The 72,089-nt window shown below is 39.1% G+C and overlaps 2 protein-coding genes across 5 annotated transcripts; both read right to left on the bottom strand.

Annotated features, from left to right (window-relative positions):
* Positions 1 to 18,127: 18,127 nt before the first annotated feature.
* LOC121856337 (methyltransferase-like protein 7A) lies at positions 18,128 to 43,999 on the bottom strand. The gene is made up of 5 exons (XM_042351826.1): positions 43,695 to 43,999; positions 27,054 to 27,214; positions 22,476 to 22,610; positions 20,531 to 20,649; positions 18,128 to 19,592 (listed from the first exon to the last, which is right to left on the bottom strand). The coding sequence occupies exons 1-5, from the start codon at positions 43,808 to 43,810 to the stop codon at positions 19,332 to 19,334; spliced, it is 792 nt and encodes a 263-aa protein (XP_042207760.1). The 5' UTR covers positions 43,811 to 43,999; the 3' UTR covers positions 18,128 to 19,331.
* A 9,524-nt stretch (positions 44,000 to 53,523) lies between these two features.
* On the bottom strand, positions 53,524 to 67,328 carry LOC121856311 (peroxiredoxin 1-like). 4 transcript variants are annotated; one of them, XM_042351806.1, is made up of 5 exons: positions 67,220 to 67,328; positions 57,555 to 57,832; positions 57,238 to 57,400; positions 55,305 to 55,395; positions 53,524 to 53,836 (listed from the first exon to the last, which is right to left on the bottom strand). In XM_042351806.1, exons 2-5 carry the CDS (start codon positions 57,812 to 57,814, stop codon positions 53,751 to 53,753), a joined length of 600 nt encoding a protein of 199 aa, XP_042207740.1. In that variant the 5' UTR covers positions 57,815 to 57,832; positions 67,220 to 67,328; the 3' UTR covers positions 53,524 to 53,750. The 4 variants fall into 4 exon arrangements, with proteins under 4 accessions (XP_042207740.1, XP_042207733.1, XP_042207725.1 ...); XM_042351799.1 differs by lacking the exon at positions 67,220 to 67,328 and adding an exon at positions 66,335 to 66,370; XM_042351791.1 differs by lacking the exon at positions 67,220 to 67,328 and adding an exon at positions 63,231 to 63,468.
* Between the last annotated feature and the right edge of the window lie 4,761 nt (positions 67,329 to 72,089).

The raw sequence follows: 72,089 nt of genomic DNA, 5'->3' as shown, positions 1-72,089 counted from the left end.
ACCTAAATTCCAAGACAACATATCAGTAGTGATTACTTATCGTGTGTGTGTGGAGATGGGGAACTCGATTGATAACTAACACGGCCAACCTTCCTTAAGGAGTGTAGGACATAAGGCCCCTATTCTAAATCAATATTTTTATTCTTTATTGTTGACAGTTTATGATCACTTCTCTGATACGTAAAATATTACATTATTATATCATGAGACTGCAATACCTAACCTACTTTGCACCTTAACTAAAGGGTTTTGGTCCGGACCCCTTCCTTAAGCGCCCCCTGTCCCAGTAGCCTGATCCAGCAGGCCATGGCCGCTTGATCCAGCAGGATATGGCCGTTTGATTCAACAGCCAATGGCCGCTTGATCCAACAGGCCATGGCCGCTTATCCAGCAGGCCATGGCCGCTTGATCCAGCAGGATATGGCTGTTTGATTCAACAGCCAATGGCCGCTTGATCCAACAGGCCATGGCCGCTTATCCAGCAGGCCATGGCCGCTTAATCCAGCAGGCCATGGCCGCTTAATCCAGCAGGCCATGGCCGCTCAATCCAGCAAGCCATGGCCGTTTGAACCAACAGGCCATGGCCGCTTGATCGAGTAGGCTATGGCCACTGCAGCAAGTCATGCAGTACAAGATAATCTTCACGATTCTCTGCTGCCAGAACACACCTTCTGTCGCCTCACAACTGCTGCCAGAAAACACACGCACGCACGTACACAACCACTCACGCACGCACGCAACCACACACGCCCGATCCCACCCAACCACAGATGTATGCATGCACATACGCACGACCAAACAGACGGATGGATACTATCTCCACGAATGTGTGTGTGTGTTGCTGACCTGCTGTACATGTGTGTGTGTGTGTGTGTGTGTGTACCAGTCACCACCACAACACAGCAGAATTAACATTTAAATCAATACTTCCAGCCCGTGGTTCATCACTACTGACCTCCACTTGTGGTTCATCACTACTGACCTCCACTTGTGGTTCATCACTACTGACCTCCACTTGTGGTTCATCACTACTGACCTCCACTTGTGGTTCATCACTACTGACCTACACTTGTTGTTCATCACTACTGACCTACACTTGTGGTTCATCACTACTGACCTACACTTGTGGTTCATCACTGCTGACCTACACTTGTGGTTCATCACTACTGACCTACACTTGTGGTTCATCACTACTGACCTACACTTGTGGTTCATCACTACTGACCTACACTTGTGGTTCATCACTACTGACCTACACTTGTGGTTCATCACTACTGACCTACACTTGTGGTTCACTACTACTGACCTACACTTATGGTTCATCACTACTGACCTACACTTGTGGTTCATCACTACTGACCTACACTTGTGGTTCATCACTACTGACCTACACTTATGGTTCATCACTACTGACCTACACTTATGGTTCATCACTACTGACCTACACTTGTGGTTCATCACTACTGACCTACACTTGTGGTTCATCACTACTGACCTACACTTGTGGTTCATCACTACTGACCTACACTTGTGGTTCATCACTACTGACCTACACTTGTGGTTCATCACTACTGACCTACACTTTATGGTCTCATCACTACTGACCTACACTTATGGTTCATCACCACTGACTCCACACTTCAGGTTCATCACTACTGACCCACACTTCAGGTTCAATCACTGACCCACACTCCAGGTTCATCACCACTGACCTACACTCTGTGGCCCATCACTACTGACCTACACTTGTGGTTCATCACTACTGACCTACACTTGTGGTTCATCACTACTGACCTACACTTGTGGTTCATCACTACTGACCTACACTTGTGGTTCATCACTACTGACCTACACTTGTGGTTCATCACTACTGACCTACACTTGTGGTTCATCACTACTGACCTACACTTGTGGTTCATCACTACTGACCTACACTTGTGGTTCATCACTACTGACCTACACTTGTGGTTCATCACTACTGACCTACACTTGTGGTTCATCACTACTGACCTACACTTGTGGTTCATCACTACTGACCTACACTTGTGGTTCATCACTACTGACCTACACTTGTGGTTCATCACTACTGACCTACACTTGTGGTTCATCACTACTGACCTACACTTATGGTTCATCACTACTGACCTACACTTGTGGTTCATCTACACACTCACTCCCCAACATCAAGAGTCACTTCCCAACATCAAGAGTCACTTCCCAACATCAAGAGTCACTTCCCTACATCGAGTCACTTCCCTACATCAACAGTCATTCCCAACATCAACAGTCACTTTTCTACATCAACAGTCACTCCCCCAACATCAACAGCCACTTTCCTACATAAACAGTCACTTCCCTACATCAACAGTCACTTCCCTACATCAACAGTCACTCTCCTATATCAACAGTCACTTTCCTACATTAACAGTCACTCCCTAACATCAAGAGTCACTTCCATACATCAAGAGTCACTTCCCTACACCATCAGTCACTTTCCTACATTAGCAGTCACTCCCCAACATCAACAGTCACTTCCCTCCCCGGTACATCAAGAGTCACTTCCATACCCGGTACATCAAAAGTCACTTCCCTACATCAAGAGTCACTTCCCTACATCAACAGTCACTTTCCTACATCAAGACCACATATTAAAACTCTTGACTAGATATACAGTAGGCGTTGCAATAATGCCTTGTAAAATAATGATTTAGTATACAACAACACACTGTTTCAAAGGTGAGGGAGGGGTGAAAGGGAGGTGTAAGAGGGGAGGGATGTGAAAGAGGGGAGGGATGAAAGAGGGGAGGTGGGAAAGAGGGGAGGGGGTGTAGAGGGGGAGGGTGTGTAAGAGGGGAGGTGTAAGAGGAGGGGTGTAAGAGGAGGTGTAAGAAGGAGGGGGTGTGTGGCGGCAGGAAGGAGGGAAGGTGTGGGGAGGGGGGGGATGAGGTAGTCGGGCGGTGGTAAGGCGTCTCCCAGAATAGATGTGGTGGAAAACTGGGGTGTGTGTGTGTGTGCAGCAGTAATGGTTAAGTCAGTAACAGTAATGGTTGTGTCAGTAACAGTAATGGTTGTGTCAATAACAGTAATGGCTGTGTAAGTAACAGTAATGGTTGTGTCAGTAACAGTAATGGTTGTGTCAATAACAGTAATGGTTCTGTCAGTAACAGTAATGGTTGTGTCAGTAACAGTAATGGTTTTCAATAACAGTAATGGTTGTCAATAACAGTAATGTCTGTGTCAGTAACAGTAATGGCTGTGTCAGTAACAGTAATGGTTGTCAGCAACAATAATGGTTGTGTCAGTAACAGTAATGGTTGTGTCAATAACAGCATTGGCTGTGTCAGTAACAGTAATGGTTGTCAATAACAGTAATGGTTGTCAGTAACAGTAATGTTTGTGTCAGTAACAGTAATGGTTGTGTCAATAACAGCAATGGTTGTCAGTAACAGTAATGGCTGTGTCAGTAACAGTAATGGTTGTGTCAATAACAGTAATGGTTGTGTCAATAGCAGTAATGGTTGTCAGCAACAGTAATGGTTGTGTCAATAACAGTAATGGCTGTGTCAGTAACAGTAATGGTTGTGTCTGTAACAGTAATGGTTGTGTAAGTAACAGTAATGGTTGTGTTAGTAACAGTAATGGTTGTGTCAATAACAGTAAAGGTTGTGTCAATAACTGTAATGGCTGTGTCAGTAACAGTAATGGCTGTGTCAGTAACAGTAATGGTTGTGTTAGTAACAGTAATGGTTGTGTCAATAACAGTAATGGCTGTGTCAGTAACAGTAATGGTTGTGTCTGTAACAGTAATGGTTGAGTCAGTAACAGTAATGGTTGTGTTAGTAACAGTAATGGTTGTGTCAATAACTGTAATGGCTGTGTCAGTAACAATAATGGTTGTGTCTGTAACAGTAATGGTTGTGTAAGTAACAGTAATGGTTGTGTCAGTAACAGTAATGGTTGTGTCTGTAACAGTAATGGCTGTGTCAGTAACAGTAATGGCTGTCAGTAACAGTAATGGTTGTGTAAGTAACAGTAATAGTTGTGTCAGTAACAGTAATGGTTGTGTCAATAACTGTAATGGTTGTGTCAATAACTGTAATGGCTGTGTCAGTAACAGTAATGGTTGAGTCAGTAACAGTAATGGTTGTGCCAGTAACAGTTATGGTTGTGTTAGTAACAGTAATGGTTGTGTTAGTTACAGTAATGGTTTTCAGTAACAGTAATGGTTGTGTAAGTAACAGTAATGGTTGTGTCAGTAACAGTAATGGTTGTGTCAATAACAGTAATGGTTGTGTCAATAACTGTAATGGCTGTGTCAGTAACAGTAATGGTTGAGTCAGTAACAGTTATGGTTGTGTCAGTAACAGTAATGGTTGTGTCAGTAACAGTAATGGTTGTGTTAGTTACAGTAATGGTTTTCAGTAACAGTAATGGCTGTCAGTAACAGTAATTGTTGTGTCAGTAACAGTATTGGTTGTGTTAGTAACAAAAATGGTTGTGTTAGTTACAGTAATGGTTTTCAGTAACAGTAATGGTTGTGTCAGTAACAGTAATGGTTTTCAGTAACAGTAATGGTTGTGTCAGTAACAATAATGGTAGTGTCAGTAACAGTAATGGTTGTGTTAGTTACAGTAATGGTTTTCAGTAACAGTAATGGTTGAGTAAGTAACAGTAATGGTTGTGTTAGTTACAGTAATGGTTTTCAGTCACAGTAATGGCTGTCAGTAACAGTAATTGTTGTGTCAGTAACAGTAATGGTTGTGTCAGTAACAGTAATGGTTGTGTTAGTTACAGTAATGGTTTTCAGTAACAGTAATGGTTGTGTCAGTAACAGTAATGGTTGTGTTAGTTACAGTAATGGTTTTCAGTAACAGTAATGGCTGTCAGTAACAGTAATTGTTGTGTCAGTAACAGTAATGGTTGTGTCAGTAACAGTAATGGTTGTGTTAGTTACAGTAATGGTTTTCAGTAACAGTAATGGTTGTGTCAGTAACAGTAATGGTTGTGTTAGTTACAGTAATGGTTTTCAGAAACAGTAATGGTTGTGTCAGTAACAGTAATGGTTGTGTTAGTTACAGTAATGGTTTTCAGTAACAGTAATGGTTGAGTAAGTAACAGTAATGGTTGTGTCAGTAACAGTAATGGTTGTCAGTAACAGTAATGGTTGTGTTAGCTACAGTAATGGTTTTCAGTAACAGTAATGGTTGAGTCAGTAACAGTAATGGTTGTGTTAGAGTCAGTAACAGTAATGGTTGTGTTAGTTACAGTAATGGTTTTCAGTAACAGTAATGGTTGTGTCAGTAACAGTAATTTATTGTAAGAAGAAGCAGTAATGGTTTCTCAGTAACAGTAATGGCGAGTCAAAGTCAACAGCAATGCTTGTGTTAGTTACAAATAATTGTTTTCAGTAACAGTAATGGTTGCGTTAGTCACAGTAAAATGGTTTCCTTCAGTAACAGCAATGGCTGGAGTCAGTAACAGTAACGGTTGTGTTAGTTACAGTAACGGTTTCTCAGTAACAGTAATGGCTGAAGTCAGTAACAGTAATGGCTGTGTTAGTTGTTGGCAATGGTTTTCAGCAACAGCAATGGCTGTGTCAGCAACAGTAATGGCTGCGTCAGTTACAATAATGGTTTCTCAGTAACAGTAATGGCTGTGTTAGTTGCTGGCACGGTTTTCAGCAACAGCAATGGTTTGAGCCAGTAACAGTAATTTGCTGAGTCAGTAACAGTAATGGCTGTAAATAATAACAGTAATGGTTGTGTGCAAGCAACAGTAACGCATAGCTGCAAGTAACAGTAATGGCTGTGTTAGTTACAGTAATGGTTTTCAGCAACAGTAATGCTGAGTCAGCAACAGTAATGGCTGTGCAGCCAGCAACAGCAATGGTTGCGTCAGTAACAGTAATGGCTGAGTCAGCAACAGTAATGGTTGAGCCGGGGCAACAGCAATGGCTGGGTGTCAATAACAATGGTTGTGCAGCAACAGTAATGGTTGGTGTCAGTAACAGTACGGTTGTGCCAGCAACAGTAATGGTTGCGTCAGCAACAGTAACGGCCGAGCCAGTAAATTGGCAATGGCTGAGTCAGCAACAGTAATGGCTGTGTCAATAACAGTAATGGTTGCGTAAGCAATAAGTAAATGTCTTCAGCAACAGCAATGGTTGTAAAGAAGGCAATGGTTTGCAACAGTAATGGTTGAATGGGGTAACAGTAACTGCTGTGCCAGTAACAGCAATGGTTGCGTCAGTAACAGTAATGGTTGAGTCAGTAACAGTAATGGTTGAGTCAGTAACAGTAATGGTTGTGTCAATAACAGTAATGGTTGTGTAAGTAACAGTAATGGTTTTCAGTAACAGTAATGGTTGAGTCAGTAACAGTGATGGTTGTGCCAGTAACAGTAATGGTTGTGTCAGTAACAGTAATGGTTGTGTTAGTAACAGTAATGGTTGTGTTAGTAACAGTAATGGTTGTGTAAGTAACAGTAATGGTTTTCAGTAACAGTAATGGTTGAGTCAGTAACAGTAATGGTTGTGTTAGTAACAGTAATGGTTGTGTAAGTAACAGTAATGGTTTTCAGTAACAGCAATGGTTGAGTCAGTAACAGTAATGGTTGTGCCAGTAACAGTAATGGTTGTGTCAGTAACAGTAATGGTTGTGTTAGTAACAGTAATGGTTGTGTTAGTAACAGTAATGGTTGTGTCAGTAACAGTAATGGTTGTGTCAGTAACAGTAATGGTTGTGTTAGTTACAATAATGGTTTTCAGTAACAGTAATGGTTGTGTTAGTTACAATAATGGTTTTCAGTAACAGTAATGGTTGAGTCAGTAACAGTAATGGTTGAGTCAGTAACAGTAATGGTTGTGTCAGTAACAGTAATGGTTGAGTCAGTAACAGTAATGGTTGTGTTAGTTACAATAATGGTTTTCAGTAACAGTAATGGTTGCGTTAGTTACAATAATGGTTTTCAGTAACAGTAATGGTTGAGTCAGTAACAGTAATGGTTGAGTCAGTAACAGTAATGGTTGTGTCAGTAACAGTAATGGTTGAGTTAGTAACAGTAATGGTTGAGTCAGTAACAGTAATGGTTGAGTCAGTAACAGTAATGGTTGTGTCAGTAACAGTAATGGTTGAGTCAGTAACAGTAATGGTTGTGTTACAATAATGGTTTCAGTAACAGTAATGGTTGTGTTAGTTACAGTAATGGTTTTCAGTAACAGTAATGGTTGTGTCAGTAACAATGTATGGTTGTGTTAGTTACAGTAATAGTTTTCAGTAACAGTAATGGTTGAGTCAGTAACAGTAATGGTTGAGTCAGTAACAGTAATAGTTTGTGTCAGTAACAATGGTTGAGTCAGTAACAGTAATGGTTGAGTCAATGCTAGTAATGGTTTTCAGTAACAGTAATGGTTGAGTAAGTAACAGTAATGGTTGTGTCAGTAACAGTAATGGTTGTCAGTAACAGTAATGGTTGTGTTAGCTACAGTAATGGTTTTCAGTAACAGTAATGGTTGAGTCAGTAACAGTAATGGTTGTGTTAGCTACAGTAATGGTTTTCAGTAACAGTAATGGTTGAGTCAGTAACAGTAATGGTTGTGTTAGTTACAGTAATGGTTTTCAGTAACAGTAATGGTTGTGTCAGTAACAGTAATGGTTGTGTTAGTTACAGTAATGGTTTTCAGTAACAGTAATGGTTGTGTCAGTAACAGTAATGGTTGTGTTAGTTACAGTAATGGTTTTCAGAAACAGTAATGGTTGTGTCAGTAACAGTAATGGTTGTGTTAGTTACAGTAATGGTTTTCAGTAACAGTAATGGTTGAGTAAGTAACAGTAATGGTTGTGTCAGTAACAGTAATGGTTGTCAGTAACAGTAATGGTTGTGTTAGCTACAGTAATGGTTTTCAGTAACAGTAATGGTTGAGTCAGTAACAGTAATGGTTGTGTTAGCTACAGTAATGGTTTTCAGTAACAGTAATGGTTGAGTCAGTAACAGTAATGGTTGTGTTAGTTACAGTAATGGTTTTCAGTAACAGTAATGGTTGTGTCAGTAACAGTAATGGTTGTGTTAGTTACAGTAATGGTTTTCAGTAACAGTAATGGTTGAGTCAGTAACAGTAATGGTTGTGTTAGTTACAATAATGGTTTTCAGTAACAGTAATGGTTGTGTTAGTTACAGTAATGGTTTTCAGTAACAGTAATGGTTGAGTCAGTAACAGTAATGGTTGTGTTAGTTACAGTAATGGTTTTCAGTAACAGTAATGGTTGAGTCAGTAACAGTAATGGTTGTGTTAGTTACAGTAATGGTTTTCAGTAACAGTAATGGTTGTGTCAGTAACAGTAATGGTTGTGTTAGTTACAATAATGGTTTTCAGTAACAGTAATGGTTAGATCAGTAACAGTAATGGTTATTGAATAATGGTTTTCAGCAGCAGTAATGGTTGTATCAGTAACAGTATTAATGGTTGTGTTAGTTACAGTAATGGTTTTCAGTAACAGTAATGGTTGAGTCAGTAACAGTAATGGTTGTGTTAGTTACAGTAATGGTTTTCAGTAACAGTAATGGTTGTGTCAGTAACAGAAATGGTTGTGTTAGTTACAGTAATGGTTTTCAGTAACAGAAATGGTTGAGTCAGTAACAGTAATGGTTGTGTAAGTAACAGTAATGGTTGTGTTAGTAACAGTAATGGTTGTGTCAGTAACAGTAATGGTTGTGTTAGTAACAGTAATGGTTTTCAGTAACAGTAATGGTTGTGTCAGTAACAGAAATGGTTGTGTTAGTTACAGTAATGGTTTTCAGTAACAGTAATGGTTGAGTCAGTAACAGTAATGGTTGTGTAAGTAACAGTAATGGTTGTGTTAGTAACAGTAATGGTTGTGTCAGTAACAGAAATGGTTGTGTTAGTTACAGTAATGGTTTTCAGTAACAGTAATGGTTGAGTCAGTAACAGTAATGGTTGTGTAAGTAACAGTAATGGTTGTGTTAGTAACAGTAATGGTTGAGTCAGTAACAGTAATGGTTGTGTTAGTTACAGTAATGGTTGTGTTAGTAACAGTAATGGTTGAGTCAGTAACAGTAATGGTTGTGTCAGTAACAGTAATGGTTGTGTCAGTAACAGTAATGGTTGAGTCAGTAACAATGTGGTTGGAGTCAGTAACAATGTCGTTGTGTAGTAACAATGTGGTTGAGTCAGTAACAGTAATAGTTGTATTTAGTTACAGTAATAGTTGTGTCAATAACAATGTGGTTAGTAATCAGTAACAGTAATAGTTGGAGTCAGTAACAGTAATAGTTGTGTCAGTAACAATGTGGTTATTGTCAATAACAGTAATGGTTGAGTCAACTAAACAGTAATGGTTAGTCAGTAACAGTAATGGTTGTATGTGCTGGTATGGTTGGAGTCAGTAACAGTAATAGTTGTGTTAGTTACAGTATGTGGAACATGTCAGTAACAGTAATGGACATGTCAGTAACAGTAATGGTTGAGTCAGTAACAGTAATGGTTATTATCCAGTAACAGTAATGGATTAGGTCAATGCTTTATTATGGTTGTGTTAGTTACAGTAATGGTTAAGATCCAGTAACAGTAATGGTTAGTATTTAGTTACAGTAATGGTTGTGTCAGTAACAGTAATGTAGTTGTATCAGTAACAGTAATGGATTGAGTCAGTAACAGTAATGGTTGTGTCAATGTAGTAATGGTTGTGTCAGTAACAAGTAATGTAGTTCCCAGGTCAATACTCAAGTAATAAGTTTATTAATTGGGTGCAGTAATGGTTGTGTCAGTAACAGTAATGGTTGTGTCAGTAACAGTAATGGTTGAGTCAGTAACAGTAATGGTTGTGTCAGTAACAGTAATGGTTGTGTTAGTTACAGTAATGGTTGAGTCAGTAACAGTAATGGTTGTGTTAGTTACAGTAATGGTTGTGTCAGTAACAGTAATGGTTGTGTCAGTAACAGTAATGGTTGTGTCAGTAACAGTAATGGATGAGTCAGTAACAGTAATGGTTGTGTCAGTAACAGTAATGGTTGAGTCAGTAACAGTAATGGTTGTGTCAGTAACAGTAATGGTTGTGTCAGTAACAGTAATGGTTGTGTTAGTTACAGTAATGGTTGAGTCAGTAACAGTAATGGTTGTGTTAGTTACAGTAATGGTTGTGTCAGTAACAGTAATGGTTGTGTCAGTAACAGTAATGGTTGTGTCAGTAACAGTAATGGTTGTGTCAGTAACAGTAATGGTTGTGTCAGTTACAGTAATGGTTGAGTCAGTAACAGTAATGGTTGAGTCAGTAACAGTAATGGTTGTGTCAGTAACAGTAATGGTTGAGTCAGTAACAGTAATGGTTGTGTTAGTTACAGTAATGGTTGTGTCAGTAACAGTAATGGTTGAGTCAGTAACAGTAATGGTTGAGTCAGTAACAGTAATGGTTGAGTCAGTAACAGTAATGGTTGTGTTAGTTACAGTAATGGTTGTGTCAGTAACAGTAATGGTTGAGTCAGTAACAGTAATGGTTGAGTCAGTAACAGTAATGGTTGAGTCAGTAACAGTAATGGTTGTGTTAGTTACAGTAATGGTTGTGTCAGTGACAGTAATGGTTGAGTCAGTAACAGTAATGGTTGAGTCAGTAACAGTAATGGTTGTGTTAGTTACAGTAATGGTTGTGTCAGTAACAGTAATGGTTGAGTCAGTAACAGTAATGGTTGAGTCAGTAACAGTAATGGTTGAGTCAGTAACAGTAATGGTTGAGTCAGTAACAGTAATGGTTGCGTCAAAACATTAATGGTTAACGTACTGTATATATGTATTTATTAACTACCAACTCACAGGTGCAACATGTTGTGGTCACGTGTATTATAACAGGTGTAACATGTTGTGGTCACGTGTGTGTACCATAACAGGTGTAACAAGGTGTGGTCACGTGTGTATTATAACATGTGTAAAATAGTCGGTCACGTGTGCGTATTATAACAGGTGTAACATGGTGTGGTCACGTGTGTGCATTATAACGGTTTTAACGTGGTGTGGTCACGTGTGTGCATTATAAAAGTTTTAACATGGTGTGGTCACGTGTGCATTATAACGATTTTAACATGGTGTGGTCACGTGCATGCATTATAATAGATGTAACATGGTGTGGTCACGTGTGTGCATTATAACGCTTTTAACATGGTGTGGTCACGTGCATGCATTATAATAGATGTAACATGGTGTGGTCCCGCATGCAATATAATAGATGTAACATGGTGTGGTCATATGTGTGCATTATAACAGGTGTAACATGATGTGGTCACGTGTGTATTATAGCAGGTGTCACATGGTGTGGTCACGTGTGTATCATCCTCGAGTCTCCCACAGTACAGTAATAAACAGCAACAGTGTACGGACACACAACATTGACATCACTTAATGATTATCATCTGCTCATAAATTACCACAATTATGGTTAAGTTCTATAAATATCTTTGTTGTATTTCAACACTAATAATAAATTGCCAAAAAAATTCTTACCTTAAAAACTTCGGAGAAAAATCCAGCACCAATTCGTTCCATGTTGAAGTCATCGATGCGGTAGAGTCTCGCCAGGGCTGAGTGTAGGGCCTGGTAGGAGGTTGACCTGGCCAGGCCTCGACCAGCCAGGTCACTCCTGGAGTCATCAGAGGCCCTGGGGTTATGGTGAGCCAAGGGGCCTCCACTGCTCCCCCCGATACACCAGGACACAGGGCGCGCTGGGCCCCGTCCTGGACTGACTTTCCTCATTGTTCACAGATGAACTGTAGTCCAAATAATACTCATGGTGGTCGTGAGGAATCATGAGAGACGACTTTTGACCCACACCACCATAGCAGCCAAGCAGTAGCACCGCACTATTATTAAGTGTACAAATGTTTCTCTCACATCACCTCAAGCTTCACATCAATATCACCAATCAATTATAATATTAAAAAGTGGCACACAATATAATCTACGAACACAATCATTTTCTATTGTCGAAAATTCATTTAAAATCTTGATTTTTGTGCTGACACACCATCCTTCTACAAGTCCTTCACCTTTCTTTAGTTAAGGTTTAACATAAAACTGCAGCTGCAAGAAGGTTTCCAAGGAGTATATGTGCTATAACAGTACCTGGCACAGCACAGCATAAGCACCCGTAACTGATTTTACATATAAACAGTTACTGCCAAGTTATACTTTTTTTTTCACTAATAACACTTGTTACAACAGTAGTTTCTTATTAAGGCCACACATATTCTCGTTGGTGCCGACAATAAATTATTTGTAAGTTGTCAGGTTAACACTTGCCTCCACTCTCATCTATACCTTAAAATCATCTCACATACACAGTTCCTCGTAGCTGCCCAGGTATTAAAAATTATCTTTGTTCCGTAAGTCTCCTGAGAGGTTAAGGGCCATCACACAGCAGCAACAGATTCACGGTAGAGGCTTGTGCTTCACTTAAAATAACCCACAGCAGCAACACAGCAGGTCACAGTGTTCACACCTCTGTAACTGCTGGCACCAACCTTCCTCCTCTCCTCTCGGCTATTTCTAGCTCACAGCACAGAGATAAATTACTTAAATTATACTGGTGGGTCACTCATGGACTCATGGCCTCCAGAGTTGAAAGAAACTTAAGTAATAATGGTAAGTGATCCGCGCATCTTGGAAAGCTGTGCAGTGGGAGAAATCAGGGCAGTACTAAACACTTCTTCACCTTTACACCATAATGGCGGCTTTATATTTATCTATGTAATGTCATTGTATGATATCCTCACGTATGTCTCAGTTCTCTGATTGGGGAATAAACGAGTTAGCTGCCTCAGTTACAATAATAATTAATGTTTTCTCCGGTGCTAGCGGCCGTACACTGTCACCTCAGCCATGTTTGTTTATAACTAACTGGAGCAGCTGACTGAGCCGCCGCGCTGAATGAGGCAACACAGACCATGTTCATTAAAATACCACGAACGTCACCAGGTAAAACCTTTTTTTATTTTCACTTTTTTTAAGCGGACGGATTAAGGTAAAATTAACTAAAAACACTAATAAGAATTATTTAACTGATCATATTATTTTTGTAAGTTTGTTTCGCACAAAGGATAATATGGTTTCGCGGTTTGTGCCGTGATATTTTGTTAGACATCCGTCATCTTGCGTGAATGGGTGGTCACGTGACTACCATGGGGGGGGGGGGTAGAGAAAAATTACTCAGTGTTAAAGGAACATCCAAAACCAGGGTCCCGAAATTTTTTTTAAAGAAAAGTAATTATTAAAACATATAAATATATATATATATATATATATATATATATATATATATATATAAAATAATTACTATAACGTTATTAGATTATATTAGGCGAGATTCTTCTTTTTAAAAGAAATAATGGAAGCATTCACGTTCTTGTTCGTGATATCTTTGTAACATTAAACATAATGGTGGAGGGTGAGGGGGGAGATTACAGATGCCAGATACTGCCGCATCATCCTTATACTTTCCTTTTGGTGTAAAGTGTACTATATTGACTTCTTACGGATGCCTCTGTAATTCTGTTTTTGTCACGATAATTTTTAACTTCTAACCAACGATAAGTTAAAAATGACTATCCATATATACAGTATATATAAACAAATGTATGTAATACCTGAAGGGTGGAAACATTTTTAATTATATTATTTCACATAGATAACACTGAAGATTAGACAGCCAGCTTATTACACCTGAAGATAAGACACCCTCGCTTATTTCACTTGAAGATTAGAAACACCAGCTTATTTATCCTTAAGATTAAACACCCCAGCTTATTTCACCTGATGATTAAAACACTGCAGCTTATTTCACTTGAAGATTGGACACCCAACTTATTTGACCTGATGGTTAGACACCCTAGCTTATTTCACCTTTAGATTAGACACCCCAGCTTATTTCATATAAAGATTAGACAAGCTTATTTATTATAAGATTAGACACTCGTGCGTATTTAACCTGAAAATTAGACACCCAGCTTATTTCACCTGAAGGTTAGACACCCTAGCTTATTTCACCTGAAGATTAAACACCCCAGCTTATTTCACCTGAAGATTAAACACCCCAGCTTATTTCATTTACAGATTAGACTCCCCAGCTTATTTTACCTAAAGATTAGACACCCAAACTTATTTTACCTGATGATTATTTAAGCAAATATACGAACATTTGGAAACTTCACAATCACCATTACATACAGCCTTACTTTACCAGGTATTGCCAGGTAAAATTGTAAGTACGAGACCCAGGTTGGGGTCGCTGGATCCTTGGCTGATTGTACGTGATAATTTTTAATTTATGTTCCTAGAGTTAAAAATGTAAACTTCATATAGCAAGCACAAATTACGAACAAAATGAAGATGTTTAAGATCAGCCTAGTCAGCCTCATCACGATGGAATGGAATGTGGCTCCATTTAAAACCTTATCAATTATTTCTAAGTGACACTACAGCTGAGAACCAAACTGGAGTACAATATTTAAGGATGGATAAAGAAATGAAGTAAAACAAAATGAAATGTAATGATATTAACATTCTGAAACTTAAATCAATTACCAAATAAAAAGAATCTTGAAATACTGACGAGGCTACAAAATAAATGTGATTAGGTTAGGTTAGGAATTCTTGCCAAAGTAGTCACTTGCTAAAAGGTAAGGCCATATTTCAGGATGGATGAAAATGTACCTTTTTGTATAACTTTGCCCTTCTCTTGAATAAGGCCAACAAGTGCACAGCGCTATTTAAAGGACAGCGGTACGCTCCTTTCATGGCTGCTCATATTTCCTGCGCCTTCTCACTCTGTTTTGTTGTGTCAGCTGACCCGCTGCACACCAACAAAATATAACCTTCAAATCAAACCAGAAAATAAAACTGTAATTTCTATATCCCATAGATATCCGCTTTACATCTTTGTGTTCGTTTGGTCATATGATGTGGGTTTTTTTTTTTAAGTGCTGATTACAATTTTTTTTTTTTTTTGAGTGAAATATTATTAGGGGTATTCAATGCCTGGGTTATGGTAACAGTGGGACCATCCAGCCGATTTGGAAATGTTGGCAGCCCTGCCCGGTTCATCGGAAACCCTACCCATCGTATTGCCCGAAGCACGTTCTTGAATGGCCTCGCCTCACTCAAGCATATGGTGCTCAATGGCCATGCTCATCATTGGGCATGACTACAGTACTGTACTGTGAATACGACCCTAAAGGTGTTATCCTATGTGACACTACCAAACATGGCAGGTTATTTCCACCGGTACTGTACTAACACTGGACAATAAAAGCCATAACAATGTAACAAAGAACTTACCAACCGATAATGGACAATTACAAATAAATAATGAAATGATAAATAAATAAATAAATAAATAAACACTTAATTCACAGAAAACAGAAAAAATATAAAGGGGCGATTTTTAAGCTGGGACTCTACTATATGAGTAAACTTAATAATTTCAATCTATTCCTGTATCAAACTATTATCAGTTGTTTGGACGGTCGGTCTTTTCTGTGTTAGTTTGTCAAGACCTTCAATGCATAGTGTTAGTACAAGAGAAAACCTGCCATGTTTGGTAGTGAAGGCCATCCTCCATGGTCCAGTGTTAGTACAGGAGGAAACTGTAGTACCCAGAGAAAACCTGCCATGTTTGGTAGTGAAGGCCATCCTCCGTGGTCCAGTGTTAGTACAGGAGGAAACTGTAGTACCCAGAGAAAACCTGCCATGTTTGGTAGTGAAGGCCATCCTCCGTGGTCCAGTGTTAGTACAGGAGGAAACTGTAGTACCCAGAGAAAACCTGCCATGTTTGGTAGGGTCACACTGCTTAACATCCTTCTCACACATGATCTGGGCCAGGGATTGAACCCAGGATGAAATTAAGCGGCACATTAAGGCGGTATCACACCTTATGACAGCATATCGACGTCTTTCAATCATACCTTATGCAGTCATCAATCGTCAACCACCAAAACAACATAGATGGCAGACCTACACTTGACTGCAACCTTTTTCTCTCAGACTGGTGTCCCACAGCACTGGAAAATTTATCTATATTGCTATTAGGACAGTCTCTATCTTTCACAGTCAGCAAACCCATCTTAAAATTGGTGGAATGTTCTCAAGCCATTACAGAGCCCAAAATAAGCAGTTAAATGAAGACATCCTATTTATTTGTTATGCTTATACAGTATATTATGTTGCTGGTAGTATAAATTACCAAAGCATATAATTTACTCTGTAAAACATTGGGATATATAATTTTTAACAAACTAGAATACTGTATCAAGTAATCTATCTCACATGACACCGTTACTTCTGTAGGTGTCCAAGGTACAGTATCCCATAATTTAGGCAGATCGTGGACCTTCAATCTTGAAACATTTAGGTACTTAGAGGGTCCATGGAAATAATGGATTTGTAGAAGCTGAACGGTAAATCTGGCCAGTGTGGTAGCAGCTTTAATAAAGAACCATGGTAGGCTTAGTGTTACTAGGAGAACGTGATAACTTGGTAGACAGATACAGACAGACAAATAGAGGTTTGTAACCTATACCTAAACTGATATAACGAGAAAATAAAACAAATGAATACAGTGATCCCTCGGTTAACGAATTACCTTCCATAAAAACCTTCAATTCGGTTAACGAAACTTTTACAAAATCATGTCAACATGTTTTCGCTTGCTCACCAGCTGGAATATTAGTCCGCCAACACAGTAATCGGTTCTAGGGCTTAAATTCGTTCCCATTTGAGTAAATATCAAGAAGGTTGTACTATTCAATAATTTTCCAAGTTTTATATTAAATTTTTTAGTAATTTTAACACTTATTTAACCTAATTGCAGTACAGGAAACTAGTTTTTGGTGCACCAATCAGACACTTGACTCACCCAGCAAGGCATCAGTTTGTATCTCTGGTCAGTGGAGGTAACATCTTGCTTGTGGCTCTCTTGAACATAAACTATTTTTACGTTTTTACAGTACAATTATTGGTCATTCTGAAATTTATTTTACATATTGACAATATATAGTGCAGTGCAGTATTGATTTAAAGAAAATAATCTTGAATTACACCGAGTGATCTTAAAATTTTATGGGTGAAACGACGGCATCAATCATGGGGTGATTTCTCTTCCATCCCCACTTCCTTCTCTTCTCCCTTCTCCTCCACCCCCACTTCTAATTCCCATCATCATCATCATCATCAACCAGGAGCCTTCTACATGCACACCTCAAAGTAAGTGTACTTTACTGCATTTATTTTTACTTTGTATGTAATTTTCGGTGAGCTGGAACCAATTACCCAAAATCCCATTGAAACAATGGTTTCGGTTAACGAAATTTTCGGTTAACGAATGATCTTCTGGAACGAATTGTGTTCGTTAACCGAGGGACCACTGTACAGTATACTGTAGAGAGATAGCAATTATAGTAAATGATAGTAATAATATTGAATGTAGATTAACAATTACAGGATTAAAAACAAAGAGATATACACATAAAAGCAATGGGCTGTATAGATGCAGTGAGGTTATCCTCATCTTTTGGATATGAGTATGCTAGCGGTCAACTGCCAGATAGTCATTACCGCCGATATAGACAGTGGAGTGACGGAAATACAATACCAAACCATGAGTTAGAAGGGAGGGACGATGGTGGAGGCATAGGGGAGGGAGAGAGATAGAATTGAGCTTTTTCCACTCCTGGACATGTGATTGAGCAGTTACCAGACCAATTAGGGCGCACACTGTGCTAACCTTTATGGTGTATACGAATATATGTGGGCGACTGTACATTGAATACCTGGACTGTCTATGTGCATTGAATACCTGCACTGAATGTCTATGTACATTGTATACCTGCATTGTCTATGTAAAGTTCAACATAAAAAATTGTGGTAGACTGGAGGTGGAAGGAGCAAAACCCATTCCACCCTTACTTGCAGCTGACCCTCTTCACCATCACACACTGATGATGGGACAGTTTGACAGGTGTGGAGGTGGAGCTGCTGACATACTTGGTAAGGTATGTCATCAGTGTCCTGTATTTCACATGCTCTACTTATGGTACAGTACTATAAAGGTTAATATCTAATAATGTTAACAAATGCAGCATCTAACTCTTTTATTAAGGCACATGATAAAGTATTTACTACAAGAGAAGAAGCCTACACCCACTTTGTTAAAAAAAAAAATTATATAAACTTCAATTTTTTCCTTAATAATATTAACCCTTTTGTTGAAATGGCTGCACTAATTGTGGTGTGTAGTGGTCCTCACACTGTACTACTGTAGTGGTCCTCACACTTTCTTTATCTGGTTTATGAGTGCCAGGACGTGAACATCTCTAGTGTTTAGTTTATAAGTTAATACTGTATGAGAAAAAGTGCTAGTTAACAGTGAACATGAATAAAACAAGGTTTTATAAGTGGATAAGTGTTACTTATAGTGAACATGAGTATAATGAAGGTTTATAAGTGACAAAGTGTCAGTTAACAGTGTACATTAGTAAAATAAGGTTTTAAGTGTTAGTTAACAGTGTACATTATTAAAATAATGTTTAAGTGTTAGTTAACAGTGTACATTATTAAAATAATGTTTTATAAGTGTTAGTTAACAGTGTACATTAGTAAAATAAGGTTTTAAGTGTTAGTTTACAGTGTACATTATTAAAACAAGGTTTTATAAGTGTTAGTTAACAGTGTACATTATTTAAATAAGATTAAACATTCTCATGAGTTTTTCCCATATACCGTACACACTACTGTAGTACTTCTCCATTACACGAGCAGGTTCAACAATCTTGTCATCGATCACAACAAAAGGGTTAATACTCGTCTATAAGCCCTGTGCTGCATTTAGCTGCATGATCTAATTTATGGAAGCATTGTCAAAAGAGACAGACATGTGTGTGGTCAACCAACTCACACAGTCTCCTGTCATCATTCACAAAATTCATATTCATTATGTTTTGTCTAGCAATTTTAAGTTTTACAAGTTCCCTAAATGTACATTGTTATCATGTTTAGTACATTGTTATCATTGCTTAGTACATTGCTATCATGTTTAGTACATTGCTATCATGTTCAGTACATTATTAGCATTTTCACATTGTTAATATGTTCACTAAGATGTACTGTATATTGCTAATATGTTAAATACATTAACATGTTCAGTTCAGTTAACTAATAACAATCAGGAGAACTGCTGTAGGTGACACATTGCATCCCTCTTGACCATAAAGAAAATAAGTAACTCTTTCAGCCAACAATAAGACCAAAGCTCAGCAACAAAAGCCTCTTATAACAACATTCACTTCTCTGCAACTCCCTTTAACTGAGGTTGTATAATCTTGAAGAAAAAGTTGGAAATGGGAGCATAGAAACGCTCACCGATAACACTGGAGAAACCTGCTTCGTTGATGGCAGATAACATATCACGGTTCAGGCAGCAACCGTCGAATAACAATGGCCATATGCCAGTTTCTGTGAGGAAGTCTTGTAGCTTCTGTCTTATGCCGTACTTCTCAGAGTCAAATTCCCGTATGTGCTCCAAAAAGTAGAACTTTCCACCCTGGAATTAAAACCAAAGAACAATATTAGTGAAACACAGTATATCTGATAACCCATAACATGTTAAAAGGTACTTTGGCTACTCTACAAAAGTCACCACACAACAGTACACTTGGTGGTTGTGAGTTACAGAGCATCAACTGTCAGTCTTCTCAAGTGTTTCCTTCACTTAGGCGCTTAAAATTTTTAAGAGATTGAGACTCGTTTTTTTCATGGGATTTAGAATTGTCAATTAGCAGTCATTGGGAATCATTATTCCTCAGACATCAATATTCACTCTCACATCAATATTCACTCTCACATCATTATTCCTCTCACATCATTATTCCTCACACATCATTATTCCTCACACATCAATATTCCTCACACATCAATATTCCTCACACATCATTATTCCTCACACATCATTATTCCTCACACATCATTATTCCTCACACATCATTATTCCTCACACATCATTATTCCTCACACATCAATATTCCTCACACATCAATATTCCTCACACATCAATATTCCTCACACATCAATATTCCTCACACATCATTATTCCTCACACATCATTATTCCTCACACATCATTATTCCTCACACATCATTATTCCTCACACATCATTATTCCTCTTACAGGAACAAGAACACAACTTACAGGTACAAGAACACAACTTACAGGAACACGAACACAACTTACAGGTACAAGAACACAACTTACAACAACAAGAACACAACTTACAGGAACACGAACACAACTTACAGGTACAAGAACACAACTTACAGGTACAAGAACACATCTTACAGCAACAAGAACACAACTTACAGGTACAAGAACACAACTTACAGGTACAAGAACACAACTTACAGGTACAAGAACACAACTTACAGGTACAAGAACACAACTTACAGGTACAAGAACACAACTTACAGGTACAAGAACACAACTTACAGGTACAAGAACACGTAGTATTTGTTGCAGGATCTTGTCAGTGTGACCAACACTACACAAGACCAGCGTCATCACCACAACATCTACACTGTTACTCTCAACTTGGTCCATCTCCTCACCTGCGAAATAAATAAATATAAATAACAGTATATATATGATGTTTATTACTTATGATAATGATTGGCCTTTATCTTTATACAGGGTGTCTCGAAAAATGGTGTACACAGTCACCATCCTTCATCACTATACATACATACGTACGCAAGTAAATCACTGTAGGTGTGCGTGATCCAGGTATATGCTGATAACCACAAGGAAAATGAAAACACGAAGTTCCCAAGAAGATTTGTAACCAGGTGAGAAGGTTGGGTCAGCTTACCCTCTGACCTGACTACGGACCAATGCGGTGCTTTTGTGAAAATTAGTAGGGTCATTACCTATACCTGACCACTGTGGACTTGATCTCACCCTCCTCTGTATATATATAACTTGTTCTGTACTTCTCCTTAGTTTGTACTCACCCCTGAAGATGTGAATTACACGAAAGCACTTGGGAACTTCGTGTTTTCTTTTTCCTTGTGGTTATCAGCATATACATACATACATACATATATATTTATTTATGTATTTATTTATTTAATTATTTATTTATTTATTTATTTATTTAATTACTGTACTGTACTGGGTGTCTCAGAAAAATATATACTGAAGCACAGTTTTATGAATGAATGCCCTTCCTAATTAATGCCAACCCACTGGGTGAGAACAGCTGGCAAGGCAGGGTCACAACTCACTATGATAATCAAGACTACTGTACTCTCTATGATGCTGTCAATATTTTTCAAGAGGAGTAAGCCTCTAAGATGTCTGATAACCACCGACGGGTCAAGACGCACCTGGCACTGCTCTAGCAGCAGCCACATCAACTATTATGTTGGCCCATACCAACTCCCTCCCCTGAACCCTTCTCTCTACCGGAATATCAACAAGTTCTCGCCAGAAGTTACTATTTCATTTGGGAAAGGAATGGAACCAGTGTTGAATAGTGGTGAACAGTGCTTAAGTCAGTGAAAAATAACTCGTCAGTCACAGTTGAGTCTTACCCAAGCTAACCTTCACACAGTGAGGTCCCAGGTACCCAGTGATAATTCCCCTGAGACTCCACGATAGGGAGGCCTGGGACCACACCTCACTGTTGTCACTCCTGTGACAACAGACCACGTGGTGTCCCCATGATGCTACGACACCACGTAGTGAATGAGTTGCTACAGCATCATGTGAGGTTCCTCATAACACCATCTGTGAGGGAATTGTTACACCACATCAGGCCCCTTATACACCATCTATGAGGGATTTACTACACCACATCAGGCCCCTCATAACACCATCTGTGAGGGAATTACTACATCATCAGGCCCCTTATAACACCATCTGTGAGGGAATCACTACATCATCAGGCCCCTTATAACACCATCTGTGAGGGATTTACTACATCATCAGGCCCCTCATAACACCATTTGTGAGGGAATTACTACACCACGTGATGCCCCTCATAATGCCATCTGTGAGGGAGTTACTACACTACGTGTCTGCTGTTCAACACCTCAGCTCACATGATCTACGTGACCTCCACTGTAAACATTAATCTGTATGTTTACTGTATGTTCCTTCACCTTTCTCTAATGAAGCCTTTTGTTAAACCACCAACGTATGTAATAAGTCATTTATGTCCAATGTATATTTTCAGCCTTTGGGCTGCAAAACTTTTTCAATAAACAGTTTATTATTATTATTATTATTATTATTATTATTATTATTATTATTTATAACAGAGCATGGTGTACCTTACAGCAGGAAGGAAGAGTATGTATGGTTTAGTTCTGGTCACAGCAGAACTGGAGAAGAAAAACCTTCTTTTTCAAATAAAATATAGTTTCCATCTTACCAGTGGTCACTATGATGTCCTGTGAGTGAATGTTTGGGAACTTCTTCCTGTTGTCATTGTAATATTTCACGAAGTGTGGGTTGGGATCCACCACTGTCAGGTGACTGCCATTTGGATAGTGAGAGAAATTAACACCTGCAGAGAAATAATGTGTCAATCAATTGCACAATACTGTACTGTACATACTGTGTACAAGAACCCTTCTAATCTGCCACCCTCGCAACCTAACTGCTGCCACACTATCTGAACCACACAAGGTCAGCTCAAAACTGGCAAAAAATCATCTTTTTTACCAATATATGAAACAGAAATACAGTACAGTATTGTACTGTACAGTCAAAGAAAAAGTTACGATACACTTACTGTGCCTTATATTCTGAAACCCACGATGGAGAATTTGGGTAAAGTTCCCCGTGTAGACTCGAACCTTAAAGCTTGGCCGTCACTTTACCCAAACTCTTGGTCATAGGTTGTGGAACATAATGCTAGGGGGGAGTAACACTACTTCTTTCCCTGACTGTACTGTACATACAGGTAAGAAAAGTCTACTCAGTTAATGCTAGAAACTGACTAAGTGTTCCTGGTGACAATAAACAATGGTCCCTCGATTAACGAAAACAATTGGTTCCACAGAGTCGTTTGTTAACCGAACATTTCGTTAACTGAATCTATTATTTCAATGGGATATTGGGTAATTGATTCCAACTCACAGAAAAAGTACATACAAAGTACTGTATACCAGTAATAGAATTTTCAAAATATTAAATGTAAACTAAATACAGTACTGTACTGTACAGTACAGTATACTGTATAATAATAAATAAAAACAATAGAATACTATAGTTTAACTTACTTTGAGGTGTGTATGTCATATTACCAGCAGTTATGTTTACATATCAAACAGCTGATTGTAGAGACAGTCGATGATGACATGCCATATTCTTTACAGTGTGCATTGGTTCTAATGCCTTCTTCATGTTTCATAATAATTTCTGCACTGTATATTTTCAATATGTTAACTAAATTTCAGAATGACCAATAATTTTAATGTAAAAATGCAAAACTATTCAAGAGACCCACAAACTGGATGTTCACTCCACTGTAAACAAAGTTAAACTGAGAAGCATTGGTGGGTGATTCGATCAGCTGATTGACACACAAAAACTGTTCCCTGTAATGTATATATTATTAATATATTAACTAAATTAGAATGACCAATAATTTTAATAAAAAAAATGCCATAATATTCAAGAGCACAACTTTCTTGATATTTACTCCACTGGAAATGAATGTAAACATAGAATCGATTACTGTATTGGTGGACTAGCCAATCAGCTGCTGCGCACAACAAAGCTTGTTTCTCATAAGGCTGTTGTTAATCGAAGTTTTGTTCATTAATGGAATTGAAAATCCTTATGGTAGCTAATTCGTTAACTGAAATTTCGTTAATTGGACCGTTCGTTAATCGAGGGACCACTGTACCTGTAATGTAAAACATAAGAGTAAATAATCTTGCCATCACAAAACAAACTCAGCTATGAGATATATGGGATGTTTTTTCCTTGGTAGCTCTGCAGATACCACACGTTGAAAGACATTATTTTCTAAAACTAACAGCAAACGTCTGCGATGCGTAGACAGCATGTTAATGCTGGCAAGACGCTGGCAGTTGGGACAAACGTTGCTTTGGAAAGTAGCTCGTGCATCTACGCCTTGATCGCTCGATGCCACAAGACGCTCGCACATGGGACATAGCCTTAAAGTTCAATCACAATCCCAGTACTGCACTGTCTAAAACAATGTACAGTACAGTACATAAACGGTGCCAGTAAACAAACAATGGACACAAACAGTGGCAGTATACAAACAATGTATAAACAGTGCCAGTATACAAACAATGTATAAACAGTGCCAGTATACAAACAATGTATAAACAGTGGCAGTATACAAACAATGTATAAACAGTGCCAGTATACAAACAATGTATAAACAGTGCCAGTATACAAACAATGTATAAACACAGTGCCAGTATACAAACAAGTGCCAGTATACAAACCAGGGCAGTATACAAACAATGTATAAACAGTGCCAGTATACAAACAATGTATAAACAGTGCCAGTATACAAACAATGTATAAACAGTGGCAGTATACAAACAATGTATAAACAGTGCCAGTATACAAACAATGTATAAACAGTGGCAGTATACAAACAATGTATAAACAGTGCCAGTAAACAAACAATGTATACACAGTGCCAGTATACAAACAATGTATAAACAGTGCCAGTATACAAACAATGTATAAACAGTGCCAGTATACAAACAATGTATAAACAGTGGCAGTATACAAACAATGTATAAACAGTGGCAGTATACAAACAATGTATAAACAGTGCCAGTATACAAACAATGTATAAACAGTGCCAGTATACAAACAATGTATAAACAGTGCCAGTATACAAACAATGTATAAACAGTGGCCGTATACAAACAATGTATAAACAGTGGCAGTATACAAACAATGTATAAACAGTGGCAGTATACAAACAATGTATAAACAGTGCCAGTAAACAAACAATGTATAAACAGTGGCAGTATACAAACAATGTATAAACAGTGGCAGTATACAAACAATGTATACACAGTGCCAGTATACAAACAATGTATAAACAGTGCCAGTATACAAACAATGTATAAACAGTGCCAGTATACAAACAATGTATAAACAGTGGCAGTATACAAACAATGTATAAACAGTGGCAGTATACAAACAATGTATAAACAGTGCCAGTATACAAACAATGTATAAACAGTGCCAGTATACAAACAATGTATAAACAGTGCCAGTATACAAACAATGTATAAACAGTGGCCGTATACAAACAATGTATAAACAGTGGCAGTATACAAACAATGTATAAACAGTGGCAGTATACAAACAATGTATAAACAGTAGTAAACAGTGCCAGTAAACAAACAATGTATAAACAGTGGCAGTATACAAACAATGTATAAACAGTGGCAGTATACAAACAATGTATACACAGTGCCAGTATACAAACAATGTATAAACAGTGCCAGTATACAAACAATGTATAAACAGTGGCAGTATACAAACAATGTATAAACAGTGGCAGTATACAAACAATGTATAAACAGTGGCAGTATACAAACAATGTATAAACAGTGCCAGTAAACAAACAATGTATAAACAGTGGCAGTATACAAACAATGTATAAACAGTGCCAGTATACAAACAATGTATAAACAGTGCCAGTATACAAACAATGTATAAACAGTGCCAGTATACAAACAATGTATAAACAGTGCCAGTATACAAACAATGTATAAACAGTGCCAGTATACAAACAATGTATAAACAGTGGCAGTATACAAACAATGTATAAACAGTGCCAGTATACAAACAATGTATAAACAGTGCCAGTATACAAACAATGTATAAACAGTGCCAGTAAACAAACAATGTATAAACAGTGCCAGTATACAAACAATGTATAAACAGTGCCAGTAAACAAACAATGTATAAACAGTGCCAGTATACAAACAATGTATAAACAGTGCCAGTATACAAACAATGTATAAACAGTGCCAGTATACAAACAATGTATAAACAGTGCCAGTATACAAACAATGTATAAACAGTGCCAGTACAATGTATAAGCAGTGCCAGTATACAATGTATAAGTATTGCCGGTGTACAATGTATAAACAGTGCCAAGTGAATAATATAAACAGTGCCAGTATACAATGTATAAGCAGTGCCAGTGTACAATGTATAAACAGTGCCAGTATACAATGTATAAGCAGTGCCAGTATACAATGTATAAACAGTGCCAGTGTACAATGTATAAACAGTGCCAGTATACAATGTATAAACAGTGCCAGTATACAATGTATAAACAGTGCCAGTGTACAATGTATAAACAGTGCCAGTATACAATGTATAAACAGTGCCAGTATACAATGTATAAACAGTGCCAGTGTACAATGTATAAACAGTGCCAGTATACAATGTATAAACAGTGCCAGTATACAATGTATAAACAGTGCCAGTGTATACAATGTATAAACAGTGCCAGTATACAATGTATAAACAGTGCCAGTATACAATGTATAAACAGTGCCAGTGTACAATGTATAAACAGTGCCAGTATACAATGTATAAACAGTGCCAGTATACAAAGTATAAACAGTGCCAGTATACAATGTATAAACAGTGCCAGTATACGATGTATAAACAGTGCCAGTATACGATGTATAAACAGTGCCAGTATACAATGTATAAACAGTGCCAGTATACAATGTATAAACAGTGCCAGTATACAATGTATAAACAGTGCTAGTATACGATGTATAAACAGTGCCAGTGTACACTGTATAAACAGTGCCAGTATACAATGTATAAACCGTACCAGTATACAATGTAAAAACAGTGCCAGTATACAATGTATAAACAGTGCCAGTATACAATGTATAAACAGTGCCAGTATACAATGTGTAAACAGTGCCAGTATACAATGTGTAAACAGTGCCAATATACACATCAAGTAACTCACCAGTTCCAACACCAACCTCCAAGATCTTGATGGCTTTATTCTTCCTCAGTTGTGGGTCATGAGATACTATGGCTCCCAGGCTGGCAAACAAATCCTTCTTAACCTCTTCAAGCTTAGCATCTTTTTCCTTGGTTAAACGAGACATGATGAAAGCAAACCACCTGAAAATATTAACTTTAAATTATCTTTGTGACACTTTAAACACAAAGACCCCAAGCAAAAATGTTAAATCCAAGATCAACCTTATATTTGTCAAAGCTTTATACAGTAGCTACTGAAAATTTTTCATTGCTAATACAGTAGTTTATATTTGCTTCTAATAATTACACTAGCTTTATATTGAAGGCAATATAACCAGTGATGGGCATCGATACACTAAATTGTCTTAGGCAATACCGATACATCGATACTAGGAAATAATCTTGAGCGATACCGATACATTGATACTAGGAAATAATCTTGAGCGATACCGATACATCGATACTCGGAAATAATCTTGAGCGATACCGATACATTGATACTAGGAAATAATCTTGAGCGATACCGATACATTGATACTAGGAAATAATCTTGAGCGATACCGATACATTGATACTAGGAAATAATCTTGAGCGATACCGATACATTGATACTTTGTAGATGGTTAAAGTGATACTGATACATGTACAGTCAGTTCTGCTACAACGTGATAGTTGTGGTCTTGTAAAACCTCGTGTTGTAGAAAATCGCGTTATAGAAATAACAGGGCTTATGGAAGAAATAGGGTTAGGTGCAGATTACTCGAAATGGAAAAAAATTTAGTAGTTAGCCTAACACAAAGGATAGCACAGTCTAAATAAATGTTACATTCATATCTAATAATGAATTAATACAGTAAATGTAACACTTTACCTTGAAAAAATATGAATATAACATGATGGGGGAGAAGGGTGATTTTGAGGTTGATAACATCGAGCTTCTCTTCAAGTGTTATAGCCTTTCTTTTACGATAATCACCGGGAATGCGATCACCAGAACGCTTCTTGGAGATATTCTTCTTTACCATACTCACAGATAATACCACAAAATTGGAGAAATAGTAAGTAAAAATCGCGTTACAGCAAACAAGCGTTCGCATTATACAAATATCGTTCCTCTATTCATAAATCGCGTTAGAGCCAATTCGCGTTGTCAAAACATGCGTTATAGCAGAACTCAGTGTATAATAATAAATAAAAACAATAGAATACAGGTAGTCCCCAGGGGGGATTCTACGGGGAAGCCAGGGGGGCCCCCCCCCAGATTTTGGGCTGGCCCTGGGTTGGCCCCCACCTTTTATTCTCAAAATTGTAATTCCAAAAACATTCCCAAAACTGAGTAACATCGCGCAACTATCGATTGAAAGTGCACGCGCTGAGGGAATTGATTTAGATTGTTTTGTCGACGAGTTTGGCAGCCGACATAATAATCGTAAGATTAAGCTGCACTGAATATACTGCTACCGTCACGGTACCGTGTGAACTGAAACCACACCATTGCCATTTGCCATTGGTTATAATGTAACAGTTGCATGCGGCGCCCATGTCTGAAAACGTAAACGTTGTCTCCATAATCTCCATTATGTGTGAAGCGTGAGATCATTTATTTTTTTGCTGATGTACGCACGTACATACATTGTAAAGACACTGCTATATTTTTCAATGTTTGTTATGTGGTACACCCGCCCTTTGTGTGACTATGTGAGCAATAGTACAGTTTCAGAGATATGTTCAAGTGTGTCAATACTCCAATGAATCATGATTAGTGGAATAAGAGCGTTGCCATTATACCGCCATATGCTGATTATTTTAGGCTGGCGTCATGAGAGACGTCACTTCACATTTGTCAATCAAATTGGTGTAATAATGCCAAAACTGCATCTTGCAAGTTGTACACAGGTTTGGTTTTGCCCCCCCCCCCCAACATTTACCTTGGCCCCAAAGTGGCCCCCCCACTTTCCGAAGGCTAGAAACGCCACTGGTAGTCCCCGCCTTATGACTGCTTGGACTTACGTCCATCGGTACTTACGACCTGCTCTGACCTTACGACCGTCGGGACATACGACCGCAGCAGTCGTGACCAAAAATATTTTCAAATGACGCGCGCATTTTCTATACCGAAACGTTTCTGTCCCGGGTGAGAGCGTGGCTTGGCTCAGGTCGCCGCGTGGGTACACTCACTCAGTGGAGCGCTTAGTTGGTGTTTGGCTATCGTATCCTATACTGATCGCGTTATTATCATATTTAATTGACTTTATAATGACTGGAAAGCGTAAAAGTGAGAGTGCTGGTGGTGCTCCAAAGAAAAGGAGACAGGCAATTACTTTTGAGATGAAAATGAAGATAATAACTCAGCATGAGAATGGAAAAACTGTAGCAACAATCTCACGCGACCTAGGTTTCTCACACTCAACCATATCCACTATTCTGAAGGACAAGGAACGTATTCGTGATGTAGTGAAAGGAACAACACCTATAAAGGGAACTATAATTTCAAAGAAAAGACAAGGTCCTATTCACGATATGGAAAATTTATTGGTGATATGGATAGAAGACCAGATACAGAAGCATGTACCCTTAAGCCTTCTAACCATACAGGCTAAAGCAAGACGCCTGTTCCAAAGCCTGAAGGAGCAGGCAGGAGATGAATGTGATCAAACCTTTACAGGAAGTCATGGGTGGTTTGATAGATTTAAAAAACGCTACAGTCTACACAATGTTAAGGTGAGTGGAGAGGCAGCTAGTGCCGATGTTGGTGCTGCCGAAGCTTTTAAGGAGGAGTTAGATGATGTGAATGTGGAAGGGAATTATTTGCCTGAGCAAATATTCAATGTGGATGAGACTGGATTATTGTGGAAGCGCATGCCTGACCGGACATACAGTTTCAAAGGAGTTAATGAAAATGAAGTTATTTCAGATATTAGTAACAGGAAAGTGGAGTTAAGTAAACAGCTGGAGTTAGAAATTGATAATGAAGATGTTGAACAGTTGGTTGAAAGTGTAGCAGAAGAGCTCAGTAACGAGGATCTTATTGAACTAGATGCACAGAAAATTGCAGAGGGAGAAGAGAGACAAAATGTAGAAGAAGAACCTGCACCCCACCAAAAAGTTTTCAGTGAAACAAATGGCAGAGGCATTTGCTACAATTAATAAAGGAATGCAAAAGTTTGATGGCATGGATCAAAATTATGAGCGTTATGCCAAAGTTGACAGAATGATCCAAGATGCACTTGCTTGCTACAGAGAAATTTATAATGAATAGAAAACACAAACTGTGCAGTCTAAATTGGACATATATTTTAAGAAGTCCCCCAGTGCTGTCTCCTCACGCCCCACCAGTGCTGCCTCTTCACTCCCTCAAGATGATCCAATACCTTCAACCAGCAAGTTTCCACAGTGCATAAACCTGTCTGAAGAAAGCGACATTGATGACCCACCCAGCCCTGTCTCCTCCTCTGCTTCATCCAATTAACATACCGGTAGTCTCCATGTATCTTGTAAATAGAAAATTATGGGGGCCCCGTGTGCATTCAGCTGACTACATTAAAGGTAAGTGCTTAGTCACACTGTATCCATTCCTCATTATTTATTACTTTTACTGTACTGTATTTCATTGTAGATTTTTTATTTGTTTTTTGGTTTTTTTAATTTTGAAATTTTATTTATTTATTTTTTTTTTTTAATCTATGTCGGACTTACGACCTGGATTTGGGTCCCTAACCCCGTCGTAAGTCGGGGAGCACCTGTACTGTATTTTAACTTATTTGAGGTGTGTTGTATAACCGGCAGCTATGTTTACATATCAAACAGATGATTGTAGAGGCAGTCGATGATGACATGCCATATTCTTTACAGAGTGTATTGGTTCTAATCCCTTCTTCATGTTTCAGTGAACCCTCACTTTACGCGGTCAATTGAATCCACGGAGGCCCGCGTAAAGCAAGAAACGCGTAAAGTGAACAACATAACATATGGGATTAAATGAAATAGAGACCAGCTGACCCCCAAACTCCACTTTTTCCGACACAATACCTATGTTCTAGTAAAAATAACATCTTAATTTTATGATGGTACATGCACACAATTAATACTTAAGAGAAATAGAGAAATACAGTCGCCAAGTTAATGTCCATTCAAATAATGGACTCAACTCCCTCCCCCTCTTCTCACACTCCCTGGCTCTTCCCTCTCTGAGAAATGTTTGGGGGAAAACCACTAGATTTTAAGGTATAGTAATAAATAATACCTCAAACTAAAGTTAGGATAATATAATTGACATTGCTGGATTCCTTGTAAGACTAGGAATATTTTGAATATATATGTCATATATTTTGCACAAAAGATAACATATTTACTCAGAGTAAACAAAATACTTAAAGTAGATCTAAAATTTGTATGTCTAATGCAAAATCTATAATGTTTATATTCAAAATGATCATCAAATTGTAAGAATTCCAGCAATGTAAATTATATTCTGGCCAGGTAATTTGTATGAATTTTATGAGCTAAAACAAATATCTTCAGTTAATAAAAAAAAAAAATATTCTTCACGACACTATCTGTCAATCAAAGTACCCCACCTTGCCTCCCCCCCCTCTTCCAACCGCGTGGTCAGTCCCAACCCTCCCCCCCACCCCCCACCAACCCTCCCTACCAGAGAAATGTGTGGGAGAAACCAGAATAGTTACCTTTTTAGTAATAAATAATACCTCAGACTAAAATTAGGATAATATAATTGACATTGCTGGATTCCTTGTAAGACCAGGAATATTTTGAATATAAATGTCATATATTTTGCACAAAAGATAACATATTTGCTCTGAGTAAACAAAATACTTGCACTAGATCTAAAATTTGTATGTCTAATGCAAAATCTATGATGCTTATATTCAAAATGATCATCAAATTGTAAGAATTCCAGCAATGTAAATTATATTCTGGTCGGATAATTTGTATGAATTTTATGAGCTAAATAAAAAAATTATACTTCACCCGCGTATATGAGTAGATGCACCGCGTAAAGTGGGAATTCCGGTTCTGGCAGGGTACCGCGTAAATGTAGAAACGCATAAAGTGAGACCGCGTAAAGCGAGGGTTCACTGTAATAATTTCTGCACTGTATATTATCAATATGTTAACTAAATTTCAGAATGACCAATAATTTTTTTGTAAAATGCAAAAATATTCATGAGACCAAAGACGATGTTCACTCCACTGTAAACAAAGTTAAACTGAGAAGCACTGTTGGGTGATTCAATCAGCTGATGGGTGCACAAAAACTGTTCCCTGTACTGTATATATTATCAATATGTTAACTAAATTTTAGAGACTAATAATTTTAATAGAAAAAATGCAAAAATATTAAAGAGCACAACCTTCTTGATATTTACTCCACTGGAAACGAATGTAAACATCGAACCGATTACTATATTGTCGGACTAGCCGATCAGCCGATCAGCTGATGCGCACAACAAAACGTGTTTGTCATAAGGATTTTGTTAATTGAAGTTTTATTCATTAACCAAATTGAAGATTCTTATGGGAGCTAATTCGTTAACCGAAATTTTGTTAATCGGACCGTTCGTTAACCGAGAGACCACTGTATACAGCTACTCCCCGACTTACGACCTACTCGACTAACGACCACCCGGACATAAGACCGCCTCAGTCGTACCAAAATTTTGTTAAATTACGTATTTTCGAGTCCCAACGTCAGTGATTGCGCTGTGTGCTGACAAAAATTTTGTTTGTAATTCACTTTAAAATGGCTGGCAAGATTAAAAGTGAGAGTTTTGTAGTGCTGAGAAGAAAAAGAGATACCCATTTTAGATTTTCTATGTATTATTTGAGCCTTTTCGACTTATAACCTGTATTTGAGTCCCTAACCCCATCGTAAGTCGGGGAGCAGCTGTACAAGTTTGTACACAAAAATCAACACAATAAGCTCTAATTCCCACTCACTTCATCCCAAACACTGGATAATGGATAATGGGTTTGGAAGAATCCCAAAATGGCAACTGTAAGCTGACAGGAATCAGTTCTGTCCATGTCGTATTGCAGGCGATATCGATTGTACCACGCCCTTCAAATTCGTGGGGGTTAGGTTCTCAAAATGGCCGCGAATTGCCACGGTAATGCAGAGGGAACAGCACAGGAAGCTCCTGCAGGACTTGAAGCGGAAGAGGGAGGAGTCGAGGAGGACGGGGGACGGGTGTACATGGATTGTATTCAGGGAGAGAGTGGTGGAAGCAAGTGTGCCGACACAGGGCCGGGGGACAGCAGCTCGCCCTCCACCCGCTCTACCCCCCGCTGGGAAGGTGGCACCAGCTCCACCTACTATCAGCCGGGAGGAGGCGAGCGCCTTGTAAACAATGACATTTCTAACCACACCCTGCAAAATACAGCGTACTTAGCAAATGCTGCAGTTTCTGAGAATGGGGGGGGGATTACTACTAAGAGCAGAGACGTTACCGAGAACAAATTCTGGTTTGAATGTCATATACACTAATACTGACACGTTCCTTGATAAGAGAGAGGAGTTTGAAACACTACTGAAGGTACACCAACCAGATATTGTAGGAGTCGTCAAACTGTTGTACAAGAACAGGAGAATCGACCCAGAGGAATTGAGTTCAGTATTGCTGGATATGACTCATTTACGAACCTTTCTCAAGAAACTTGCAAGAGGGGTGTGGTTATCTACGCTAGGCAAGACCTTGGAGCCAGCCAGGCGAGGGTACAGGGAGAGGATGTTTTTGAAGAGTCCAAGTGGTGTAAAATTAAACTAAAGGGAAGGGACTTACTTATTGTCAGGTGTATCTACAGATCCCCAAACTGTGGCCCACTAAATCAAAGGAACTTAAGAGCCTTAATGGACAACGCGGCGATGCTCAACCCTAGCCACCTCCTTATCATGGGGGTCTTTAACTAAGGCGACATCGACTGGAGAAACAAGTTCACCCCAAGTGACTTGAATAACCCTGCTACTCTTTTTGTAGAAACTCTGAGAGATAATTTTCTGTTCCAACATGTTAGAGACCCGACACATTACAGAGGGGAGCAAACACCCAAGCCACTAGACTTCATCATAACAAACGAGGAGAGTATGGTGGCCAAACTGGAACACCTTGCCCCAGATGGCACCAGTCACCATATAGTGTTGTCATTTAAATTTAACTGTTACCTTGTTCAAGATAAGGCCAGGCCAAGGTGCAAATATTACAGGGGAAATTACAACGGGATGATGAAAGAGATGAGGGGTATCCACTGGCCTGACTCATTAAGGCACAAGAACGCAGACACTACGCTGAATATCATAACTAGTAAAGTGACCCATTTGATCAATAAATACATACCCAAGACCAAACCCAGTGCCTCTAGGAATACGAGGGGATCCCTACACATGAACCATATGGCGGTCGACAAAGTTACGAAGAAAACCCAGAAATTCAAGACGTGGGTTGGGTCAAATGATGAGCAGGACAGGAGGATGTATGCAAGAGCCAGAAACCAAGCAAAGATAGAATGCAGAAGGGCTGAAAAGAGTTCCAGAGGCTGGTTGCAAGCGAGGTCAAGTCAAACCCAAAGGTGTTTTACCGCAATGCAAAGTTGAAATTAAAAACGCGAGTAGGAGTATCAGACCTGAGACTTGAAGATGGTAGTTATGCAGATTCTGACCAGGATAAAGCGGAGGCATTGAACAGCTTCTTTTCCTCGGTGTTCACAAGAAAGGATGCGATTAACCTTCCTGCGTTTGAGGACAGACGGTTTGACACAGCACTGACCCACATTGTGTTCACAGAAGAAGGAATTAGAAATAAACTGTCAAAGCTAAAGGTCCACACGAGTCCCGGCCCTGACATGGTGCATCCTAGAGTGCTAAGAGAGTTGTGCAACGAGCTTGCAGAGCCCCTGAAGATCCTGTTTTGTAAATGCCTGGATGAGCAAAAGGTCCCCAGTGAATGGAAAGTGGCTTATGTGAGTCCTATCTTCAAGAAGGGCGATCGTCACTCCACGTACAACTATAGACCGGTTACCCTGACTAGCATAATATGTAAAGTACTTGAGAGTATTATCAGAGATGCCGCAATGGAACATCTACTACGAAACAACCTTGTAAAGGATTGCCAACACGGTTTTATGCCGGGGCGCTCCTGCTTAACACAATTGCTCAAGGTATTAGGATATTTGGACCCATATTCTGGAACAGGGTGGTAATATCAACTATATTTACCTAGATTTTGCCAAGGCTTTCGACAGTGTACTCCACGAAAGGCTGAAAATCAAACTGGAAGGGTACGGAATTCGGGGAAATGTCCTAGCGTGGATAGAAGACTTTCTACATGCCCGCAAGCAGTGTGTGGTGATTAATGGCACGAAATCATCATCCGTATATGTCTCAAGCAGGATACCACAGGGCAGTGTATTGGGCCCACTGTTGTTTGTTTCATAAATGACATGCCTGACGTTGTACACTCCTCCATACAAATGTTTGCCGATGACGCCAAGTTATTTCGGGAAATCAAGAACCAAGCGGACTGTGAAGAGCTGCAGAAGGACCTCTGTGGGCTCCAAGAATGGTCGAAGAAATGGCTGCTGAGATTCAATGTCACAAAGTGTAAGAGGATGCACCTGGGACGTACCAACGGTAAGGCGGCATATCATTATGTCCCAACGGGATGAAGAAGATGCACTATTTGAGACTGAATGTGAGAAGGACCTAGGTGTGTATGTTGGCAATGCGCTGAAGTTCTTGGGCCATTGCGAGAAGAAGGTAAGTCAGGCAAATAAATTATTGGGTCTTATAAGAAGGTCGTTCAGATATCTAGACGGTCCATCCCTTGTAACTATCTTCAAGAATGAAGTGCTTCCACATCTGGAGTACTGTCACCCCGTCTGGTCCCCGAGATATGCTAGGGACTGTCAGTTGGTTGAAAATGTTCAAAGGAGGGCCACCAGACTGGTGCCTGCACTTCGGCACCGCAGCTACCCTGAGAGATTGGAGCGCCTGAACTTGCCTAGCTTATACTAAAGACGGGCAAGGGGTGACCTAATAGAGGTGTATAAGCATCTCAAGGGGCACTACTCAGTCGAGTGTCCTTACTTGGAGCTGGCGGACGCTCGCCCCACAAGGGGTCACAGCTCAAGATTGAAGAAGCCGCAAGTCCAGAAAACTGTGAGGGCAAACTTTTTCGGAGTGAGAGTTGTGAACTCTTGGAACAATCTACCAGAAAGTGTTGTGACGGCACCGGAGTGGGTTCAGGTGCATGCAGGCGCCGGTGCATGCCCAGTACAGGGTACTTGCCAACAGTGCGTAACACAGACGTGACCGATCACCCAAGCGGCTAACGAGCAGATCAGTGGTGAAGAGGATAAAAGGAAGTAAAAAGTAAACAGCATTTTAATGTATGAATAGCATGAATAGTAATAATAAATAAACACTCACCATGTTTAGCCTTAATGCTTTCAAAGAGACTTATGACCTTCCGCTGAATTAAGTTAAGGCTTATAGGCATGCAGTGCTGATGCTGGTCTTCCAGCCACACACTCAAAAGTTTTTCCATCCCTGCGAGAGCCTCTTTTCTTACTGATGATCGTGGAATGCATTGGCACAGAACCTTTCACATATAATGTCCACCTTAGTTTTCAACATAATAGTGCAACGCTTCTTACTACCACCACTCTTGTGCTTCTGAGACATGTTGGGGTCAATAATATTCGTCAAAAACCACAAATAACCACATATAACACCGTGAAGCAGCAGAGGAACACAACAGCAATGGTGCTAGTGATACAGGGTGGCGCTGAACAGCCAACGCCATCTATTGCGCGGCAGTTGAACTTACGACCCGGTGCGGTCTTCAAACAGGCAATTGGACATATTGACAGGTTTGTTCGTATCTCTGAAAGTTCGTAACTTGAATGTTCGTAAGTAGGGGACCTCCTGTATGCAGTCATTTCTGCTACAAAGTGTGTTTTGTCAACGCGAATTGGCTATAACGAGATTGATGAATAGAAGAACGATATTTGGAAAACGCGAACGCGTGTTGGCTGTAAAGCAATTCCACTCGAACATTTTAAGTGTACTGTTGCTTGGCGCGGGGTTATGCAGTGTTTACAGTTCACGTTCAGCATCACATGTTCAATTGATTCATGTGTTTTGTTTGTGAAGTGTTATTTGATAGGGACTTTATAAATTTCATTCATGATTTTAAAGGTTTTGATGCATGAGGAGCTCCCAAAAATAAAAGAAAGTGGTGTTTCTCTTGCAAACCAAGTTAGCTTTGCTGAAGTGGAAAGTGCTTATGTTGAGGAACTGCTCGAGTCCCACTGTGAAGATCTCCCTGCAGCTGATCAACAACAACTTGTTGCTGCTGTGGAAATTGAAGATGCCGAAGATGATGAAGTCCAGGATGCAAAACCACGAGAGCTTCCCACTTCTGTTTTGTCTTCTATCCTGAGGGAAGTTGTTAAGCAGTTGCAGCTCTTGGAAGACAATGACTACAATGCAGGAAAGAGCAGGATTGCAGTTCATGGTGTTAAATCTTTTTTGGCACCTTATGAACAGCTTCTTTGTGAAAGAAGAAAGACGGCAAAGCAGCAAACATTAGACGTCTTATTTAAGTCAACCCCCAAGAAGCAGTCTGAAGACACTGAACCACAGCCATCCACTTCTGGAATTAGACGTTTTTTTCGTCCCAACCATGCAACCAAAACTGCACCTGATGATGATGATGATGATAATGATTATGACAACTCTCAACTCCTGTCTGCATGACTCCTCAACCTCAATCACCCTTCTCCCCCATCAAGTTATATTCATATTTTTTCAAGGTAAAGTGTTACATTTACTGTATGAGTTCATTATTAGATATGAATGTAACATTTATTTAGACTGTGCTATCCTTTGTGTTTGGCTAACTACTAAATTTTTTTCGATTTCGAGTAATCTGCACCTAACCCTATTTTCTCCATAAGCCCTGTTATTTCTATTGTGCTAATTTCTACAACACGAGGTTTTACGAGACCACAACTATCGCGTTGTAGCAGAACTGACTGTATTCTCTTTATGTGTTTGCCCTTAGGACAATTATTTCTTTTACCTGTAAGTACAGTACAGGGTACTGCATGTATTATTTATTTATTTTTTATGTGTTTTGTGTCTATGTGTCTACACACACATACATATACTGTATACAATACAGGTAAAACGCAGGCGGCAACATGCACAGTTCCTGGCAGATCGGTTTTGGCAGCGTTGGACCTACCGATTCTCCGTAAACAGCAAAAACATCTTCTGCCTGTTCATAATTTCAAAGGCAACAATCTTGTTCTCATAACCGGAGAAACCCTCCCTCGCGGCAAATGGCCCCTTGGTCAGGTTGTTGAAGCGATTGCTAGTGAAGATGGTCTCGTCCGTCGGGTTCGTGTGCACACTGCTGTCCGCGAGTTTTTCCGACCTGTTACCAAGATCTGTCTCCTCAAGGGCACCGTTTAATGTTCCAAGTTTTTGGGCATGTGCCCAACGGGGGGAGTGTTATCGCCACCCTCATGCAGTGTTATTGCAATTATGGGAAGGTGATAAGAGTAATGAGAAAATGTTGTTGTTTACTAAGCGAGGAGATGATGACGCCATCATCTCGGCCCTAGACGATAACATATGGCAGGTCCCCGACCTGTGACCTCGCCAAGTTACTTGGAACAAAACTAGGAGTGAGCTGTAAGCCCACACATGTGAGTGAAAGAACAGTTATTGTTTGTGTTGTGGTGAAATGTTGGGAACTACACAGGTGCATAGTGTAAAGCATTGGGATAATAACCATACAGAATAATGTATTTACTGATGTAAAATGTATACATATAATGGAATGAAATCAGTAGTTAGCGAGTGTCTCATTCTTTATAGGTTTTGACCATATCAACCAATAAAAATTGAGTGAGTCCATGTTATGGGTTTCTCTCACCCTTAAGTTGTGACGTCATCTAATTGTCGAACCATTCGGCAGTTATACTACCCTTAGACATTCATGGGTACATCCAGGGTGTCACCCGCGAATAATAGAGGACCACGAAATAAAAATCCACGAATTATCTGGGCCTGCTGTACGTATATGAAAATTCTGGAGATTTACCATTATTGTATTATACTAAAATTAAAAAAATCTAGTATATAGTTGAAAAATCTGGCGATATCAAGACTTTTCTGGGTATCTGGCAACACTGCAAGAGCAGTGCAGCTGATAAGCTACAGAGGTCTAATACGTGTTCAACTCGTCAGCCGCCCTCACTAGCATTTCATATCCACCAACTGTAGTTTATAGTTAGAGAAGGTGACATAATAAATTGGCATTTATAGTAACATGCCCAATGTAAGCAGAAAATACAGTATTATTACTGTGAAGCACAAGTCCACATTGACAAAAATAATTGTGCAGGACACTTGACCAAACAAAAATGTTTTAATAGAAAAAATCTAATTCAGCTAATATTCCAGTGACTATTCATGGACTTTATATAGATTCTTCTATTGTATAGAGCATTAATAAAATAAGAATACTCTACTCTATAGTGTTTCAGGATGAAATTTATAGTTTTTGCATTATTTTCACTTTTTATTTCAATTTAGAAAATACAAGTTTGCAGATGTATTTTATGTTTGCTTCTAACTCACCTAACCAGTGGAAGTGTCAATGTCATGTGACACTCCTACACATGCACTTAATTCTTACTCAGCCAATCAGTACAAGTATTGATGTCAAATGAATTTGAATTAGTTAGAAGATGTCTTCTGTCTGTGAAGGTTGCTCACTGGAAGACTGGGCAATAAGAAGGAGCATCATTGCCGATAATTTGCTCGGTAATTGTTCTGAGCTCATCATAAAGATCATAACACCATACTGCACCATCAGCCAAAGAAAACTTTCTCTGGATAAACAATACTGTACAGTACTCAGGAAACAGCAAATAAGCAGTAGTCTCCACATCTAAAATCCTCTTATTAATAGTACTGCACTGTACACGTACTACCTATGAGAATATTACCATAATACAGTATTGTACAGTGGTCCCTCGGTTAACCAGCGCCTCGGTTAACGAGATTTCGGTTAACGATTTACCTTCCATAAGATTCTTAACTTCGGTTAACGAGCAATCCCTTGATTAACGAGTTTTTTACGAGCCGACTTCAACATGTTTTCGCTTGCATTTGGCGGTCCACCAGCTGTGGTATTAGTCCGCCAATACAGTAATCGGTTTTAGGGCTTACATTCCTTACTATTTTAGTAAATATCAAGAAGTTTATACTATTCAATAATTTTAAAAGTATAATATTAACTTTTTTAGTAATTTTAATTATTACTGAACATAATTGAAGGTAAAGAAACTAGTTTCTGGCGTGCCATCCAGCCTGTTAACACACCAGACAGGCGTTAGTCTCTCTCTGTTCTCAGTGGAGGTAACATCTTGTTTGAGACTCTCTTCAACTAAACGCTTTTTTTTTGTGTTTCCAAGCAAATTATTGGTCATTTTGAAAAATATTTTACATATTGACAATATATAATGCAGTGCAGTGTTGATTTAAAGAAAATAATCTTGAAATACACCAAGAGAACTAAAATTTTATGGGTGAAATGGTGCCATGGGGTGACTTCTCTTCCACCCCAATGCCTTCTCTTCTTCCTTCTCCTCCACCCCCATTCTAATTCCCATCATCATCATCATCATCATCCAGGAGCCTTCTACATACACAGCTCAAAGTAAGTGTACTTTTCTACTTTTTTTGTTAAATTTAGGCAATTTTCGGTGAGCTGGAACCAATTACTGTACCCAAAATCTCATTGAAACAATGGTTTCGGTTAACAAGTTTTTCTGTTAACGAGCAACCTGCTGGAACGGATTGTGCTCGTTAACCGAGGGACCACTGTACTACCCATGAAAATATTACCAATATATATATGTATTTCTGGTGAGAATATTACCACAATACTATCTCCAAGAATATTATCATATTATAAAAGAAAAGGTAAATGCACTATTACCATAATATTACACTAGAACATGCCCACAGTGAGTAAGTGACCGATTGGCCAAGCGGCTAACAGGCCAATCAGTGGTGAAGGGATAAAGTGAAGTAAAGAATTACAGTACCAGTATTACCTGTAACAATATTACTACTATATTACCTGTGTCTCAAGGCAGCACTATATTACCTGTGTCTCAAGGCAGCACTATATTACCTGTGTCTCAAGGCAGCACAATATTACCTGTGTCTCAAGGCAGCACTATATTACCTGTGTCTAAAGGCAGCACTATATTACCTGTGTCTTAAGGCAGCACTATATTACCTGTGTCTCAAGGCAGCACTGTATTACCTGTGTCTTAAGGCAGCACTATATTACCTGTGTCTAAATGCAGCACTATATTACCTGTGTCTCAAGGCAGCACTATATTACCTGTGTCTCAAGGCAGCACTATATTACCTGTGTCTAAACGCAGCACTATATTACCTGTGTCTCAAGGCAGCACTATATTACCTGTGTCTCAAGGCAGCACTATATTACCTGTCTAAAGGCAGCACTATATTACCTGTGTCTAAAGGCAGCACTATATTACCTGTGTCTAAAGGCAGCACTATATTACCTGTGTCTAAAGGCAGCACTATATTACCTGTGTCTCAAGGCAGCACTATATTACCTGTGTCTAAAGGCAGCACTATATTACCTGTGTCTAAAGGCAGCACTATATTACCTGTGTCTCAAGGCAGCACTATATTACCTGTGTCTAAAGGCAGCACTATATTACCTGTGTCTTAAGGCAGCACTATATTACCTGTGTCTAAAGGCAGCACTATATTACCTGTGTCTAAAGGCAGCACTATATTACCTGTGTCTCAAGGCAGCACTATATTACCTGTGTCTAAAGGCAGCACTATATTACCTGTGTCTAAAGGCAGCACTACAGCATTGGTATAATTTTACTTTCGGACAGAGCGCGCCCAAAAGTTATAAACTACTGAAACATTTACATCTCACTATTCTGAGCATTTTGAACCCCATATATACCAGACAGAAATGGATAATAGTGACACAATTTAGTTTAATTTACTGTATTTTACGTACCTTTCAGTCTTCGTCTCTGTAAGCAATGTTATCGGCGTGAAACCGAGTCAGGTGTGGATCATGCATGCGCAATATTGACTGACGTCATCCAGTCGTGACCAATGATGCATCGCTATCATCACGCAAATTTTTTTCGAGAAATCACATTTGAATTTTTTCAAAGATAGCAGCCTGGGTATGGATTTGAATTTCATTGACCCGTCTGACAATGGCCGTGGTGGGGGTTGGTTGTCATTCATGCTCCTACGATTATTTTAAGTTTATTGCTGAGTTTTACGAGAAAGATGATAAATTCTATCCACTTCTAACTAAGGTATTGTTCTTTAAGACATGGCATCCCCAAAAGTTTTAAACTACTCGAACATTTAGGTTAGGTTAGTTTAAGCTAGGGCTACCAGGGGTACGGGGGCAGAGCCCCCAGCTAGGGTGTAGGTTAGGTTAGACGACTCGTTTTTGTGTTCTCCACCTAAAGCCCCGATTTCCTAGACTTGGGGGTGGGCAAAAACTAGCAATTTCCACCCCAAATGTAGGTCAGATTCGTTTAAAACACACCAAAATACACCGGAAAAACATACTGGTCAACCCCTTGGGACTCATGTCCGAAAGTAAAAATTTACTGCACTATATTACCGGTATTATTGTATTTTTGCACCCAACATTCCTACCCCTAATCTATTAATATATTCGAATAAGACGTCTAATTATAAGATAATTTTCTTCTATTACATTACCGTCGCAAATATATAATAATGGAGATAGCGTATCCAAAATGTTCTCGATTTTCTTCCATTAATCTTCCGCCATTATCGCCGACCTCACCTCCCACACTGCGTGTCTCCTTCATAAATCATCACGTGCATGCGTTCCCGTACACATCACGTGGCCAATCAAAACCGGTTTTTTTGGGCAACCAATTAAAATGATTTGTGGTTTAATTTGTGGTACTTTTGGTTCAATCAAATTCAATCTTTATTTTGGGTCTCATATTTTGAAATTCAAATTCATTTCCGACCATGGACGTCTGCAATGAGTGTCACTTCAATTATATGGAGTTGATTGAGAGTTTTGGGAAAACAACGAAGAAACTGTAGCATTTTTTAGATCGCATGATGTTCTCCCGACCTCAGTAAAGTGTACTAAGTGCAAGACTGAATGTAAATATCGTCAAGACCAACATATGTGGTGTTGTGGTAACTCCAACGACGAACGAGAACCAGGCCAATAAGGTAAGAAATAAGTGATTCCATCATATGGTGAGACTCAGTTAGGTTAGGTCAGGTCAGGTCAGGTCAGGTCAGGTTTATGTTTTTCTAGTGTTTTTTTATGTATTTTGTATTCGCTTAACCATTGTTTTTTTTCCGAAAACACCCTACCAAAAAAAAATCGAAAAAAAAACGGCCAATTTCCGACGGAAATGAAGGTCATAACCGATCTAAACACACATAAATACACTAGAAAAATATATTTTTTACTTTCTAACAGAGTTGGGTGCACTTATACCATATTACCTGTGTCTGAGGGCAGCACCATGCCTCTTGAAGGTCCATGCGAGGAGGAGGAACAAGATGATATAGACGAGGTTGTCGGTAATCCAAGTCGCTATAAGATGGTCCACCTCCGCCATCACTTCCTCCCTATGTCAAGATTTATGGTGCTGTTGTACAGTCCGTAGGCCGTGTATCTTCTCTAATAGATTCCTAGTAACTACTGTCGGCGAGAGAGTTGTTCATCAAGCCCGTTACAAATGATCTTGCTCTCACTCGCAGGCTGACTCACTGTTGGCATGAACACGAGCTCAGTTGTCACTACCTAATATAGTTCTCTCATGGGACATCAATTAATTAAATTAATCAATCGAAACATATTGTAACCTACTATATGCTATATTTAGGTTAATTTCGAATTGTCGACTTAGAAACACTACAAACTTTTTTATATACATTGGTGTTATTTTCTTACATAGTAACAACACTATAAACGACCTAACAACAGACACAGGAGACAGACCTTCATTACCTTTAACTTAAGAATATTTCAGATTTTCAATTGCACTCTGGCTTAGTCGTTAAGTAAATATCAGGGTCAGTGCAGTGATAAAGGAGAAGGCTTCAGTGGGGCCGAAAATTATGAATAATATTTGTGAAAAGATAAAAATGAATCATGATTTAAGTGGACAGGTAAGAAATCAAGGATCACCATGGAATATATAGGGTACATTAATTTATCCCGCTCGCCACTGATCAGTTCATTAGACTAAAATAATGTCCTCCGACTCTCTGAGGTGCTTATAGACTTATATTAATTCACCCCTTGCCTACCTATAGTAAAAGCTAGGCAACGCAGGCATTCCAATCTCTCAACTGACAGTCTCTTGCACTAATGAACAACACTAGTGTAGCTAATGCCTATCAGTTAAAAGTCTCTCGAGGAAATAACTAGAATTATGGGCTTTGTAAGAGACTGCCTGTGTTGTGACAGCATCGATTGTGAACTCATTTAATATTATTTGAGCCTGATGGATCCGTCAGTACTTCCAAAGATTATTGTTTTTACAATCATTATTATTGGTCCGACTAATTACCCAAATGTAGCCGCAATGAAGTCAAATAATGGTCCTACATGAATAAATCGGACTGCCAATCACTTCTCGACTAGTATTTGGTGTCAAAAAGTAAAAAAAAAATTGGAAAACGTACTTTAATCCGAGTTAATAGATCGCGTGCATGTACCAAGGGTGTGAGTAATTACCCAAATGTACCCAAATGTAGTCACAATGAAGTCAAATGATGGTCCTACAAGCTTAAATCGGGCTGTGAATCACTTCTCGATTATTATTTGGTGTCATAAAGTCACAAAAAATTGGTAAACTTAATTTAATCTGAGTTGTGTTAGGTTAGGTTAGGTACATGCACTCGATCTATTAACTCAGATTAAATTAAGTTTCCCAATTTTTTGTGACTTCGTGACACCAAATACCAGTCGAGAAGTGATTGGCAGTCCGATTTATTTTTGTAGGACCATCATTTGACTTAATTGCCGCTACATTTGGGTACATTTGGGTAATTAGTCGGAGCCCTGTGTGTGTGTGTACCATGGACTGTGTGTGTGTACCATGAGCTGTGGTGTGTGTACCATGGGCTGTGTTTATATACCATGGGCTGTGTGTATACCATGGGCTGTGTATATACCATGGGCTGTGTGTATATACCATGGGCTGTGTGTATATACCATGAGCTGTTTATATGGTGACCGGATAAATCCCCAACAGACAAAACCCCAGTCGCATATATAAAATAAAACACTTTTAAGCTTAGGTTAGGTTAGTGTTGACAAATAACAACCCCGTTGGGGTTTTGTCATGGAACCGTTTATATACTATGAGTTGTGTGTATACCATGGGCTGTGTGTATGTATCATGGGCTGAGTGTGTATACTATGGGCTGTGTGTATGTACCATGGGCTGAGTGTGTATACTATGGGCTGTGTGTATGTACCATGGGCTGTGTGTGTACACCATGGACTGTGTGCATCTAGAGGACACTTGGACTATTTGAGTACGGAACTTTTGAAACAATATTTATGATCCAGAGTTTGTAGGTCTCAGTTATGGCAGAGTTGAATGATTTAAACCAGTTGAAAAAAGCCGTTTCAAAAGTAAGTTTATGACAAATAATTTGTAAATATCTTAGCTGGTCTGTTAGAAAGTTTTTAAGTAAGTTAATTCTTTAGACTCGCAGTGGCACTCATTGCGCGGCTCGTGAGACTTAATTTGCGGCTCAAAAAAAAAAATAATAATTATATTGTACAGGTATATGTAAAGGCTACAACAAGCAGTGTCTCAATAATTTTCATGCAAAATACATATTTTCACGAGGTGAGATGGAAGGCGAAGCCACAGTCAGAGATAACATTTTAACATCCCTGCCCCAGCCGTAAAGGAACAGTACAGGAAAACCTGACGAGTGACGCGTCTAGCCCTCGGTGGTCTCGATAATTCAGTTGTGTTCAGGCTTTCGTGAGAGACTGGATGTATCTCGTTATCCTTTTTGGGATTTGCTATTGTTTGTTTGAATATAGGCCACAGAGATTTGAGAATGACAAGTAAACCTTTGCTGCTTGCGGAGGTTAGCTGCGGTGGGCTAAATGTTTTGGTAAAACCAAAGTGCAGTCAAGTGTCTGTGGTGATGGATCGATTTCTGATCAAACAAAAGCGCAATAATGATGAGCAACCATCCCAGACCCGGGGCAGTAGAAAATAAGGATGGAGGGGAAACGAGTAGTCAACAGGCACACTCATATGAGGGACAGGCCACCAAAAAGACAGGTACGAGCAATACAAGATGAACATAGAAAGTTTCAAGAACAATGGACTGAGGAATTTGTCTTCGTGCTTCAGAGTACAAATTCACTCTGTTTAATTTGTCCGAAGGTGTGCTCTGGTTTTAAACATGGCAATTTAGAACTCCATTTCAGAACAACACATGCAAACTTCAATCAGATGTACCCACCTGGAAGTAACCTAAGAAAAAACAAAATTGAGCAACTTACTGCCTTGGTAGTAGGACAGCAAAAACTGATTCACATAATAATAATAATAATAATAATTAATGGTTTATTGAAAGAGCTTGGCAGCCAGAAGGCTGAAAATATACAGTTACATAATTGGGGAATGGGTTTCGAATTCAAATAATATACAAATAACATAAGTGATATAAATAAGATATATAATAACTAGATGGGGAAAAGCTCAAACTACAGGGCATTTCTACATAGTGACAGTGCAAGAAGTAGTATTTACTGGGAGTGAATACACTGGTTTATTACAAGTTATTGATAATTTTTACAATGGTTGGGACTGGGCTGTTCTTATAGCGATCAGTTCGTGCACGTATGGGCTGGATGCGGTTGTGGTGTCGAACAGCAATTCTCGGGCTAGGTATCTTAGGTGGTAGTAGGAGCCGGTATTAACCTCTGCTGCTGAGAATTTTACAGAGGCAACATTTGAGATTGCATGGATCTTGGCTAGGCATAAGAAGGCCTTTACAGAGGCAGAGGTACTTAAAGAGTGTTTTTTGGCCTCAGCGGAAATAATTACACTGACTTCAAAAACAAAGATGCAATCATAAAGCAAATAAGAGGACTACAGCTATCAGACAACAATTATAAGAAGGATTGAAGAACTTGGTAATGACATTTGTGGCCAGTTAAATGCTGATGTACCAGTTGCACCATGTTTCAGCATTGCATTGGATGAAAGCACGGATGTGTGTGATGTCACCTAGTTATGTGTATGGGTCAGGTTTCGAAAAGAGGACTCATTTCGGGAAGAACTGTTGTGTATATTGGTGCTTCTTAAACTTTATTAATGCCATTCACCCTTAGGTCAGTTTAATAAAATTTAATTCACCCTCGTTAATTGATTCTTATATTAATCTATTCTGTTGCATCACATGAACTAAATTAAGAAAAAATGAGTCATAAAATTTCTGAATTATTATTTTTTTTAATTAAACACATAATAAAATTAATGACTATCATCATGTACTTGCACACACCAGTGACTGCTTAATAGCAAAATAATTTCCTTCTTTTTATAAATCACATCGAGTTAAATGATTGAAGGAGTTAAACATATAATCAATGGCTAGGGTGTTCCTGCATTTCTTTTACAAGCTTCTGAAATTGGGACTCAATTTCCTTCTCCAAAACACCCCTCATGGAAATTTCATACTAACATTGCATAACCCATTGGATATTCTATGGCCTTCCTGTCAAAGTGCATTATTCTCTACAACTATAAACCTTACTAATATTTTATCCTTCCTAGTTATTAACATTAGGATGAAGAACTATGAGTCATTTATGCCATATCTTCAAGGTTTAAAAGCAGAATGCAAGCATTTACCAGGAGGCAAATAACGAGTTGGAACATCTGATCAATCATGTAAACAAATAAATTTTGTTACAGTATAAAGCAAGCCCATTTTCTTTCATATTATAAGCATAAACTTTCTTATTTATAATTTTGTGAGTGGTTGGCACTTAATTGGAAGCTCTTAAGTCATACAAATCTTGATAATTCTTTTAAGATTAATTCTTTAACCCTTACTATTTCATTCAGCCCTCTAGTTTCATTCACCAGTTTAAGAAGCACATGTGTGTATTACCACTACAAGGCCAAACAAGTGGAGAGGATATTTTGGCTGCACTTCTACCCTTTTTTCGTGAGAATAACCTGAACTGGTCAAATCTCACGTGTGTGTGCACTGACGACACCCCAACATGAAGGGAAGAGAGAAGGGAATTGTTGCTCTGATGAGGAAGAGAGAGAGGAGATCCCCAACTTTGTCACTTTTCATTGCATCATACACTAGGAGGCACTTGCGGCAAAACTCAGAAACTGAGTTGCAAAATGAGATGCAGCTGGTTGTACTAGTGGTCAATTTTATTGTTTCACAAACACTAAATCACCGCCAGTTTCGTGAACTGCTGGAGTACATGACAGAATACAGCGACTTAAGTGATGCATAACGAGGTGAGATGGTTATCTCGTGGCAGAATACTTGATCAATTTTCTAGTCTCCTCCCTCAAATTCGCGAGTTTCTTGGAAGCATAGGGAGAAGCGAGCCAGAATTGGAGAATCCAGAGTGGATAATGAAGATGGCTTTTTTGACTGATATCACCTGAATTCACTGAATCCCCAGTTGCAAGGGAAAAATAGATATCCAGGTAGCATGTAGTCACCACATTCCAAAACGAGATTACAACACTGTTCATACCTAAAGCCCCGTCCACACGATCGAGCAGTGCCTGTCGGGCTTTGCCCGTTTACCGGGCAAAGCCTGTGTGTTGTTGTACACACGGGGGTGGTTGGCGGCAGTCATAGTCGGGCGCCGGTAGCTAGTAGGTGGTCAGCAGTGGCGGGTGCGGTACGATCACCAATGGTGTGTTGCAGGAATAATCGCCGGACAATTAAAGCAAAGAGCATAGCGTTGTGTACCACTATAATAATTGCTGATATGTGCAAAAAGAACCAAATGCAGAAAAGGGAATGGGGAAAGAGTGGTTAGGTCAAAGAAAAATATTGGGAAGTCATGCCACGATTTTACGTGAACTGCAAGATGGACATGAGCAAGACTTCACCAATTACATGAGAATGGACCCCAACACCTTTTACAAACTTCTAGCAAAAGTGGAACCATATATAAAAAAAAAAACAGGATACCAATATGAGGGAGAGTATATCTGCAGAGGCTCGTCTAGAGGCAACGCTCATATATCTTTGAACTGGGTGCACCTACAAGTCACTTCAGTATAGAACGAGGATATCAAAACAAAGTTTGTCTCGCATAATACCTGCAACTTGTCAAGCCATGTATGAAATACTCAAGGAAGATTACTTGCAGGTGAGATTTGTAGTACATAAAAATTCATTGAATAATGTTAGAATTATGATATGCATAGACAGGAAGCTATGGGACTAGAGTGAGGAGAGCCGCAGGAACGAAGAACACACACGAATGTCCTCATTACATAAACAATCTCCTGTTTATTGTCACGCCGATAATATACATTGCACAAGATTATTTGGTTAAAACTAGACATCTGGACCGACCGGGGAACATATACGTATCACATTTGCAGTACTTAACTCAGGTTTTACAAAGTGCTAGCATACAATGTCAGTGTCTTTGTTCATACCTCACCGACTTGAGGACCCGGACCCCCAAGGTCAGCGGTGGCATAGTGATCAGCTGTTTTTGACAGTCACATGAGGTTCCAATAATAACATGTCTTGTATTGCAGGCTTGTGTAATGTTGAATATTAATGACAATATTATAGGAATGTCGGTTTTCTGGTTTTATCGTTTGTCTGGCAGAGTCGTCGCTCCATATCCGGCAGCAAACCACAAGGCAGGCTGACCATGATTTCGCTCAACGACAGGCATGGGCAATCCGCTGGTTTGCCCGCCAATTTTGCCTGATAACAGGCATTTAGCGCTTGCCCACAGGGCACTGCTGGATCGTGTGGACGGGCCTTTACAGACAATTTGTTCACTTTCCAGAGCTCAGAGCAGCCATCAGAAATGATCCAGAATATTTGCAACATTTCAGCTATGATGCATTTGAGGAAGTAGTTTCAATCAAGATTTAAGGATGTAAGGTTTATACAATATTACCATTTGTTTTATCTTTTTTTTTTTAATTTACTATATTGCATTAGCAGACAGAACTAATAAATTTAGTATTACGCTGTTTTGCGGCACTCTCAATGAATGTGTTTTGCCAAAGTGGCTCCCTTGCAAAAATTAGCGAATAACACTGCTTTAGAGGGTGGAATAACCAATTAAAAGTGGAGTAATATACAGTTAGCCAATGACAAACCATAGTTTAGAGAATTAGTAAATGACATGTAATGTACAGTAGTATGAACTGAGAGGGGCATAGTTACCAAGTCCAGGAATGTCCACTGGTTAACCTAGCATAAAAAAAATGGGAAATCACCTAGAGTCAGAGTTTTGACTACACAGAAGTGTCACCCCCCATCTCTCATGTATGGAGATACGAGAGATTTAGCTATGTAAGACCTTTTGTTAGTTTCTTGTAATAAGTGTCCGTTTGTTTCATAATAATTATTGTGTCCCACCAATTGTGTATAATTTTTCTATCACAACTCTCCATAATGTGTTCAGTAATAAGTGTCCCCAGTGTTCAGTAATGGAGTCTATACATTATACTAATTGTGAGAACCAAACATGTCTTGTATGTCTACACCCTCTCCCTCAGATGAGTAATGAAGTGTAGCAGTTGACTCTCACTCCTCCCTCCATCACCAAGTTAGACCATAATTAAGATGCCTGTGATTTTGAGTCTCGGTAAACATGACAACACAGGGAAGTTAAATAAAAGAACAAGTGAAGCTGGAATAATAATATATGAATGAAGTATCTAACAAAACATCTATTTAAGAGAAAATTGTATATAAAGTAATTGATTAGCTGGAACTTAAGATTTTATATAAAATACTGCCTTGAGAAAACATATCAGAAATTAAAAGAAACAAAGCAGTAAGAATATAGTATTGAGAATTATAAAGAGTATAGAAGAGAACAATAATAATGTTAGAAAAATAAAAAACTTTCGTCTTTGAGGTGCTAGAAAAAAACGCAAGTGAAAATAGATTAGCAGCGGTTATAGTCCAGGAGCCAGGGCAGAAGGACTCTGATAGGGTAGTGTAGGAGGGCACAGTTGGACCATTAAGTGGGCATATGGTACTGCATACATAATATTTTAATACAAAGTAATTACAAAAAGTTAATTAGGATAGTACTGTATAATACTGTACATTAATTACATGTACTTCTGTACACAGAAAACAATGTGTCAAGTGTTTTTACTAACAATTAATTAAGGAGTACTGTACACACATGACCTTGATATTATCAAAGAAAAGTTTATTAAAACTGTATATATTGTACTCATTATTACAATACTACTCCAAACCACAAAAGATAACATTGCAGTAAATCACTGTAATGTAACCACAAAATTAACAATACCCCGTATTTTAAAGTTAGTTACCAATTTCAACACAAAAGCAAAGAAATGGAATAATTTTATTCACAATTAATTTACAAGTCTTATGAGGGGGAGACCATTTAATGTCTTGTTTCACTGTAAAGTGCAGGAAACTTTTGAGATTCCTCGGTCGACTGAAGGAACAATCGCATTCACATCAAGTGACTGGTAAGGTTCCATTGACTTTGAGCATAATACCGTAAATAAGTTGGGATAAAATAAAGGGGAGGTTTGCCCGAGTCTTGTCAGGGAGTTGGGCAGGTCAGTTCCTAATCATTCCATTTTTTTGCTGCCAGCACTCCAGTTCTGCTCAAGACACTGGTGATGGAAGATCACTGACCACTGACTGTACTTCAGAACAGCATGTTAATGAACTGGTGATAAATAAGTTTCCAGTTCACAGAGCAAATGGTCAACGAGAGATATTGTGAATATTCGTCGGGGGTTAACTGCTGGCTTGTTAGATCTATTAGTTTGCATTGTTTATATTAAGTAGTGATGTTTCAGGGGCATTAATAGATTCAGCTAAGGCAACAGTTCCCATGTACCAAGTGTCACCAATACGGTGTAATAGCAGAGAATACAGTTCATCTCTTGACAACTGTGTTGTCAATTTGTCCTCAAAGTCTTACTCAGAGTTTTATGTAATGAACAGCATTGCAATACACAGTAAAAGACAGGAGAAATTCAAACTATATAATTTGCAAGGAACAGTGATTTTGCTTTAGAAACTAACTTCAAGTTACGTGTTTCGCCGCCCTTGGCAATATTTTGTACAGTATAGTTTTGACAACAACTGTATGAAGCTTGCCAAATACTGTATCTCTATTGCATCATTTTGAGCAGCTCAACGAGTTTTTATATATATATATATAAAATAATTTTACCCCGAAACTCTGAGGGAACATACTGACTATGTTGTCTTTAAGCAGTCTTTGACACTTCCCGAATGCTTGAAAAATACTCCAGTCAGACATCACCTGTTTCCTCCTCCCCTGCACATGCAAATCTATGTGCAGTCGGTGCATATTTGGCTTGAGGATAGACAGTAAATTATACTGTCTATGCTCAAAGACAACCTGGTGTTTAATTATGTAGACTACTGTAATACCCATGTTTCAGGGCCACAAGGGCACACTTGCAAGTGTCACTGGATCCAGGCCTGGTAGCAAGGGCATTAGATTAGCAATGAAAATTTTCAGGCCTAGAAGTAAGTTTTAACCCAATGGTTATTAAGTGATTACTGTCTTGCATTTGCATCCTAACAGTTCTGGGCTCTAGACTAAACTAGATTTTTTTCTATTGTACATCCAGTCATGTTGTCTACAAAACAAATAAAATAGGTGGATTGCCACAACATTAATCAAACTGCCTTTTAAATTTGTGTATACCTTGTTTTTTTTCCTTTGATGTTCCTTTAGTTCTCTTATCTGCCCACTTTTAATTTACACAACCTTATGGTATGAAGGCCTGTTAACTTTTACGGTACAGTATTTGGAAATAGCTCTTTGGGATAAACATTTTTCAGGATACAAGATAAGGTCTCTGCATGCATTATCTTGTTCAATTTAGTAAAATTATTTCTTTCCATAACTTGCTCAGATGAACATCATTGCATCCCTGTTTACAGTGTGTGTGTCAGCCTTTTCCCTTCCTCAGTTAATTTAATGATACCCAAGCCTCTTCCTGCACTCAATATCTTACCTCTACACTATATGTGACTAAATACAACACTTGGGACCAGTGAAAAAACATAATGACTTTAAATATTTATTCCTAGTACTGGCAAGATATTTTTGAGTGTATAAACTTATAAGTATGGACAGTGATACTGTTAACACTGAAAATATACATCCACTGACTTGCAATGTCTTGTTCCTGAAACTGAACACAATTATATGGTAACAAAATGAACACTAAAAGTAAATCACTGAGTAGCTAACTTATAACGAGACAAGTATACATCTTTACTAGAGGCGGTCCACTAGTTCTCACTCTGGAAATATTCCTTACTGCCAGAAGGGTCTGCCTTCATCGTCTTACCACCAGGCCTCCATCCAGCGGGACAAACTGCAAGAAAATCACTCCAGCTATAAGAGTTTACCAAAAATACTTAATGCCCACTTTGTCATAAATACATGAGGCTCTTATAGTGAAGGTTAACTCTAAACTATTCATTGAATTTCTTATATCAAACTTCAACCAAAACTAATTATGCTATACAGTTTCTAACTAATATTCTAGATGTGAAATGATCCTGTGTAGACAAATGCCATAATCATAGTGGAGAGAAACAAATTTTTAAGCTGCTGTATGAACAATGGCCATCACAAGCATTATATCACCAAGAACAAGACTGAGAATTTATTTTGCAGATCATATAATCTTTGTTAACAGTTTTAAGCCAGGGCTGTGGAGTCGAAGACAAAACCTTCGACTCCGACTCCTCAAATTTTTATGCTTCCGACTCCGACTCCTTGGCCTATTTGTAACAACTATTTCTACCATCCTAATTGTAATTTGTATGTTGTAACCTGCATAGGTAAAAAGTAAAACACCGTGGCTATACTGCTACAGCTTTATTAATGATCTGGACGATATTTAAGAACTACAAAAAGATGATAGGCTTGACTTTCAAAGTTTCAATCAAAAGAAAAATAAATTTATTAAGAATTCAAGATATTAACTAGAAAACACCATTTACATGTATATCTAAAAGTTCGATCTCAGCATATGAATTTTGTTTAAGCTCATAATCTGATGTGGATCTAAATGATGATCCTACAATTCCTTTTAAAGTAAAGTTATATATTTATGTACATTAAAGAAATGAATACCTTATTAAGGAAAATGGATAAACCTTACATGATTAAGTTATTAAATTAAATTTGCCTTAATCTCACCAAAAACAGGTTGTAGCTAATTGTTTTGTAGCTGAGAGCCTCTGTGCAGTTTTCAACGAAACAAAATTTGATATAATTCAAAATTTCAAATGGTAAAGAAGAGACTATCGTCCAAAATTATAGTGCTATACTGTGCCTGCTACAATAAATTCATAATAATGCTTATAAAATGGAAATAAATTCTTTTAATAATTTAAGAAAATTAGTGGGATCAGTGGAATCACTGCAATGAATATGCCTGAGTTCATATATTTGTTCTTAGGAACAGAATAGCTTCAGTCGGAGTCGGAGTCTGGACAATTTTACCGACTCCGACTCCACAAGCCGAAATTTCCTCCGACTCCTCGACTCCGACTCCACAGCCCTGTTTCAAGCTTCCCAAAATAATCACCCAACCAGGAAATAATGTTCTTTACCTGTCTGGTTTTAGTTATTAATCAATTGAATTTCCTTAAAACGTAATTGACAACAAAAAACCATTGCTCTCTTATTAGTAGTCCAGACTACTAACCCAAGGAGCACGTAGTAGGTATTTCGTGTGTGAGGAGTCAACTACTCACACCCGAGTTAACTCTTTGTCCTTGTGGGTTGTCATCCTACAACTTGCCCAAAACGGCATTAAGGATGTTACTTACCTTCACCATGTTCCTCCACAAATTGGAAAGCTTGCACCAGGCGTAGGGTTTCATCTACATCACGTCCCACGGGCAAATCATTGATTGTTGCCTAAAATACAAAATAACCATCATTAGTTGACACACAATACACATTCACTAGACACAAACAAACTCAAGACACAAATACACTCTCACTAACACATGATGCAGGTCTTGGCCTTGGGTCCTCAGGTTTCAGGATCAGACATCCAGATTGACAGGTGCTGTCTCTAAGTCAGGACCATAAATTATGGTCAAGGAATTAAGTTATTCTCCTTGTGTCAGGTCAGGTTAGGCTTACCCCAATGACATTCCACAACAGAAGTTCCAGCTCAGTTCACTTTATACTTCCCACAGATGAGGATAGAGAATAGCAACAAATTTCAATGATAGATTCCCAGAGTTGCTTTCTTTGTCTTTTGATTTTGTTCAGTTTCCGTTCATGACAGATGTAAAACAAGCGTCTCTTTTGTGCTCGAAATTATAGAATTAAAGGCTACTAATGAGGTCAGGGTGAATTTTGACACTTATGATGAATTGATGACATGAAAATAGAGCTAACAAGGTTCTGGTACAATTTGGAAGCAACTTTTTTTTTGTCAATGGTGTTTAAAAAAATGATTACTGTAACCATATATCAAACTTCAAGATAGAAAATTGTAAGACATGTTGCTTAACCCTCAGGTAGAGAAACTTAATCAAACGATGACATACACGTCACATACAAATTATACCCCAAATATGGATCATTAAATGATATAAAAATAACAGTTGTAACCTATTTGTCGGTGTTTACTTTTACACTTCTCAATTATGTGATATATTTTCCTTATTTGTTTTTACAGCTAAATAAGTATAAAAATATGTCCGTATTTATTCTCAAAATCCTCAGTCTATATCAGTCACAATCGAAGTACCTGAAAAAAATATTCAACATTTACATCTCCACACACAGTATATATTAATCGTGGATAATCTTGCAACTAGTAGGAAATAACTTTGTTTCAGTGTTTAAGTAGTAAAATGATAACAAGGAGGCTTCAGTATAAACCAGCATCACCCATACACTACTGTCTGTTTTCAGTTTACTTAAGACAAAGCAGATGGCAACTCAGAGGTTTCTCAGTTACCAAGATAAGTTATTTTGTTCTGGCAATAATGATGTGGAGAGCTCTAATTTTTATTTTCAGTGTTTAGATTACCACCCTACAATGGTTATTGTGTCGACAGAAAAAAATAAAATAAATCAAGTAATCTGGACAACAGTAGTACTTCCATAACTTGAAATAATAAGGGTTCTAGCTCTCACAAATTGAGATTTTATGAAACTAGGGACACCTCTCATGAGAGAGAAATTTTCTGTCAATTGTTCCAATAAAAATTAAAAAATTTCTAAGTATAGCATGCCCGTAAAATTCGCGAGGGTTTGGATCTCAAAATAGCAGCAAATAGCCAAATATCATTTGCTAACTGGGAGGGGGGGGGAAGGGATACATTTTTACAAACGTGAAAAGAAATCTATTTTCAATTTGTTTGCCCCTAGGACAATTAATTCTTTTACCTCATTGTATTATGTGTGCACACATACACACAAATAATAATGGGAAAACCCTCTCGCAAATAATCAGAAAGAAAACAAAATGTAGAAAAAACGTGAGTGCACCCCCAAGTCAACGCCATGCTTTATTATCAAGTCGAGTTGGTTGGGTTGCCATCCCGCAATTTTTCCTCATAAAAATTACTGTCTAAACCGAATGACTCCCTGCCCTGGCCGCAAAAATGCCAGCAACTTTAAAACTACCTGCAGACATTCTTGGGTGTATCTGCAAATAACTGAAGGCCATAAATTACAGTACCAAATTTAGGGTTATGAGACAAAATGGCTGGGGTATAAATTACTTATCCACCTTACCTGACGCAGATTTTGTTTCCCATCAATGATAAAGAGTCCACGGAAAGCAAGCCCTTCATCTTCTTTGAGAACACCATAAGCCTTTGATATTTCCATTGACTTGTCAGCCAAGAGGGGAATGTTCATTGCTCCCAACCCACCTTCTTTACGTGGAGTGTTAACCCTGAAACACAACTGACTGTCAGTATAGCGTGGACATAATACAGTATATGCGATGTGTGGTAAGGACATTCCGTGAAAAGTACAAGAATGGAAAGTTAACATTTGGTAAAGGAACATAAAAATCAAAGGTAGAGGAGTGTGTGGAACATACTTACCATGCAAGGTGAGAAAAGTGAGAGTCTGTGGAACACGCCACCACTTCACAGCCAATGTTGCGGAACTCTTCTACTCTGTCAGAGAAGGCGATGATTTCAGTTGGACAGACAAAGGTGAAGTCAAGTGGATAGAAGAACAAGACAATATATTTGCCTTTGTAATCCTCTAGTGATATTTCTTTGAATTGACCGTCCACGACAGCAGTGCCCCTGAAGACTGGTGCAGGTTTGGTAATGGCAGGGACTTGGTTGCTCATCATGGATTTTGCTTGTCGGGTCTGTGGATTAAAATACAGTATCGTAAAATGGAGGGATTTCAAGACACAAAATTGCAGTAAAATTGAAATTGTGTATTTGAAGACACTATGAATACTGCACATGTACGTGTACCTCAGGTCAGTAATGTACCCCAGGCGAGGCATGCAACCACTTGTATTACACAGAGGTGTAAAAGTGAACAGGGATAATTTTAAGTTCCTTTCAATAACAAACAAATGTTCTTATTTTATTGCATTAATAGTTCAAGTTGATCCAGTGATTCGTATTTAAGTTATAAAAGAAGGAAAATGCAAAATTAATGTACTTTATTTGTAAACCCAGTCATTGATGACTACACTGATACCATTAAGATGTTGTTTGAACCATCCCTTGATGCGACTACAGTAAATAGTTAAGCTTCTTTATATCACAAGTGACCTTAACCCTTACGCCCCAGGTGACATTCCAGAACGCTGGACCAGCATGCCCTGGGTGAGGTTCCAGAACAATGGCCATTTCCCGTCACTGTTTGAATGCCTATAGCGGGTTCACAGGTACCAGCGTGACTATTTGTCTGCCACAGCACACGGAGGGGAGCGAGGGTAGGCTCAGAGCGGTCAGTAACCATTCCCCAGTCATCATGGAGTCGCCCCTCATCTTCCACTCCAATCAAGCGTCACCACCATGGGTTGGATGATAGCCAGATAAGGAAAGAACTATTTGATATGAGTGCTGTAGTGGTCGAATCTGGTGAATGTGGTGAGGAAGGCAGTGATTAAAGCCTAGTGATCTTGATGATAGCATCGAGTTAGACGATGTATTAGAGACAAGTGAGGATGAACATGACGCTGGCAGCGAGGCCCAGCCAGGACAACGTATCCCCGTCATGCGCTCACGCTTCAGACAAGGGACAATGGATACCTTTGTTTGGTCTGATTGCAGTAATTTTCAGCCTGACATCCCTGATTTCAGACACTCATCAGGTAGAATTACTCCTGATTTTCCTTTTACAGAGGAATCACATGAGATGGACCATTTTTGTGCTTTCTTTGATGATGCAATCATGGACTTACTGTGTACCGAGACAAATAAATTTTATCAGTACACGTGTGATGCTGACCCAAGCACTGGCCCCTTGCCACTCATGCATCGATGGAGTGATGTCGGTGTTTGCGAACTGTTGTGTGATTTTTGCATTACCGATGCTGATGGCTCATGTGAAAAAACACGTAATTCAGGAGTACTGGATATCTCCTTATGACATCACAGCAACTCCTTTGTTTGCAGAATTCCATGTCCAGAGACCGGTTTGCCTCCATCTTATGTTATCTACACTTTGTAGATAACATTCCTATGGCTGGGGACAGACTAGGGAACACAAGGAAAGTTTTTACGATGTTGAACGTTTTATGAAGTTCTTCTGACCGTTTCAGAATGTAGTGGTGGACGATTCTCTAGTGCTTTTCAGAGAACGTGTTGCTTTTAGACAATACATTCCCTCCAAACGACATCGCTTTGGGATCCAGTTCTTTGTGCTGTGTGACTGCGATACTGGGTATGTCTTAGATCTCGTGTTTGTACAGCAAGTGACGTACGGTAGACGTGCCCAAGGACGACCCACATGGTTTCTCTGGCGCTCTCGAGAAACTTATGGACCACTACTTTGGAGGGAATCACGTCCTCTACACTGATAATTATTATACCTCTCCTGCCCTGGCCAAGTTCCTGCTTGAACATGACACCGGTTCTTGTGGGACTGTGTGCAAGAACAGGCAACACTGGCCCGTGTTTACTGGTAAACCTGCACGAGGAGAGATCCAGCTGAAGCAAGCAGACAAGATGCTTGCAATGTGCTGGCATGATAAGCGTACTGTGCAGATACTGTCAACCATTCACAAGGGCGAAATGGTGGACAATGGAAAAATGGACTGGACCACAGGAGAGGTCTTGAAAAAACCTGACGATGTCATGGACTACAGTGTCAATATGCAGCCCCTGGACAAGAGTGACATGCAGGTTGGCGCAATTGAGTGTGTACGGAAATGTGTCAAATGGTACAAGAAAATGTTCCTACACCTCTTGGACATCACCATCCTGAATGCATACATGAACAATCAGCCACAAGAATAAGTATACTGTACACCTATGGTTCGTGTTTGAGGCAAAATATCTGGTAACACTGTCCTGAGCAGAACAGACAAAATTACAAAATGTCCTGTAATTTCCGTTTTATTCCTACATATATGTTATAAATACATTCGTTGTGAATGTTTTACTAGTGTCTTGTGTTTATATTACAAGTAATACTGTATCCAGTGGTAGTAAACGTGTTGCCAAATGGGATTGCAGTTATCGTACAGCTCCCTCCTCCTCCTCCTCTCCCACTTTTTCTCTATCCCTACTTATTTTTACTGATGTTTGGATTAGTAAAGGAAGGAAGAGGAGTAAATAGAAGACTAAAGAAGAGAAAAAAGAAAATAGAGATAACAGATGGGGAGAGCCGAGTTTCATCATGCGTCTGGATGCGCAGTTTCAACGTTACCAGACCATTTTCGGACCTTACAGCTACAGTGTGTATACTGTGGCTGACTGTACCTCATAAAAACTGGGGAAAAACCCTCTCTCAGGTTTTCAGAAGTAGAGAAGTATGGCAACATCATGACAGCTGTACCACAACATCACAGCCAAGCAGGCCTTCCTGACAGACTCCTTGCACGTGACTGGGTTGTTCGTCACTACCTTGACGACCTCCCAACTCTTCAAAGTGGTCTCAAGGTGCAAAGGCGGTGCTACGTCAGCAAGAACACCACGAAGCGCCCAGCTAAGTGCACGGACGTGACGATGTGGTGTAAGGAGTGTGACGTTGGTATCTGTAAACCTTGCTTTATGGAGTACCACTCTAAGAAAACATTCTAAAACAATGTGGCATGTGCTTGTAAATTGTGTAAATAGTAGTGTAAGTGTACATGTAAAGTACAAAGTGTCATATTTGTGTAAAAGGTACACAGTTGTGTGCACTCGCTCATCACTACCCACGAGCGCTGGCAGACAGCTAGCTAGGCGTCAGGGTATCACCAACATCACCTCAGCACCCTACGCGTGGTCAGAGGGAAGCTTCTTGGCATGTACCTTCTTTTGTTTTTTATTTTTCATCGCTTGTCCATTTTATCATGTTGTATCAAAGTAATACTACTAAAAGTGGTGTAGGTAGTTGTAGTGTAGTATTACTAGATGATAATGCTATGATTATGTTATAAATGTATTTATTTGTGGAATTATTCCAATAATTATTTGTACGACATACGTGCTCTCCCACACAATGACAGCCTGGCGACAGACGATGCCGCCAAGCACTTTTTATGAAAAGTAATGCAAATAAAATACATTCTAAATGAATTATTTATAAGAAATAAGTATTATGATCAGTAAATATATGTATTATAGGCCATCTCGGACACAAAGGCAAGCGAAAAAATAACCCGAGTGTGTGGTGACCACAAACGTTTGCTGAAAAAAAAATTCCATTATTTCCCTCACCACTGAGATGCCACGTTTGTGTCTAGAGGGACAATATAGTTTTTCTTACGTCTTTTTTTAGTGTTTTATCATTTATAAAAGTAAAAAATTATTTTTGGAAAAGTCGATTTTTCTCGTTTTACCCCGTGTGAGGGGTATGGCCGGCAACACCCTAGCCCAGGGCTAGGGTGTTTAACAAGTTGTACAGTACAGCTAGTCATTTCTCTTATTGGAAAAGATGGTGAAATTCATTTTTTTCATTTATAAAAGATTTTTCTTGTTCTAAGGTCAGTTATTGGTCTTGTGGCAAAGAAACATGTAATTACAATTGTATGTAATGTATCATAACCAAATATCATGTAATAATTCAATAAGTAACCTAATTTGCTTCAGGCCTAGCTAATTGTTCATAAAACAATAGCCCCTCTTTGTTTCACATTGGATATATTTTTCATACATCGTTTTTTTCTTTTTAAATTCCAAGTTATCTGAAGTAACCCCAGACGTGTCCAGACCTGTCACAGTTTAGCTGAACCCTCTTTAACTAGCGCTCTTAGTATGATGGCTAATTTTCCTGTGACAGTTCGGAGGCTATTTACTGTCAACAAAAAAAAAAAAAAAAGACGACAGACCATATACAGTACAGTACACAATTTCTCATTCAGTTATAGATACAATAACCTTCAAAACTGTGTCAAGTCACCTCCTGTACTGTATTAAGAGTACTGTACTGGGTAGTTAATTCTACTAAAAATACAATAAATGTTGTGTTTTGTCACCATGGCTCACAGGAATGATGTGCAAGGCAATAGCAAGATGCTGACTCATGACTGAGGGAATGCTTATATGTACTGTACATAAAAAAAATTAAATAAATAAAATCCAGTATAAATTAAAAAATAAAAAACATGAATCCTAGCATTCTAAGACCTTTTGGGAAAGTTTTCTGGAGGAACGTATTTCAACTTTTATAAACGAGTTTGGGAAAATGTGTTCCAATTTTCTAATGGATATTCAGGAACAAACCCCAATAAATCTGATAACAAATGAGCCACCACTAAAGCCACACTTCCCAACTGACATTTTTTTTCATTTTCCTCTGCCATAACACCCCCCCCCCCCAGACTTGTATCACAATCTCAGAGCTGCATCGCCAACTTGTTCATAATTACTCGTCGATAATCACTAACCATCAATAACTGCTAACACCAAGGCCAGTGATTACCGCATTTGCCTTCCAAGGCTTGTACATCCTCCAGCTGCGAGTGAGTATACAGTACCTAAATTTACTTATACAGTAAGTAGGTAAGGTTTGATTACTGCACAGTATTGTACTTCAGGGAGCAACAGCCTGCCAGGCCAGGTAAGAGGGCACTTGGAATACGCACTACCTTCGACTACTACTCTACTTAACACACATTAATCTCTACAACTTCTTACTCTCTAAATTTGAAACTAAACAAACTGGAAATTTCAATCGCCTTCTTTTCAGCAGTGGATTTAATACAAGCTAACTGTACACATTCTGTTTCAAGAACAGATGACCAGAGTCTTTATATTGCAGATAATTCTCTCACTTACCTCACCAGTCTGGTTATTTACCTTTATATTGCAGATAATTCTCTCACTTACCTCACCAGTCTGGTTATTTACCTTTATATTGCTGATAATTCTCCCACTTACCTCACCAGTCTGGTTATTTACAAGTTCCTGTGTAGTAATGACATCGTCCTGTGCTCCGCGTGCTTCCTCAGGAATGGTCTTTAAACGATCGGGATTTATTACGTCGTCGTAGAGGCTGAACGATGCGCTACGAGCTTGCTTTCTCTTTTCATCAGGGAGGGTATTATCCCCCCCTGGTGTTGTACTGAAAAGCTGCAATAAAATTCCCTTCACTTTTACCTGTTCTTGTTCACTAACACACACCTCTCCTGCTTCACCACCCAACACTCGGTCACCAACGGCATCAATATCCCTTAATGAGTCTTCAACAAATCCAAGGTTGACTTCAGCTCCTCTAATCTCCTCCTTCCTACAAACTTTTTTCTTGCTTTTTTTCCCACAACACAGCATAACAGATGAAATAAAATCCACAACAGCAATTCTCTGCACTTATAATGCACTCCCTGAGGCTGGGCCAACATGCCATACTATCGGGTAAATTCCTATCAAGTCTCCTGCTTGAACCCAAGATATGATATCTACTGTACTGAGATAAGCAAATGTACACTGTAGCTCACTCTAATCTACATCTCATTCATCTTGTGATCCTCACTCAGCCTAGGTGAAGTATCGAGGTATACAAGTACAGTATTGAGGTATACAAGTACAGTATCGAGGTACACGTACAGTATCTTGGAACAATCTACCAGAAAGTGTTATGACGGCACCGAGTGTGAGCTCTTTCAAGACAAGACTTGACCAACACTGGAGCAGGTTCAGGTACATTCAGGAGCCGGTGCATGCCCAGTACTTGCCAACAGTGCGTAACAGAGACGTGACCGATCGCCCGGGCGGCTAACGAGCTGATCAGTGGTGAAGAGGATAAAAGTAAGTAAAAAGTATCGAGGTATACATATACAGTACTGATGTATACATGTACAGTACTGATGTAAACATGCACAGTACTGATGTAAACATGCACAGTACTGATATATACAAGCATAGTACTGAGGTATGCACAGTATGACACTAAAACAGGGCGAGTAATTAAATCTGACGAGAACTCTGTAAAACTACAGGAAGATCTAAACAAATTTTTGAATGGTCTGAAAAATATCAGATGAAATTCAATGTGGACAAATGTAAAGTACTCAGTATAGAAGATGTAAACAGGGAAACCAGATGAACAAAGATGTTATTGAGAAATCCGACTAAGAAAGATTTAGGAGTAATGATGAGTAGGAATATTAAGCCAAGTAAACAAAGTATATTTGCTCAAAACAAGGCTAATAAAGTACTTGGGTTTATACAAAGGAGTGTTATTCACAAGACTAGCGAGGTCATCCTAACACTATATCTTGCGCTTGTGAGACCTCACTTGGATTACGCAGTTCAGTTCTGGTCACCGTATTACAGAATGGATATAGAATCCTTGGAAGAATTCAGAGGAGAAAGACAAGGCTAATCCCGGGCATTAGGAACCTTGAGCATAGAGACAGGTTTAAGCTTCTTAATTTGCACTCCCTCGAGAGACGTAGATTGAGGGGCGATATGATAGAGGTGTGTAAATGGAAGTCAGGGCTGAACATAGGGGACATTACCAAGGTACTCAAACTATCCAACCAGGAACGAACTCGTAACAATGGTTTTAAATTAGACAAATTTCGATTTAGGCGCAAAATAGGTAAACATTGGTTTGGAAATAGAGTAGTGGACCAGTCCGACTAATTACCCAAATAAAGCCGCAATGAAGTCAAATAATGGTCCTACATGAATAAATCGGACTGCCAACCACTTCTCGAATAGTATTTGGTGTCACGAAGTAAAAAAAAAGAAGGAAAACTTAATTTAAACTGAGTTAATAGATCGCGTGCTTGTACCGAGGGAGCGAGTAATTACCCAAATGTAGTCGCAATTAAGTCAAATGATGGTCCTAAATCGGGCTGTGAATCACTTCTCGATTATTATTTGGCGTCATAAAGTCACAAAAAATTGGTAAACTTAATTTAATCTGAGTTGTGTTAGGTTAGGTTAGGTACATGCACTCGATCTATTAACTCGGATTAAATTAACTTTACCGATTTTTTGTGACTCCATGAAACCAAATACTAGTCGACAAGTGATGGCAGTCCGATTTATTCATGTAGGACCATTATTTGACTTCATTGCAGGTACATTTGGGTAATTAGTCGGACCCTAGTGGACGAGTGGAACAAGTTACCAAATATCATCATTAACTCGAATATCTTCAAACATAGGTTGGATGGATATACGAGCAATAGGGATTGGGTGTAAATGGGACTGCCCGGTCAATAGGCCCGCTGCAGTTTCCTCCATTCTTATGTACAGTATTGAGGTATGCATGTACAGTACTGAGGTATACATGCACAGTATCGACGTACACGTGTATAGTATCGATGTATATATGAGGCAGAGCCAACACTTGCTGCGTGGCGAGACGTGTACACACCACTAGCCTTAACAACATCAACCTAGAGAAGTCGACTTGTGAAAGAGACTTAGGGGTACTTGTAAGCCCGGACCTACGGCCTAGAAAACAGTGCGTTAATGTTCGAAATAAGGCAAACAGAGTATTGGGTTTTATATTCAGAAGTGTAAGTAACAAGAGTGCAGAGGTCTTATTGCAACTATATCTTGCGCTTAGTTAGGTCGCACTCGATTATGCGGTTCAGTTCTGGTGCCCCTATTATAGAATGGATATAAATTCACTAGAGTCGGTGCAGCGAAGAATGACAAAAATGATTCCGGGACTTAGAAACCTTCCATATCAGGATAGGTTAAAGAAACTTAACTTGCATTCCCTAGAAAGACGAAGAGTGCGGGGAGATATGATAGAAGTATTTAAGTGGGTGAAAGGAATCAATAAAGGGGATATAGATAAAGTTCTTATAATATCCGAGCAGGATAGGACTCGGAGCAACGGATTCAAGTTGGATAAGTTTTGGTTTAGGAGGGAGATAGGAAGAAACTGGTTCACAAATAGGGTGGTGGACGAGTGGAACAAGCTTAGCAACTTTGTAGTAAGTGCGGGAACTCTGGAAAGTTTCAAAAGGAGGCTAGATAGATTCATGGATGATAGAGTGGTAGTAACTCTCGACAGGAGCTGCCATGCACAGGCCAACCGGCCTGTTGCAGACTCCTTGTTTTCTTATGTTTTCTTATGTTCACTAACACACATTTATGTTTTGCACACATTTTACACCTCGTTATAATTACTAAATGTCTGACTCATTAGGCAGAGTCCAACATCTCTAAACGCTACAACATTTGTGGGTTTTTTATCGACCTTATAATTAAAAAAAATGTAGTACATATAAATTAACTTGGGGTAAATGAAGGAACATTAACGGTTGATGTTCAATAGCTGTGTGTGTGTCGTGACCGATCAACATCCATCCTCTAGATTCTAGAAGATTATGGGTGAAGGAATGTTATGAATGTTCTAGAATCTGGAATATTTTTAACATTCCTTTACCCAAAATAGTTTGTTGAAATATTTAAAAAACGTTCACTCGTAAATGTACAGCTCCGGATAATGACCATCAATAATGAAGAAGGAAGTAGGTGATTATAAGATTTTTCCGCTGTAACTGTACTAGGGTAGTTATTACATTAACTTTTATATACGGAAATAAACAAGAAACGGAAATTAACCCCCCCCCACCCTTCGTAATAACCAAAACATATACAATACTTAAAATTCATTCAACAGTAAATTATTTAGTAAGCCGAGGATGACAACACCAGATGAATGCCTCATGCTCCTATCAACCAACATATATGAAGACTTTCAACTTTTAGATTTTGGAAACATTTTAACTTAAGAGTCATAATAAATAATTTAACAAAGAAGTCAGGATGTTTGGCGCGGTCTCAATGACACCACAAGAACCATGAAGCTTCCCGCTACACCAGCCTTGAAATAAACCCAATATATTGCACCTACTCCTTCCTTGATCATGGACGGTGATACTAAACACAGCACCCACACAAACATACATAATAAAGGCAGCTTCGTATATACTGTAATGGTGGAGGACAGTTATAAGCACAGGCTCCATTACATAGAGGTGCCGGTCCTACACCACAACCACTCAATGCTTCTAATAATACATCTTAATTCTCCCCTTTCTAATAATAAAAACCATCTCTAACGTAACAAGAATACTATTATAAAGGCTAGAAAATAATATCACTAATCTACTTACTTGATAAACAATTGTAGACTGCAACCAGGAAGTTGGAATCTTACCTCCGTCACAGCTGCCGCCACACTGACTCACGGCCGGCGGTCTCACTTCACGGGACGCTAACACTCTCTTAGTATTGACGTTCAACTGTTTCAAATTAACCCGCCAAGTATATTGTATCCCTACTGCAGTTATATATATATATATATATATATATATATATATATATATATATATATATATATATATATATATACACACAAAAGTATTCTGTGTAGTTTACTTTTACTTTTATCCTCTTCGCCACTGATCGGCTCGTTAGCCACTTGGGCGATCGGTCACGTCTCTGATCAATTTATCAATTTCAATTGTTTATTCCTTGATAGAGGAAGCGGGATCCTAGTGCTGTCACTAGGTACCCCTGTACAATGACACCAGAAGCATCTGGCAAGTGTGACAAGTATATACAGTATAAATATTATAAAGGGGCTTACTAAAGCCTAAGGAAGGAAGGCTGTTCCTTTAACACATAATCAATATTATTTACAAAATATCTGGCCAGTATGGGGAGGATCATCGTGTCTCACGTCTCCGATTACTTTCTTTTATCCTCTTCACCAAAAGGTCGGCTCGCTAGCCGCCCGGGCGATCGGTCACGTCTCTGTCACGCACTGTTGGCAAGTACTGGGCATGCACCGGCTCCTGAATGTACCTGAACTCGCGCCAGTGTTGGTCAAGTCTTGTCTTGAAAGAGCTCACACTCGGTGCCGTCACAACACTCTTTGGTAGATTGTTCCAAGAGTTAACAACCCTCACTCCGAAAAAGTTTGCCCTCATGGTTTTCTGGACTTGTGGCTTCTTCAATCTTGAGCTGTGACCCCTTGTGTAGCGAGCGACCGCCAGCTCCAAGTAACGACACTCAACTGAGTAGTGTCCCCTGAGATGCTTATACACCTCAACTAGGTCCCACCTTGCCGTCTGTAGTATAAGCTAGGCAAGTTCAGGCGCTCCAATCTCTTAGGGTAGCTGAGGTGCCGAAGTGCAGGCACCAGTCTGGTGGCCCTCCTTTGAACATTTTCAACCAACTGACAGTCCCTAGCATATCTCGGGGACCAGATGGGGTGACAGTACTCCAGATAGGGAAGCACTTCACTCCTGAAGATCTCTACGAGGGACGGACCGTCTAGATATCGGAACGACCTTCTTATACGACCCAGTAATTTATTTGCCTGATTTACCTTCTTCTCGCAATGGCCTGAGAACTTCAGCTCATTGTCAACATACACACCAAAGTCCTTCTCACATTCAATCTCAACTAGTGCAGTTTCTTCATCCCGTTGGGACATATGACACGCCTCCTTACCGTTGGTACGCCCCAGGTGCATCCTCTTACATTTCGTGACATGAATCTCAGCAACCATTTCTTCGACCCTTCTTGGAGCCCACAGAGGTCCTTCTGCAGCTCTTCACAGTCCGCTTGGTTCTTAATTTCCCGAAATAATTTGGAATCATCGGCAAACATTTGTATGGAGGAGTGTATAACGTCAGGCATGTCATTTATGAAACAAACAACAGCGGGCCCAATACACTGCCCTGTGGTACCCCACTTGTGACAGGTACAGATGACAATTTCGTGCCATTAATCACCACACACTGCTTGCGGTCATGTAGAAAGTCTTCTATCCACGCTAGGAGATTTCTCCGAATTCCGTACCCTTCCAGTTTGACTTTCAGCCTTTCGTGGGGTACACTGTCGAAAGCTTTGGCAAAATCTAGGTAAATATTGTCGATATTACCACCCCGTTCCAGAATATGGGTCCAAATATCCAATACCTTGAGCAATTGTGTTAAGCAGGAGCGCCCCGGCATAAAACCGTGTTGGCAATCCTTTACAAGGTTGTTTCGTAGTAGATGTTCCATTGCGGCATCTCTGATAATACTCTCAAGTACTTTACATATTATGCTAGTCAGGGTAACCGGTCTATAGTTGTACGTGGAGTGACTATCGCCCTTCTTGAAGATAGGATTCACATAAGCCACTTTCCATTCACTGGGGACCATTTGTTCATCCAGGCATTTACAAAACAGGATCTTCAGGGGCTCTGCAAGCTCGTTGCACAACTCTCTTAGCACTCTAGGATGCACCATGTCAGGTCCGGGACTCGTATGGACCTTTAGCCTGGACAGTTTATTTCTAATACCTTCTTCTGTGAACACAATGTGGGTCAGTGCTGTGTCGAACCGTCTGTCCTCAAACGCAAGAAGGTTAGTTGCATCCTCTCTTGTGAACACTGAGGAAAAGAAGCTGTTCAATGCCTCAGCTTTATCCTGGTCAGAATCTGCGTAACTACCATCCACCAGCCTCAGGTCTGATACTCCTACTCGCGTTTTCAATTTCGACTTTGCATAGCGGTAAAACGCCTTTGGGTTTGACTTGACCTCGCTTGCAACCAGCCTCTGGAACTCCTTTTCAGCCCTCCTACACTCTATCTTTGCTTGGTTTCTGGCTCTTGCATACATCCTCCTGTCTTACTCATCGTTTGACCCAACCCACGTCTTGAATTTCAGGGTTTTCTTAATTTTGTCGACCGCCGCATGGTTCATGTGTAGGGATCCCCTCGTATTCCTAGAAGCACTGGGTGTGGTCTTGGGTATATATTTATCGATCAAATGGGTCATTTTACTAGTTATGATATTCAGCGTAGTGTCTCCGTTCTTGTACCTTAATAAGTCAGGCCAGTTGATACTCCTCATCTCTTCCCTCATGCCATTGTAATTTCCCTTGTAATATTTGCACCTTGGCCTGGCCTTATCTTGAACTAGGTAACAGTTAAATCTGAATGACAACCCTGTATGGTGATTGGTGCAAGGTGTTCCAGTTTGGTCACCATACCCTCCTCGTTTGTTATGATGAGGTCAAGTGGCTTGGGTGTTTGCTCCCCTCTGTAATGTGTCGGGTCTCTAACATGTTGGAACAGAAAATTATCTCTCAGAGTTTCTACAAAAAGAGTAGCAGGGTTATTCAAGTCATTCGGGGTAGACTCGTTTCTCCAGTCGATGTCGCCATAGTTAAAGTCCCCCATGATAAGGAGGTGGCTAGGGTTGAGCATCGCCGCGTTGTTTATTAAGGTTCTTAAGTTCCTTTGATTTAGTGGGCCACAGTTTGGGGATCTGTAGATACACCCGACAATAAGTAAGTCCCTTCCCTTTAATTTAATTTTACACCACTTGGACTCTTCAAAAACATCCTCTCCCTGTACCCTCTCCTGGCTGGCTCTAAGGTCTTGCCTAGCGTAGATAACCACACTCCTCTTGCAAGTTTCTTGAGAAAGGTTCGTAAATGAGTCATATCCAGCAATACTGAACTCGCATTCCTCTGGGTCGATTCTCCTGTTCTTGAACAACAGTTCTACAACGCCTACAATATCTGGTTGGTGTACTCTTAGTAGTGTTTCAAACTCCTCTCTCTTATCAAGGAACGTGTCAGTATTAGTGTACATGATATTCAAGCCAGTGTGAATTGAGTAGATTAGGGGAGAAGCAGTGTGGGTTAAGTACATTAAGGGAGAAGCAATGTGGGTTGAGTACATTAAGGGAGAAGCAGTGTGAGTTGAGTACATTAAGGGAGAAGCAGTGTGGGCTGAGTACATTAAGGGAGAAGCAGTGTGAGTTGAGTACATTAAGGGAGAAGCAGTGTGGGTTGAGTACATTAGGGGATAAACAGTGTGGGATGAGTACATTAAGAGAGCAGTATGGGTAGAGTACATTGAGGGAGAAGCAGTGTGGGTTGAGTACATTAAGGGAGAAACAGTGTGGGTTGAGTACATTAAGGGAGAAGCAGTGTGGGTTGAGGGTGGCAAAAAATTGTGGCATTAATTAAATACAAATCAAACACGTGACATGAGATTTCATAGTTTGTTGGAATGAGTGAAAATAGTTCCCAGAGAATGTCTGAGTAATGATGGATGTGTAATGTCACTGGTCCTCTCAAGAGGACAGTTTATTACCAAATGGTCGTGCCACAGTTTTCCCTGCACCTCAGTCTGTTATCCTAGTTCAAGACAGAAGCCCAATCCACCGATTATGTGTTAAGAGTGGAGGTAGACGGAGGTAACAGGTGGGCTACTGAACAGTGTGCGCTGAGTTGTGGGAAAGGCTCTTGCAGCAGTCAAGGGTCTGCGTGAACCTGGTGGAGTCCATGCTCAGGAGACTTAATCAAGCCATTGATGCACAAGGAGGGTGGACATGCTACTGATACTGTACAGTATATTGTACATGATTATGTGGCTCCTAAAGTTATATTGCATAATATAAAACTTGTATAATAAAAATTTAGTTATGTTGACATCAGTATGTATTTTATGACATGTAAAATAATTACTGTACAGGGTACTGTATTATCAAATACTGTATTCACAATAAAAAAACTATTTAAATTGTGGCAGTTCCATATATTAATACTCATAAGATCATTACATAAAATATGAATATGTACACTGTTTCATAAAAATCAAAGACAAATATACAATATCTTCAGACTATTGACGTCAATAAATTGTCCTTACATGATTGTGGTCATCATTTACCCCAGTGAAGTGCATGAAACACTAACATTTCTGATGGTGACTCAGTCCTATCATATGTTAACTGCATTACCTGGTGCAATCTGTTTTCTGCCATCATTAAACTGATCTGAGATTTTTACTTTCAACACCTTTGTTGCAATCAGCTGTCATATAGTACAATACATAAGATACACAATTCATTAAAAACGAATTAAAGTGTCTCATATTAACCCAATTTATAGTGAGTGTGTGTGTGTGTGTGTGTGTGTGTATTACAAAAGTATCATATATTGAAACAGGATGTTTACTTATTTACCGAATGG

The sequence above is a fragment of the Homarus americanus genome, unplaced genomic scaffold (genome assembly GCF_018991925.1).
Source record: "Homarus americanus isolate GMGI-L3 unplaced genomic scaffold, GMGI_Hamer_2.0 scaffold1024, whole genome shotgun sequence".
Classification (NCBI taxonomy): domain Eukaryota; kingdom Metazoa; phylum Arthropoda; class Malacostraca; order Decapoda; family Nephropidae; genus Homarus; species Homarus americanus.
Note: the sequence above shows the minus strand (reverse complement) of the source record. Positions and strands in the feature narration are given on the sequence as shown.

What these genes read in the sequence shown, in the direction of transcription:
- LOC121856337 (XM_042351826.1), bottom strand. Translation starts at nt 43,810, where the DNA reads ATGGCGGAGGTGGACCATCTTATAGCGACTTGGATTACCGACAACCTC. An exon ending in GGTGCTGCCCTCAGACACAG is followed by an intron (nt 27,215 to 43,694) that starts GTAATATGGTAT and finishes TAATATTTTCAG; the next exon opens with GTGGTTTGCTTTCATCATGT. An exon ending in GGACATCATAGTGACCACTG is followed by an intron (nt 20,650 to 22,475) that starts GTAAGATGGAAA and finishes TTTATTTCGCAG; the next exon opens with GTGAGGAGATGGACCAAGTT.
- LOC121856311 (XM_042351791.1), bottom strand. Translation starts at nt 63,401, where the DNA reads ATGCTGTGTTGTGGGAAAAAAAGCAAGAAAAAAGTTTGTAGGAAGGAG. An exon ending in GTGTTAGTGAACAAGAACAG is followed by an intron (nt 57,833 to 63,230) that starts GTAAAAGTGAAG and finishes TTTAATCCACAG; the next exon opens with ACCCGACAAGCAAAATCCAT. An exon ending in GGAAACAAAATCTGCGTCAG is followed by an intron (nt 55,396 to 57,237) that starts GTAAGGTGGATA and finishes TTTGTATTTTAG; the next exon opens with GCAACAATCAATGATTTGCC.